A 72,089-nucleotide genomic window follows, 5' to 3' on the forward strand; every position below is an offset into this window, starting at 1 on the left:
ATAAATTCAAAGTTAATAATACAAATCTGTTTTATGGATTTTTTTTTTAAGTTGAACTTTTTTGCCCCTCCATTTTTACATTTATTGTAATTTTTTATCTCAACTCGTGTGTTTTGCCATAAAATTGAAATTTTTTGTGTAAAAAATGTGAATTTTAGTCTCAAAATAAAGAGATATTTTGTAATTAAATTCAACATTTGGAGGGCTCACATTTTTTAGTAAAAGAAAACATTTTTAAGAGATAAAACATTTGTTGAGATCAAGTTTACAACAAATGTATAAATAGAGCCTAAACAATAGTATAATAACATACTAGTATATAAAAAAATTGAAAAAGTTTAGGGGGGACCGTGGCCTCTGCTGGTCCCCCTTCTAGTTTCGTCTCTGGTTGAAACCACTCTATAAAAAAAACGTTGAAACCAAACAAAAGCAAAGAGCAAAGAGACACTGCTATACGATTACAGAAAAGCGAGATCGATTGTTTCTGCTATGTAATTTTAAAATTGTTTCTGCTTTGCGATTTAGGGTTCGATTTAAGGAAGGTATGTATGAATCGATCCGTCCCTTTCTCATATGTGTTTTCGTTTTAGGGTTCAACAATTGGGGCCAAATCATTGTGAATGAAACTTGTACTGTACATGGAGTTGGTGTAGCTTATGGAATTTGAAGAACCGGTGCGGATCGAAGCCATTGAGGATTGCAATTTCTCTTTTTTTGTTTTAGGGCTCATAAATTGGGGAAAGGGGAAAACAATTTATCTCTGTTTCTAGAGGGTAAGGAAGTGTACCAAGGTGTAAATTCCACCTAGATACATGTTTATTTAAGTTTTACTAACACGTAAGTAACAAAACTAACGGATCAACATCTTCTCAGACGAAAGTGACGAAAAGGACCAAATTGTATGCGTTTTGAAAGATAAATGACCAAAACGTTACAAAAAAAATTAATAAAATAAAGGACCAAAAATATCATACAAAAAATAATATAAATGACCTGCAGTGTAATTTTGCCTATTATATTCAATTCAGCTGTGTGATTACTTGCGGTAAAATGGATCCTCTTAGACATATCATGACTCAAATGAAGACACGATGTACCTCAGTTGCGGTGCGGCAATTTATACTACCAATGATGTGGGAGTTAGGTTAGAAAGAGTGAGATAGAAGGGTTGGTGAGTGAAGATTGATCAAGTACTATATGATAACCATAAGAACATAAAGAACATTATGCATCCAATGGTTATAAATGATGGCCCACTCAGTGACCACATATAAGGTAGTCCTCCAAAGTACAGTTCACAAAGATATAAAGTTTGACGATGGTTCCCACACTACAGCACAATAGCACACACAGATTTCTGTTGTTCTTGTTCATGTGTACTTAGCCTAATCAGCACCTAGAAAGAATAGAGATTATCTGATTTGAGTAACCGAATTGTACTACGTTCAAACTTACTCTCAATGCAAATCTTCTTGAATTAAGAGATATTATATGAAAAGTAGAAGACACTGTTCAGTCCATTGGAATCATCTAAAGCATTAAACATACCCTCTTTGTTGCTAATAACGGTTTTTACTTGTTCATTTCACTTCCACCTTACCATGTCAGTCTTTTTATTGTCAAGTAGTAAAATCCAGAATTCCCTATTAACCCGATCTCTCACTCAACCATCTATATTTTGTTGATAAATTAAAGTCAAGTTTTGACTAACTCATCAAACGAGGTACCCTAAAGTACAGTGACATTGATCAGTCTTGGCCACATTGAAAACAAAAACATTAACCTACTAGTAGTACTTACTATCTTCACAATATAACAACACTGTTCATTCACACAAAAGAAGGGAAACAAAAAGGGCATGCTAAAGAATGCCAAAATATAAAGAATGCTTACTGTTTTTCATATATCTTACACATGGACATAACCCCACAAAGACCTTATAGGATGATGATTTATCAATATCAGTCGGTGATGTGTGGGGCCCACCATGTTTTCTTTGCAAAACAGCTAGCAGAAAAAAGTTAGGTATCTTTGCTTTGTTAGAAACAAACAATACACACCACCAAGGAGTAGTCTATAGTCCACACACAAAACTAATAATCCATTTGGCTAAATTCTCATACAAATATGTAACAAGTTTCTGAGAAAACTTTTTAACAGATAATATTCTCAGCAGTGTGAGCTGGCACATGCCAACATTACTAATTCTTGGATTAACAGTTACTACAACTTACAACCACATAATGCAATTGGGAGGATAAATATATAGTATAGCTATATATGCTATATTAGAGTGTATGTATCCTTGTTCTTCATGAGGAAGGAAGCACGTTTGTGTTATTAAGAAAACCAAAATCCCCAAAAAGACCCTGCATCATGGAAGAAAACAAAAGAACACACTTACTCACTGTTGTCCCCTAAGACTCCAATAATACATTAGCAAATAGGAGAAATGCAATAAATATACTCCGACCCGCCACCATCATATTATATTTTCATGTTGGAGTCATCTCCAACAGAAAACCCCCCACTCATATCCAAGTTAGTACCTTTGGCATCATCATGTTCTTATGTAAGAGCTAGAAATGGAAATATAAATTTGGCCTCCAATTTCAATCCAGGAAAGAAGTTATAAAAGAATACACATGGTCAATTTATTTGCAGATTGATTTAAATGATTTGCAATCCTATGCCAGTCTCATAAAGTAAATGAAGAAAGATTAACCAATTTGATACATGACAGAACAATAATGATCAAGAACGTACCATGGCATCATTGATTGCATAAGCCACGCAGTAGTGCTCCTGAAATTAAATCGAGCAGATAGAATATTCAGATACTATAGTAGTGGAATAAACAAAACCGGAGCTCTTCATTATTTATAACAAAATTTGTCGGTCATGTCGCTAATTACTTGCATTAAACTGGACTAATGATTATAATTATATCATAAATTTCTAACAAATGGACTCACCTGCATCATGTACCACTCTTCAAATTCATCAAATAGTTCCAGACGTTCAATCCTAAACAGTAAAGTGTCACCAATTAGTTTATCTTGATATTACTTGCAAAAAAAACAGGCTCCCAACCATAAATTAGATCAAAAGAGCATATAGAGGGAGAATCAGAGAAGAACTATCTTTTAGTATCCAATGGAAATTAAATAGTTCCATCATTTGACAATCATAAGATATTGGTAGAACATAATGCTTTGTAATGGTTAAAATCTTTATGGAAAATAAAAACCAGACAAGGCTTCCCTAAAAGAGAAGCCAGGAAAAGCAAGCATCAAGAGAAAGCAACTATTACAGATGCAACTCAGGCAGAGCCAATGGGCGACCACCACCATTCCCACCTTAAGAAATTTGATTAATTTTACTATAATATTATGCTTGTACACCACGATTCTTATTACACCTCTCCCACATCATTGTTCCATTTTTATTCCTACCACACGCTAACATATACGTATATTAATGTTTTAGAAATGGAAACTGAAACCAACATCAAATTGGTGAACCCATGGACTATTGGTTTTGACTGCTAAAGAGAAAAAATTACACAGATGTTAAGTACCAAAACAACAACCAGATAACAGTAAAATACCAAAATAAATGTTAAAAATTTAGAAAATATTGTCATATCATTATTGTATTTCATAGTATTTGAGTATCTTGTATGATCTACTCAGAGCAACTCCTACTTTCTATATTTCTTGATTTGTTTCATTTTTTATTAGGATCGGGATTATAAGTCTGTAATTAGTATGAATAAAGGCAAGTATTTTGTATTTTGTACACATTACATCACACCAATATACATACGAAAATACTACTTAGTGTCAATGTTCTCTCTTTTCGTTAGCCACTCAAATACATATAATTTCCACATGGTAAACAATTCCACCAGTAAGTCCCTCAAAATCTGGATCTCTACTTTATTTCAGTCACTAATTTCCTCCTTTCCTGTTAGACGATTTTAATCTTATTATATTAGTTGGATTTGGCTTGTATTAGTAGTATAAGTACTTGACCTAATTATCACACTACAAGCTCCACTCTAGTGCATCTTAGACATCTTAGACTTATGCAAATACAATGGTGGTTGTGTTTTCCGGCACAGACAGCAATGCACAGTGGCTAGTACTAGCTGACAGAGTGACCAACGATCTTGTTTATGACAGCTCTCTCAAGCAGATTTCAGCTTAGGGATGTACACTTTGTTGAGTTTGCAGGTTTTGGGAGGTCGTGTGTATGCTGGTTGCGTACATCCTAAGTCGGGCCTTTGCCTCCCCACACTATTCTTGGTCAAGCCAAGATCCATCCCCTACATTTGCAATTTCCCCGCAGCTGTTTGCCTCCCTTGGGCTGCTTTTTGAGTTCAGTGATCAAATCTTACAAGTTCTCAGTCTGTGTCCATCAGGTTTGACGCATATAGACATTTTCCCAACGCTCTTAAAAGCAGTTATCACTAGTTTGTCGTTATTTAAATTTTGCCTATTGAATGGCCCTTTTCCGATGCTAGCAGAGAGGGAGAAAGTTTGAAGGTGTTTGTCAAGATACCCTTTGTACATAAAGGAATCATAACCAAAGTCTGCTAACTTACTCAACAGATGATCAATCCATTGGCGAAATTTTTTGACAGACTAATCATACTGGTAGTGACTCATGTGGGCTATGACTCACCCCAGCCCCATCTTTACCCTAGAGATATGGTCTGCCCCTTGTCTTTGTCCCAGGCTGCTGTTTTTTATTCCAAAATGCAGTCTGGCCTAGTCCTGGAAGCAGTCCAGTCGCATCTCTAGTCTAAGGTTTTGTCGCCAACAAGTGATATTTTTATTTTATTTTCTTATAGAACTTAACTGTAATAGAAGCACTTAAGGCTTAGCAAGCTTTAGCTTGAATAAAAGAGTTATAATGTATATAGAAAATAGAGCATAATACCACTATTGTTTCGTATAGAATTTAGGGTCTGTTTGGCAAGCCAAAAAAGCTAGCTTCTGTCTTATGGCTTATAAGCTAAAAGACCAGTTTGGTAACAGTCTTTTCAGAAAGAGCTTATAGCTTATTTTACTGACTTATAGCTTCTTTTTCAGAAGCTATTTCAAGTAGCTTCTGAGCTTATACCTTCTAGCTTTTCATTTTTTTCTTCCTCTTTTACCCTTATTATTTTAACTAAAATCCACATTTAGCTTTATAATTTATTATCATTAGAATTTAAAATAAAATAAGTAAATACATGTTTTAACGTTGCTTCTTTTAAAATCACATGTATATGTTTTAACGTTGCCTTATTATCTATTTTCAAATATAATGGCTAAAGCATATTAATTTTTTTTTTTATCAATTCATAGGTAGTATCTTACTATAATTTTTCTATGAAACAACGTACCTTACTATAATTAGAGCTTTCAAAATGGGTCGGGCTATCGGGCCGGCCCATTAGCCCTATATATTTACACGGGTCGGGCTTCAAATATAGCGGGCCGGGCCTTATCGGACCAGGTTTTTTCATGGACCGTCATGGGCCAGTCCACGGGCTTTTGGGCCAACCCTTAAAGAATTAAAAAAAAATGTTAAAAAAAAAACAAACTGAAATTTTGATTTTGAAACAAAAAGATATTTTGGCCCCTTAAGTTTGTTATTATTAGGATAATTATCTTTTAAATTTAAAATATCATAAATTTAAAATAAGTTAGTTATTATCTTTTTAACATTTGTTTTGACTAAACCCAAACGAATCCTCCATTGTTTTATGTATTTTGAATTGTTAGGTTAAAAGTTTAGTTTGTGATGTAAGCTTGAAATTTATTAGCTTTGAGAGTGCACTTTGTAAATTTATTATCTCTTGATTTTTGGGTGGATATTTTGTAGTATTTATTATCTCGTGAAATCTTGCACCCATTTTTTTATATACTAATTTGTGTGTCATTCATACATTTTTTTTAAAAATTGTAACAAAGAAAAAAATAAAAATAAAAAAATAAACGGGCCGGCCCATCGGGCCATGTAGGCTTTTGCTTATCGGACCGGGCCAGGCCAGACTCTTTAAATGTTCGGGCCCCCCGGGCCAAGCCAGCCCAGGCCGGCCCCTTTGACAGCTCTAACTATAATTAACCATTATACTATATTGTGAATATATTTTGTTATTATTTTTTTCATAAAGTATATCAACTGAAATGAAAATAATTTTTTTAAAAAAAATTCAGCATATAAAAATTAGTTTAATAATAATATTTGAAAGATATATTAATTGAATTAATAAACTTAAAATATTGTACCAAAAAAAAACTTAAAATATTAAATTCTAAGTATCTTAAATAGTATTAAATTGATAAAAAAAAATTATTGAATTAAAGATGTCATTTTACATTTATCGGTCAGTTGAACCGCTAATTTTACCAAACACTTCAATCAGCTTATCGGCTAGAAGCTATCAGCCATAAGCTATCAACTAGCTTATCAGACAACCACTATTTTTGCCAAACAGAGCCTTAGTGTAGCTTAGACAATATCTTAGTAGTTTCCCAATTTCATTTTATATCCTTATTTTTCTCTCTGTTAATTAAGATTAGGAGGATAGACTTGGTATAAATAAGGGTTACAGATTTGCATTTTGCATGACACCATATCCAATCAATAAATAAGAGATTCGGACAATATATTATCACACTAGTATTGGACAACACACTAGTGTGGAAACCAGTAATGGACAATACACACTTTAGTTTCCCTCTTATATATATGCAAACCAGTATTTTATCACACTTTGACCAGAAGCAACAGAAGCACCACAACAGACTAAGAGGATACTAGCATCAAAACATCAGCATAAACGAAAGGCTTTGTAAAATTAACACACAAGATTCTAAGTATGGTTTGGCAGAATACCTGCGTCTTTCTTGAGCATCAACAAAATCATTATAAACTTTCTGCATGTCCCATGCAACAGACTTCTGATACCCATGAAAAAGAAAAATAAGAGTATTAATATGCTAGTGTGATAACCCTGATGATTATTCACAAAAACGAAACATCGGTGTCAATAATAGGATTTAAAAATGAGGAAAAAGTGAAAATTCATATAACAGTAATAACCCTGAAGATGTGTTTCAGTTTTGACTACTTCAAATTATGTTAAAGAAATGGAGCCTAAGCTCAAGTAGCACCAAGCCCCTCTGAGATCTATTGGGTCCTTGGATCAAATATTTAAATCTGTGTGAGCCCATTTCTCTGCACTAAAAGCCTACAATCAGTCTCCTCGATCATGTCACAAACCTCCCTTGCAAGGGATGAAATTCTTTAATATAGGGGCTTAAAAGATTTATTAGAGATGTCCAAGGGTTTTCCACTTCTCCTGCTCAACAGGGATGATACTTTTTTTTATCTGCTTGAAATTGGTACATGTAGAAGCCCTCCTAGAGCATACGGAGTACGTTAATGAGAACTGTTGGCCATAACTGTGCTCGATTTGATACTAATGATGATAATTAAGATAACTATTAGCTACAATGACAAATCTGATGTCAACTATCAAGTATCTTTAAACAATAACTTTCAAGAATATTTTATTGAAAATAGTTATTTTATTGAAAATAATTGCAATTGCCAACCGTTTCTAGTTTAGTCTAAGTCTACTATGTTCTCGGACAAGAGAAATGCTAATATCACACTCTTTTAGAGGAAATCCTTTTTCCTAAAACTGTACTGTGTTGTCTCCTCCATCTCTATGCTCTCAATTGCAATCTCTCTTTTCCTGTTTTGAGGAACGGTAATGGAGAAAATGAAGATTCGGCGGCGGATCAGATTCGGATTTTCAGATTCTAGGGAAATGATTAGTTGTTGTGTTATTTAAATGGTAGTAATGGATACAGAGGAGGATAAAGTTCAACTCAACTTCTAATTAATCCCAATTCAAGATTTTTTTCATTACAATCCAATCTTTTTCCCATGAAAAATTCCATTCCGCAAATTTTTCAATTTTTTTATCACAACTCTATTTCTTTCTCACCGTCTCGACACTGCTTTGATTTTCCAATTTTTTTCTTTCAAGTTTTCCATCTATTTTGATGTTAGCATTTTCTCACTTAAACACAACCCAGTGATTTTCTAACAAAAGGGTTTCTTTGGATTTCATTTTCTTTATTGTCTCCGCTTAATTTGCCAGTGCCATAAGATGAATGAGTGCTCTCTCCATTTTCAGTACTCTGTCTCTTCGTGTTCTCTAACAGACTCCATTTGCAGTACTCTCTTGGTGACATATCTAATTATTATTGGAGTGTGTCAAAAGAGTGTGTTGGAGGTTGTGTGTGACCCTAGCATTTCTCCTCAGAGGCAATTCATGCCTAGATGACTTTGGGTCTGTTTGGTAAAAATAAGCTATAAGCTAGCTGATAGCTGATAAGCTAGCTGATAGCTGAAAAGCTAGCTTATAGCTGATAGCTGAAAAGCTAGCTTATTGAAATTAAAGTGTTTGGTAAAATTAGCTTTTAAAGTGGTTATTAAATATAAAATTACATAATTGATAGTGGGTAGTTTATTTTTTAGAGTGGGTAGTTATTAAATTAAAGGGTAAAAATGGAATAAAGTGTAAAAAGCTATAAGCTATAAGCTCAAATGCTACTTGAAATAGCATCTGAAAAAAAGCTATAAGCTAGTACAAAAAGCTTGTTACCAAACACCTCTAATTTTTTTAAACAAGCTTATAAGCTCATATAATAAGCTATAAGCTAGCTTATTTGTGTTACCAAACAGAGCCTTTATCATCATCTGGAAGGTCTTTGCAAATGGGAATTGAATCATATATCAAATACACAATAAATACAAAAATGCCAAAGACTTCTTTTCTAGCACAAGTTGCATGAAATACCTGCCATCCTTGGTCCAGAAATAATTTTTCCTTTGCGAGTAAAGTTGGTGTAGCATAAATGCCCAACAGAGGACAACCTCGGCACTGATGCAAAACAGAAAAGGTAAATCATATTATGGTTTTATACCATCCAATACATTCATAATTAATAATCAAAAGTCATAAACTAAACGTACAATCACCGTCAATCAGAGACATAATTAGCAAGACAGCAAGAATAAAAAGTCGTGGAGCATATGTGAAAAAAGTACAACAAATCGTAATTAAAAGTAAGCCTCTAATGCTTATGTCATTCGAATTCCAGGATAAAGAAAAAGCACAGGAATGAAGTCCCAAAAAGGGAAGATGGTGCATCAAAAAAGAAGGAAAAAACAGAAGTCATTCAATTAAATTAGGGCAATGTGAACTATTAGTGGGGAGGAAGAGCCCAGGGGGTGAAAACAGATACATGTATGCTGTCAACAGAGACAGAGACATGATGAATGAACAGAGACTAATGGAAAACCAGAGTCCTGGACATTAGCGAGCAGTGGGTCAGTTGCTGCCAATGAAAGTGGATGCTTTCACATTGAAACAGACAAAAGTTTATTTTGCATTGAAACAGAAACCCAAGTGTGTGAATACTATACGAGTGAATGAGTTTCATTCACTATTGTAGCTAGACTAGCCTTCTGTTATAGACAGCTGACATTAGCAGTTAGTCGTTCAGTTGTATTTCTGTTATAGACAGCTGACATTAGCTGTTAGTCGTTCAGTTGTAAACTACCTGTATCTATCTACCACTACCTAGGCTTTAGACATGCTCATATAAATATTGTATTTGTATCAGAAACTCTCATTGGAACTCAATTCATTTTTCAACAAAATCAGAAACTGTTTTCTCTCATTTCCACTCAACTAGTTTACTTCTAATGCCCTATAATGTCCTATTGAAAAAAGAGGAGAAACCGTGAAAGTATCCAAGAAGATTGAGCTGACAAACTCCAAAGATGGGTTTTGACCCCCCATGTGGGAATAGCAACCTTGATTTACAAAACTATCATCCAAAACCACAGGCATGACAACTAATCTATGGTGCAAAAAAAGCAATGTCGTAAATAATTTGGTTTGCAAAGGTCCAAGGCTACAAAATCAACTGCCCAACTATGGGTGAGACTGATCCTCACTTGGCGTACTAAATCATCCCTTCCCACAAATATTCTTTGGTGGGATTTGAATTCCTAACATTGCATTTAAAGCTAAATCTCATTAAGGCTCCCGCTTACACCACTTGCTACGCACTTATGAGTTAAATAGTATAATGAATAATAAAAAGAAGGTACAACATTTAGAGAGAGGGTAAAAGGGCAAAGCACATATCATTTAGACAGAGACAGAGAGTAAAATGGCAAAGCACATGTCATGTGTTAGAGAGGGAACAGAAAAACCACTTTTGAGATCAGACATTTCCAATGGAAATCCGAAATCAATCGATTGTGATCTAAAAACCATGGTATAGAACAAAATACAAAAGTTTGGCATCCATACCTCCAAATTTCTGATCATCTGCTGCCCAAAAGCATCATCTGGGTGAATCTGTTAAGAAAGTACCATATAAATACAATGAACATCCTAGTCTATTCCCATAAAAAAGTAGTAGAATGAGAAACTATGAAGGTTGTAACCTGCTCATAAAGGAAAAATACTGCTGTTGAAAATGTTCGGCAGGCCCAACCAACAACCTCATGACTTGAATCTGGATCCAAGTAAATCAGAACACATTCTGCAATTATAAAAGTTGGCAGGCTGATAACAACATCAGAATGAATCAATTTATCAAACTTGGATCATGAAAGGCATGACATTCACATTTACACACAAATATATAAAACAGCAAAAGATACAAGAAATTAGCATTAAAACCTCAACATTTGAGTGTCTTTAGCAAATATAAGATCATATAATTCTATAAACATTTATATAATAATAAGTTGTATATGAAGCCATAGAAACAACATTAAAATTAATAAAGGAACACAGTGCCTCTCAGGCTCTCACCTATTATAAAATTCAGAAGCATTTTCTTCTAAGTAATTTTCAATTTTTAAAATTCTAGATTCTATGAGCTCTGTTTATTTATATTTATTGTTTTCCCAGGAGATGCTACAAAAAAAATAATTCTATCTATTGGTAAAGGAATTTCAAAATGTTCTGATGTACAATTGCAAGCTGAATGAAGAAATACAATATGCTGGCTATTTATTGAATTCAGAAGCCTGGCCTTTTATAAATCTATAAGACATGAATGAGAAACAAAATATATAGAAGAAACACGGGATAAGGTATCAGCACTGTCGTGAAAACCCTTTCTGATTTAGTCAAATTCTAAAAGGTATTTTATTTATTTTCATAGAAGGGGCGGATACATCCAAACAATTATCAATTATATCAAGATGGTAACAGAATTTAACAAATGAGAGAGAGAGAGATCTGAATCCCAATACATACCTTGGATCCATCTCGGTAATGGTTATAATATCATTTAATTGTTTTACATCACGCAAATCTGCAGGGACTAGTTTATAATGAGCACTGACCACTTCTCCTTTCTCTAGCAGAGAATAAGACATAAGATGCATCAGTATAGATCAGCAGTAATCATGAATGCTAATATTCAGTATTGATATTTCATAATATCATAATGAAAGGATCGTCTTGGTTTCATCCTCAAATGCTACAAATCAAGTTAGTTTTTAAATGTTTGTAATTCTGAGATTAAGCTGAATGGCAGAATCATAATTTATCAAATCTTCTAACGAAACTTTCAAATTATCCGAGCAATTCTTTAGCTCTAGTTATAATGTAGATTTGAAGAGATATAGATTATATTATTTTTAGATTTAGTTTAATCTAATCTATTCTGAGAAATAAGTTAGATACCATGTCCTAGCACAAAAGAGATGGTCACCGCCAGAATATAAGATTAAAATCATCAGACAATTTCCCTTCCATATAAAGCATCATAATCAGCACCGCTTACCTCTTGAAATGGAAGCTGTTTCACCAAGTTTATTCTTCAATTGACTGCAAGTCTCAATAAGTGCCGCCTTTTTACTTGTTACCTGGATGACAAGCACAATGGCGGTTTAACTTTCTACATCAATAATGGCAGTTAACAACTCACAATTTAAAAACTATTACAGCTTTTTCTATTTCATTTTGCAATCATAGATATAATTAGTGAAACCAGATTGTATTAACCATGAGCTTCTTGACATAAAATGTCAATGAGCAATCCAACTCAGAACCCGTAAACAACTAGAAATTATGATTACATTGACTAATAAAACTTTTGAACGATATTCAGGATTCTACCTCCTTAAAGTCCACTTCCACATATAAATGTGGTGCTTTCCCCTCATCCTGCCAAGAAAATAATGTTAAAATGTAAGTTACAACTGTAAACTGGCACACAGCAATACAGAACAGGTTAGTGAGGCTAAGCAAAAGGTAACAAGAAACACTGGAATGGATGGTAATTGGTAAGTATGAAGTTTTACACACCCAGAGTCACATCCAAACAATGAGGATGGAGACTACTAGAAAACAAGTAAGGATCCCATCATGCGGCATACAAATTTATTTTTGCATCTTTGATGTGCATGAGTAAAAGAAGAAATCAATCTTTTATGCTACGAGGCTACAATAATGTGCACCTGATTATGTTTCGTCTTACAAATAATGCATATTTTGCACACATTACTGTGCCAATAACTTAAATACACACCAAAAACTTGGTGAAGTACAAGATCATTCTACAAATACGCACAGCATTTATAGAAGGACAAAGCAGCAACCATGTCCAACTACTTTTTTTAGATCCGTCAGAACATACATAAAAAGCAAAGAGAACAAGAAGAAAAAAAACAGAAGTAAAAACAAAAGCACCAGTCAAGGGGATTCACAAGGCACAGATATGGAGTCTTACATATTTATATATGTATTAGAATATTCCACCATTCTCTAATTCAAGTTAAAATTATATTAAAAAACACGGACAAGTATAAATATAAAAAGCTTTGAAATTTATTAACAGGTAATTAGTGAATTAACATTTTTGTAATCATCCAAATTAATACATCTCACGTCCATTGTCTATTATTTTTCCCTAAACAAATTTACATAACTAATCACACAGTTTGGAGAGGAAGTTACATTCAACCACAAAAAAAAAAAAAAAAAAAAAAAAAAAAAAAAAAAAGCTACATCACTTCCATGAGATGGGAACTTAATTTGCAAAATATTTGATTCTCCAAATGTCTAGGTCTTTAAATCTTCTGTAGCACAGAGTATGATGTACCGACTAAACAGAGTAAGATGTAAGATTGTGAAGATGGTGGACAGTTAGGCCAAGAACACCAACAAAAATGAAATAAAAAATATCTTCGTGTCTTGTTAAAACACAACACTAAAATTTCACCAGGATTGGAATGCAAATCTTTGGGATCAATAATAATTCAATCCAAACCTTCACTTGGCCCGCACAGCTCCAAAATAAGAGGAAATTTATAGTTTTAAAAGCCGAAGCAGATTAACTTTAAGTACAATTAGCACAGCACAACTCTAACTCAAGCACCTGCAACTGAAAATATGTTGTATCAAAGCCTGCTCCAAGTGATAATATCTGTGTCTTTGTTGGGCCATTTTCATCAGTCTTTTTCTCAACATCAAGAAACTGGTAGAGAAGTTTCCGGAGAGCAGCCCAACGAGCAAAATAACCTTCATACTCAAACAATTTAAAAAAAAATAAAAATTAATAAGCTAGTCATTTGAAGGGTAGGTACTTTCACAAGGAAATTCCTTAAAGAAGCTAAATCCTACCACGATTAATAATTGGAGATCTCCTTACAGGTCTTCTCACAAATAAATGAGTGTAATCATCTTTCATGTATCCCTTTTTCACACATGACCTACAGAGTTCACGGGGAGTAAATATTCATCATATAAGAATAACCTATAATTCATTTAAACTCTAATAAACTGAATACAAGAGGAAAAATTATGACCAGAAAAGAAAAAGAATATCATTGTTATCAAAACCAATGTTGCATTACATGGAATGTTATACCGTTATCAAGACTTTCCAATACACATAATGGATGGATTGACCTAAATCAGTTCACTATTATGGACCAAAGTTCTTAATGGCTTGGTTTGCGAGTTGGGGTTTGGAGGGAAGGGGAGGACCTACTTTTCTTTTTAAAATTAAGGACACGGTAAATATAGATAAAATTAATTGTGATGATGTATTATATGATCATTTATCATGGTGTTCTTTCAATGTTTTTAAATATCAAAATATAAACTTAGCCCTCCAAAACCTGAGCTATGATACTCTCCTTTTTTTTTCTCTCTCCATTACTAAAGTGTTTAAATGTTTTGGGGTGTATAAAAGTTTGGACTCATTTAATATCACACTTTTGTGTTTTATATTTTCAAAACTATAGTAACAGAGGAAATGGAGAGTAGAAAATGGAGAGGATCCTAACCCCAAGTTGGATTATTATGCATGAACTTCAGTCTATATTATTAAGTGGTAAAAGTATTTTTGGATAGACCCATTTTTAACTTTGGAAAACCACCCTTAAGTCCATAATATTTTTTCAATTGTTTATCTATCATATTGTTTTTATGTTTTAATGTATTTGGGGATTCAAACTTTGAACTCTCTCAAAAAAGAGAAATATCTTCTACATTTCCTCTCTCCATTTCTCCTCTCTGCTACTAAGTTTTAGAGTGATTTGAGCAATATAGAGGACATTTAGACCCTACCATGTTTATATTCCTAAAACTATAGTAATGAAGAAAACGGAGAAAAAGAAACTAAGAGGATTCAGCCCAAAAATAAAGGGTATACTATAACCGAATAATTCTTATGAGGACATGATCATTTAGGAGAACACAATAAAATACATATCATTTAATTATTTTCTCTTTCCACCTTCTTTTCAAGTATATATATGTCTGTGTACAAACGGTGTGAACAAATTGTTGTGTCCACCCAGAGACTTCCTCACTATAACCACTGCTAGCTATTACACATTTACACCTATCACATATGTTTAAACACATCAACTTTTAGATAGACGAAATGACAAGTTGTTGAAAACACACACAAAGTGGAAAGACCGGGGTTCGAACCCCGGTCATGGCATCCGACCTAGGAATTTTGGCATTTCTGCCCGTTGAACTAAGATTTGTGGACGATAGATATATATTTCTAATCCTTTAATCTACCACTTATTCACCTTAATCTACCAAAAAATGGAATAAAATAAAAACTACCGCCGGTGAATGTTGCTCCCTAATACCTACAATGGTACAGAATAAGCAAAATTTACATTCAACAAATTGCATGGTTCATTATGTAACAAAAATGAAAATCTGAACTGAAATAGGTTTAACGCAACGAAAACAAAGAGAATGCAAATTGATTATGATGGTGATAATAAATTGATAAAAGGAGAAAGGTGTTTGTGCTTACAATTTACTGGCGGAAGCGTCGTCGTTTGTGGCTTGTACGGCTGCGGTGTTACTGTTGTTGATGTGTGAATCGGTTACTGTATCCGCCATGGTTGAATAACGAATGAAATCGTGATCCTCTTTTGTTTAGGTTTTGCCTGCGAATATAATAACTCCGTCCTTTTCCTTCTCGACGGATACAAAAATACAATTTTTTTATATTATTTAATTAATTTAATATCCAATTTTTTTTTTATATAACCGAGGGCCTAGGCCCAAAAGGAAATTACAACGAGACTAGCCTGGCAATAGTAATCCCAGCTTGATCATCAAGAAAATCATGCGTAATTTGAGTCGGACATGACTCATAAAAAATCACATAAGAACCTAACTCACACCCAATATGTGCAAGAGCATCAACACATAGATTCGCTTCACGGTAATTATGGCAAACTAAGATCTCCCACTTCAATTGCATTAATCTTCTAATGTGTTTCAACACACTCGAACCTTCGGTAATGACACACTCCTCACTACTCAACCTCTTGACCACACTTAAGGAATCACTCCTCAACTCCACATGACGGAACCCCAACCTTCCAGCAAGACGCAGACCTTCCAATACCCCCCCTCCCCCATAGCTCGGTAATTATAATACTACAATCTCCAAAGCCTCTCGCATAACCTCCCACACATTCACCACCGCTGTCAGACAATTTAAAACTTACATGCATTGCTTTAAGCGCAATTTTTTCTGTTCCTCTCATAAAAAGTTAGTTAGATAACCAAATTTTTGTATGTAGCACGGTAAAAACTGTGTATATAGCATTGTAGATAAGTTTCGCCCTTTAATAAAAATGGATTGCGGTTACATATCATTCAATAAAAAAATATCAAAAATTTTGACCAAAAAAAACTATAAAGAATAAAATAACAATGGAGTGAAGTGGGGTGGTGTGGCGAAAAATATGGTTGTAATTTGTTAACAAAGTAAAATTATTTTACAATTCTTTTTGTCTTATTTATTTTTGATTTTTTTTATTATAGATATGGGACATTTATACCGATGTTTTAAAAATTGAATTTAAATCAAACCGGTGATCTTTAAATTATGCTTTAATCGGTACAAATATTATTGAATCGAGTAATTAATAAATATGTAGGTTTTTGTAAACAAAAAAAAAATGTAGGTTTTTTTTTTGTTACAAAGGGGCCTAAGCCTAGGAAAAAAATATACTAAACAGTAGTGGTTCTAGGGATAGTTATCCCCATGATATTAGCTAACGGCAACAAACTCATCCTGGAAGGGCAGCTATCATATAAACGGCGACCCGGACCATGGTCACAACCCATATTAGCAAGGGCGTCCGCACACGCATTCGCCTCACGGTAAGAGCGACACACCTTAATCTCCCAATTCAATGCAAGCAAGCGACGGATCTCCTAGACCAGACGCCATCCAACAACACTCCCACCATTATAAGACTCTCAATAGAAAAAAATGTAGGTTTTAATATAAGAGAAATTTATCTTTCCTATTGTGAGAAGCTTCATTTTCTCAAGGGTGTACGTGGATCGGATTGAGTTATGTTTGACCAAAATCCGAATCACATAGGGTATTCCGTATTGAGTCTAATAAAATGACCACCTGTTATAACATTGCCTGGGTTAGGTAAATTCACTAATTTTCTGGTTGGATTTGGTTGTTTGGTGGGTTATCCAAATTATTTTTTTTAATTTTTTTTAACACTAAATATATAAATGACGAACCATCTAAAATTTTCATGAATATGACTCCACAACTGTATTTTCTTGAAAAATAGTGTAACATTTTTCACTATAAAAAATAATCACTAATTTTTTGTGTAAACCTACAAATTTGCAGGTTAGATAATGTGTTATCCAAATGATTTTTTTGCTTTTTTTAATATCAAATGATTAAACGACCCGTAAAAAAAAATCAAATGATTAAAGGATGAATTGTCATGCTTGTTAATGCAAATTATTCAATGTTTTTAGTTTTTTTTTTAAATAATGCGACAAATTATCATATTTGTTTATAAAAATTATTCAGTTTTTTTATTCTTAAAAAATAATATAACTTGTTTTAAATATAAAAATATTTATCGATTAAATGGCAAAACCTTTAGTATTTTCATAAAAAATATTTCAAAAAACAATAGCACTAGTAGGTCAGTGAGTTTTGGGTTGAGTCTGATTTTACCCGAAACCTTTTTTTTTTATGGATTTTTCATTTTTGAAATTCATACCTACCCATTTGCCCGACTTAACCCAATTATTTTGGTTGGATTGAGTGAGTTTGACCGAGTCGACTGGATTTGTCCAATTCATGTACACCCTTCCATTGTGAGAAGTTTTTCTGCCCAAAACAGACTGCACTATTTTCATATTGCAAAGCAATTAATACATCCAAAATATGCACTTAGTTACTCTACACAAATTGTATCACACTACTGTTTCTCAAAATATCTAATTTTTATGGAATCCATTGAGGTTGCCGTTGGAAGACGGGGACGAAGAAGTGGAAGTCGATATTGAAGCAACATAAGAAGGTCAATTAAAAATTAACTCAGTCTTATGTTTTGTCGATATGTTTCTTGCGAAAAAACTGTCTGAATCAAGTTGATGAAGGTGACAATGGCAGGTACGTGGTGTCAATTTAGAGGAGATGTGATTAAGCAAGTTGACACGAGAATATTCATGTTCCCATTTCATCATCATCTATATTTGAAGAAGGTTCTTATTGCAAACCAATTAATACATCCAAAATATGCACTTAGTTATTCTACACAAATTCTATCACACTACTGTTTCTCAAAAGATTTAATTTTTATGGAATCCGTTGGGAGGTTGCCGTTGGAAGACGGGGACGAAAAGTGGAAGTCGATATTGAAGCAACATAAGAAGGTCAATTAAAAATTAACTCAGTCTTATGTTTTGTCGATATGTTTCTTGCGAACAAACCTGTCCGAATCAAGTTGATGAAGGTGGCAATGGCAGGTACGTGGTGTCAATTTAGAGGAGATATGATTAAGCAAGTTGACACGAGAATATTCATGTTCCAATTTCATCATCATCTATATTTGAAGAAGGTTCTTAAGGGAGGTCCATGGTTCTATAACAAGCACATGCTCATACTTAGATCGACGGCGGAGGCAAGCGTACCAACCCAAGTCCCTCTTTACACGTTACCTTTTTGGGTGCAAGTCCAAAACATTTTGGTGGGGTAAATGTCTGAGAAGAATAGAAAACAAATTGCATCATCGTTAGGTGAATTTCTGCAGTATGACGAGAAGACTAATTCTAACTTCTGACGTAAATATACGAGAATCCCGAGTCATGCTAGACATTAAAAGGCCGCTCAAGCAGACGAGGAGGCTGGAGCAGTAGGGAGGTGAGTCATAAGAGGTCAAGTTGAAGTATCAGAGGTTGGGGATGTTCTGTTACTACTACGGTTACATGGGTCATACTGATGATTCATGTGATTTACTACTTTCGGCTGTTGATGACGATGAAGTCAGAAAGTGGGGTTCGGAGATAAGCGTGAATACGAGGAGATGGGAGGACGAAGGATGAGGGGGAAATTTGGAAAATTCCAATTAAAGAAGAGAAACCGAATCTGAGCTCAAATATTACTTAATTTTTGGAAGTAATGTGGATGGATTCCTCAATAATTCCATCATCATGTCTCTCTTTAATTCTAAACATTTTAATTCACTATTTATTAACAAAAACTTAAATATGAATTAACATAAAATTTTATTTATTTGCATAAACTATTTTCATAAAGTTGATAATTTTAATTTCCACAAAAAATTGTTTAAACTTTTTTTTTTATATATAATTTAGACTTTTATTTTTTTATTTTATGATTGTTGCATTATTATTTTTTGAACTAGATTGTTGCATTATTATTAGAGTGGTATGTACCAAAAACAAAAAAGAAAGAGTATAAGAAGCTGTTGATGAGAGAAACAAATCTATCACAATTCACAAGAGAGCCATAATCATCATCATCTGTGTAAACAAAGCACTCTTCTCACTACCAAAAAACTCTTTCAACAAGTTCTTAAAATCCTCAACCGAAACTGAAACCCTAAATCTAAAACCTCTCGAGTTTCCCCTAAATCGATTCGATTTTTCCTTCGAAAACCCTAGTTCGTTCATCATTCTCCAACATGGACATCGAACAGAGACAATCGGAACTCATCGATCACTTCGTTAAGCAAGCCACTGCCGCATCCAACGCTCCCGCTCTCACTTCCGTCATTGTCGATGCAACTTCTCACCCTTTGCTCTTCGCTTTCTCGGAGATTCTCGATCTCCCCAATGTTGTTCAGGTTCGTATTTTTCCCTATTTTTTTTTTATTATTTTTTTTTCCGATTTTGTTCATGTATGTGGGTGTTAATTGATTGCAAAGCGAGATGGAAAAGTAATAATGTTTTCGTATTTTCCGTTTTTTATTTATAAATAAATTGTTCCGTGTTGTTTGTGTTCGCTCGCTATGATTATGTTATGAATGAGTCAGGTGTTGTGGAAAACGATAGTGTATTATGGTGCCTTATTTTCTGATATTATACTTTGGACCCATTTGGATTAGCTTATTTTTGAGAGCTTATGCAAAACAACTTATGCAAATAAATAAGGTTTTATGTTAGTTTAAAAGTTTCCACTAAACAGAACTATATTTTTATAAGCTATTTTTTCATAAAACTACCTTGACAAACTTATGATAATACATAAAACTTATTTATTTGCATAAGCTGTACTGCATAAGCTCAAAAATAAGCTAATCCAAATGGGTCCTTTATGGTTTACAATGCATTATTTTGCTAAGTTGCTTTCTACATTGAAATAAAATTTGAGGTAATAAAAACTTGTGAGAAATTTTGTCCTCTGAAAATAATTGAGGTAGTATTGAAAGGTAAGTAACTTGAGGACTATTTTTGTTGCTAATAAAATAAGACTAGTTCCGATATTTCTGCAAAATAAATGTTTTGACTCTGATTTTTTGCAGCTTGAAGCAACTGATAGCAAAGTCTACCTTGACATGCTTAGGCTGTTTGCACATGGAATATGGAGTGACTACAAGAGTAAGTATATTGATTGATCTTTCTGTTTATATTTTTATTCATGTATTTAGGTTTTAAATATCGCTTGAGGTCGCATTAAGGTTTTGCAATTTCCGCTGTTACGGCTGTTACGTTACGGTTGCAGCGTTGTGAATTAATTGCAGCATTGCACAAATCTTATTAAAATTATTTGTAAGATCATATAATGTATATAATAACTTAACTTAACTTAATATATCATTGTTTCTTCATAATTTCATAATAGTAGTTCTTTTCATAATTTTTAATGAATTTGTTTCACCTATAAACCAATTTAACCACTAATAAATTCAGGTTTTAATGTTTTTAGAAGAGTCGAGAGCAAAAAAAAAAAACAAAACAAATGAGGCAATAAAAATTTCCCCTCCCATTTGCTGCAACCGTAACAGAGTTTCGTTGCGGCGTAACTGCGTTTTGTTGTGGTTCTTTTATTGATTTTTGTTCACTCTGTTAAGCGGAGAAAAACGGTATCAGACACTATACCGTTTTGTAGCGGCCGTTCTCGCTGTAAAGGACTGTTTTTAGAACCTTCTTGTGGGTGTTTTCTGGCATTTGCTGAATGTTTTTCCTTTTCCCATAGTATGCTGTTACCTTAAACAAGTGTTGTAGGAACTGTCTTTTACTGTACCTTGAATTTATTCTTAATTCGATGCCCTGATATTAATGTCACGACTCACGAATTTTGGCGTGTTCAAAAAAAAAAAATGTCACGGCTCACGAGATAGTAAGTTGTAATTTGTAAAGATTGCAATATCTGATGATGTATAAATTAATAATTAATTAACTAGGGTCATATTTATTTCATAAAAAAATGTTATGGTTAGTATGTCGGACTTACTTTACACATGGACTTCTGTATGCAATGCCAGTATAGGTGCATACAATAGTGATATTTGTACATTTATCTTCATTAATGATTTGCTACTTTTTCTTTCTGTCTGTCTTTTTTTATTATTATTATTTTTTTATTTTTTACACTCTTTTACCACTTTTGTGTAAATGGAAATAATATTGTGGCGTTCATTAAAAAGTTAAAGTGGCTTATAGGTAATGCTGAGCGCCTTCCACAATTGGTACCTGATCAGATCCTCAAGCTTAAGCAACTTACTGTTCTTACACTTGCTGAGACGCACAAGGTAATGCCTATCAATCCAAAGTAATAATTGGCTACACTTTGTGATTGGATTCTTTTCACGGTCTCTATGGTATTTTGCTCAGGGTTGTTTTAGGGGATTGGTTTTCTGTTCTTTGGAACATATTTTTTCCTCCCCTCAGTTTTCTCTCATCAAATTTCTCTTTCCAGGACAAGGAAACCAAATATTCCCTTGCATCTATTTTGTGATTTTGATTTTTTATAGGATTATTTCTCCCCATTCATCATTTTAAATTGCATTTTGATCTTCTATGTAATTATGTAGTACATAATATGGTTGATTAACATTCTGTTTTATTTTTTTGTTTGAATATGATCTTCTATGTAATTGCAATCTAATCTAGTTTTACAATTTCAATTGTTTCAGGTACTACCCTATGACCAGTTGATGCAGGAGCTAGATGTGACAAATGTTCGCGAGCTTGAAGATTTTCTGATTAATGAGTGCATGTATGCGGTAAGAAAGAACGATTTCTTTTGAAAGAGTATTTACTGCTCAAATGTTTCCAATTGATTGAATGCACATCTACATGATTGTTATTATGATTAATGTTGTTATTGTTAACTATGTTGTCAATTGTTATTGTTAACTATGTTGTCAAAATAGCATGCTATAATGGCACCGCATAGCGGATTATGACCGCTTTTAATGGCCGCAATCATGGTAGTCTACTTGGTGGGAGTGATTATCATTGCCGCACAGAGCTGTTGAAATGGCTGAATTGTGCATGTCTGTCGATTCTGTGCGCGTTCATGCAACTCTGGGTTCGTGGTTGAGTGAAAATGACTATTGGGATTAAAAATGACATTTTAAACACATTTAAGACTGCGACGATCAGTCTCTAACCCACACTGCACCTATTAATTTGTGAAAACTGTCCTAATATGCACACATTGCCCCCCCTCATGTAAACATTGTGCTGTTTTTCTTTTCAATGCCCTTTCCATTGTGCGGAATACAGTTTTAATAAGCAGAAAATAAAACTAATTGAGAGAAAATGAGTCAAGGTGAAGCGGCTAGGCTAGAGAGGGAGAAATGAAAGGTTTATAAATTTTTGTATTTGACTCTGTATTTTGAACCCGTGTTTTATTACTAAAACTAGAAAAGGAATGAATTGCTCAATCAGAGTACGATCTGCAGAACTTTGGGTATCTCTTTGCCGAAGGCCTCAACCAGTGTTGTTAAATAGCAGTATAGCGTAAGCGTAGCTAAAATTTTAACAAACTACTATGGTTTCGCGATACATGATATATTACAATGTGTTGTCAAATAGCTGCTATAACACTATAGCATAGCGCGGAGGAATTTGGAAAAACCGTCATTTTCCGCGATCCTCCATTGACAACTCTGGCCTCAATACAATCTCGAATGACAAGACACTTCTCCCGCTCAATCCCTCTTACTCAACTCCCCTAACTTCTGCTTTTTAAACAATGTGGAAGTAGGAATATTAAATTGGGGAAGGGCAGGAGGCACTGGACCACCCATTCCCTAGGCCTTAAGACATTCTCAAATGACAAGATAGCTCTCCCTCTCAACCCTTCTTATTCATATGCAAACCTTATTTTTGGAACTTTCTCAACCCCGTAACTTCCTTTTTCCAGAAAATAAGGAAGAGTATTATTATTTATTTAGGAGGAGGGTGGAAACACTTGACCACACATTCTTCGGAATGACTGGGCGTAAAGGGCATGTAGTTATTGCATGTTATAATTATGTGTTCTTTATTTAACCCCCCATTAATTTGTTAATCTTTTTGATTGTTTCTTTTTATGCTTGTTTTAGTCTTTTTCGTTTTTTGAGTTCTTATTTTTTTATTGTCTTTCTCCAGATGATGTTGCATGGTCAGATTATTGAAGTATTTATTAACTTAGAAATAATATTTTATTTGGAATATATATTTTCTAACTTTTCTTGCTCTTATCAGGGCATAGTCAGAGGGAAGCTGGATCAGTTGCGACGATGCTTGGAGGTCCTAGCTCATTATCATTTTTTTTTGGTTATAGTAAAACTAATTTTTGGTTTTATTCTTTTATTTTTTCATTTGTAGAGTTATCTGTTAGGCATTCCTTTGATTTTTGAAGTTGATTTCAGGTCCAATTTGCAGCTGGTAGAGACTTGAGGCCCGGTCAACTGGGGAATATGATACAGACACTCTCCAACTGGTAATCTATCTTTTTTCAATTACTGTCTTGTGTGACATGCATTTATATGTCATTATCAGCAAAGTAATCACCCTTACATGGAAAATAGATATTATATTTTTGGACTATGGCCACTTTCCAATACTAAAATTTATTTGATGACTGGGAAGCACAGGTTATCTACATCCGAAAATATGCTTGTTTCAATTCAAGATAAGATAAAATGGGCTGATTCAATGAGTGAAGTTGACAAGAAGCACCGGAAGGATGTGGAAGAGAAGGTTGATGAAGTCAAGAAGTCCCTTTTCAAGGTCGGTTGGATTTATTTTTATAGCATTGCTTTTTGAGAGAATTTATTTTTAAATATAGATGAGGTAATGTCCCATTGATAAGCTTGCTTGTATGTTTGATCTCGTACACAATTTCTCCTTTATGTTGATCTTAGTACCAGAATTGATGTGTCTACCCTTTGATTCTGTGCTTTTCACAGAAGCAAAATGGTTCTGTATAAAATTAACTGTTTCTACTAAATACGTTGGAATTTTATTTAATCTTTTTGTTTATCTGTATGTGTTCTGTGAAAGAAGTAAACAAATTTATAAAAAATCGTCCACCCCTATGAAAGAAGTAAACAAATTTATAGTAGAAAAATTGTAGGTAAAAATTATTGTTGTATGTATAAAGCCATGCATAGGAAGTCCCAATATTGCTATATTAATGATTCCAACTTTAAAATTATGAGGGCAAATCTGCTGCAGAAACAGCTCCTTTTTTCTTTAGTGATTAAATAACATGTAGTTATCTTTATAGCCCTTCATAGTTGTTGTATGTAGCCTTCAACTTTAAGGCTATCCTATGTAATCTTAAATGTCTGTTCTTTATGATTGGGATATATTGGTCGACGTGTCTTACTTACATCGTGGCAGAAGTTACACACTGTAAGCAGGGCGACATCGACTTCCGAGGGCATGAGGAGATCTGCTCTGAATCTGGTGGAGTGATGGATTATGAAGAAGATCGAAGCCGACCAAAGAGGTAATTTGAGAAAACTTCATGTCAGACAAGTATTGAATCAATTATCTTAATTAATTTGATTTTCTATGTTGAAACTGGCCATAAAATCATCTAATTGCATTAGACATGTTTTTTGGTTTGTGACTGGTCTATCATCTTCAATGTGTGAATGAAGCTGGTGTTACTTGAGTTTGTTGTCACTTTTGTATTAAATTTGTGACTAAACCTCTGTTCACCGCCTTTTTCCTCTCGACATTTTTATGCTAAACTAGTATGGCGTAATCAGTCCATATATGAGACTAAAGATCATATATGGCATTATAATGGAGATCTGCTCTGAATATAAATGTGTTCTGCAGCATCATCTATTTCAATCTAGAATATGATTGAGCTTGTGTATTTGTTTAGATGATCAATTCTTTCTTGTATTCCTAGTCATAAGATTATTGGCTTTGAACATTTCCAGGAGGCGGCATCCAATATCTTGAGGATTATAGTAGATTAAGGAGCTCAATGAATTGGGTGTTTTTAGTTGCTTGCCTGACTTTTATTCATGGCATGTGTCAATTGCGAGTATCAGCTTTTGGAGACAATTAAATCTCATCCATATTGCACTTGTCTTTCACACTACAAAGCGAGATAGGAACAAGGAACAAAAAGGAACACTTTTATTTCTTTGAGGCAGTATTTTGGATATTGATAGTATTTCTCGAACCATTGTTAATACTTGCGTGGTTAGAACAAGCTGAGGCGGTGATGTGGTTTTTTTAATCTAGGTTGCTAAATGCTACAATTTCTTCTGTTTTATGCTTCATTTATACTGTCTCAATTCCATTGCTATACTTGTGTCAAAACAAAATTCCATTGCTATACTTTCTAGCTTATATGTATATTCCCAAAATTAGATATGTACTGTGGCGAGTTACATAGATTAATCCACCGATGGGAATGAATTATCTGTATTAAGTACCCCTGATGTTCTACCCATTAGATCAATCTCAACCATTCAAACACCGTAATTTTTTTCTTCTATATTATATGCACGGTCTCTTTTGTTTTTTTAGGGTTTTTAGATTTGGCATGACCCTAATGTTAATGAAGAGATTCTATTCCTTTCGACCACGATGCTTTAGAAAGTAAATTTTCAAGTGTACATTCTAGTTATACAAGTGTTTCTTTGCTGTTGTGTGCCTAGGCTTGCTCGAGTTTGTCTTATATTCACTTGACATTTATGTGGTGAAATGGCCAATTGGCTTACTATATGGATGCTAAGAGTTAGGGTGTGTTTGGTAAATTCAATATGCTAGTTTTTAGCTTATTGGACTAGCTTATAAGTTTGTTCGGAAAAAAATAAATGTTTGATAAAGCTTTTCTCATTAGCTTATAATTTTTTTTAGATGCTATTTCATGTACCGTTTGTTTGAGCTTATATCTTTTTACAGTTTTTTAATTTTTAACCTTTAATTTAATTTAATTATTTTTTATAAAATAAAAAAACTACCTACTAAACATGCATGTTCTTTTATGTCTTATATATTTATCAATAATTTTAAAAACTAATTTTATAAAACACTTTAATTTCAATCAGGTATCTTTTCAACTATCAGCTATAAACTAGCTTTTCGGATGTTAGCTAGCTTATAACTTAAGTTTGTCAAACAGAGCCGGCTCTGTTTGGTAAGGCCAAATATCGAGCTTATAGCCTATAAGCTATAAGCTCTGTTTGGTAACAATTTTTAAAATAGAGCTTATAGCTTATTTTTCAAATGCGATTTCAAGTAGCATATGAGTTTATAGCTTATAAGTTTTTCTTTCAATTTTACCCCTACAATCTTACTTGAAAAAAATTAAATATTAATTAAATATATCTTTTTTGTGTCTTTCATACTTATTCAACCGTTAATTTTACCAAACACTACAAATTAAATCAGCTAATTTATTCGCTATAAGCTAAAGGCTAGCTTATAAGCTATCCGTTATAAACTAACTTATCGGTTATCCGCTATTTTTTATCAGATCCTTAGGGCCCGATTGGTTCGAGGTAGATGGAGGGGAGGGGAAGGGAGGTGAGGGCGGTAATCTTGACCAAAAAAAATTTCTTTTTATTAAATCATTTAAAAAAAAAAAGTTTTTTATTCTTGAAAAAAAAATTAAAAAATAAAAACAAAAAATCTCAATTATTAGAGAGATTTGATTGGTTAAAAAATGTTTTAAATTGACAAAAGGAATATTTTAAATTCATAGAGCATTTAAAATTGTGAGGGAACATTTTAAAAAAAATTATTTTTAAATTTTGTTTCTTTTTTTCTAGAATAAAAAACGTTTTTTTTTTTTTTTTGAAAAAATGATTTAATAAATTTTTTTTTGTCAATATTACCCCCCTTCCCTCCATCTACCTCGAACCAATTGGGCCCTTAGAGTAGTTAGCATTTAGTTAACGAAATGCAGTGCAATTGGTATTAACCGATCCAAGTTAAGCATTAAATCATATCTAAAATGATTTGCGCTTGATCATTTCCCATGGCTTCTTTAAAATGATTTCCTAAACAAACCTGTGTTTACTAAGTTGCTTCTCATGTCCTCTTTTAAGTATCGTGGTAGCTTACTCCATCTAGGCAGAAACATGTATTTCAAAGAATCAGAATTATTTGCTTCTAAATTAACACATGGCTCAAGTGGTTAATAAAGAGTCCTCCCAAGATAAATCGTTCGGGAATGTTTCTTTTTTGGTGGGAATAATTCTTGATAAGATCGAATTATGAATTACTGGAATTCATTTTTCCTAGAAATTAGAGGGTTAATTAATATAAAAAAAAAAGAAGTAAGAATTAGTTGCTTCCACCTATTCTTTTAAAATCATCGAGCCAATCTTTGAAACTTTATTTGAATTATTTTTTTGAAACGGTCAAATTTATTGATAATTGGTTATAATGCTAATATATATATATATTTTTTATATTCACTGAAATTTGAACCTGAAACTTTTAACTCTTAAGTTTTAACCCTTAAGTGCTACCCAACCCCTGAAACTTCATTTTGATTATGTATGTGGTTGCTGCTACTTTTGATTATCTTTCGAAGATGATTAATATGTTCTTGACTTGGTGCCAACTGCCAAGTCACTGTTGTTACTGGCTGTGGCTGGTTGTTGAAGTTCTTTATGCTCTTTGGCCTTTGCGTCTTGTGATTATGCACGTGTGGGACTCTGTATTTTGTTTTCATTATGTTGGCCAAATTTGTTTGCTTTTAAAACTAAAATACTAGACTATGTGCTCTAAGCCTCTAACGATGTGGCCCATTTCATGAATATTTCTTGTGGTCTTTTTTTGGAAATGTTAAGTTAAGCATATTAATAAGGCAATTTTATATTAAATATTTTCAATACTTTAAAAATATAAAAAATTATTTTCGTAGCGTTAATTTTATTTTTTTAATGTTTAACAAGTTTTTTAGAGTTACTGTTTAGTATGATCCTTTAAAAAAAGTAATAAATATATCTAGAAGTTTGTAAGGGTTTTATTTTTATTTATTTTTTTGGTCAAATTTTTAAGTGTTTATATTTAGTGCTTTTTATAAAAAAGTAAGACGGAGTATTATTTTTGGAAGGCCAAATAATTTTATTCATAAAATTAAATATAATCATTCTGGTCAAATAAAAAAATATTAGGGTCATGCTAAACAGTATCTTCTAAAATACTTGTTATGCATACCAAAAAAAAAAATTAAAAATGTTGTGAACATAATTTTTTACATTTTTAAGATACTAAGTTGTTCCTGCTAAGAAATGAGAGGATATGCACTTTGCTAGATGATATTCTAGGTTTAAGCCTTTGGTAAATGTGAAGTATCCTATATAGGCTCTAGCATAACTATAAGGGGTGTGAGATATTTCGATCCCACGTTTTGCATGGAAGTCCCGCCTTGAGGGGAACGTCTATTTTATCGTGCTATAACGTTGATCCTTGCATAGCCTAAGGGTTCAGAGAGTATGATCGTGGGGCGAGTGGGACCCTGGTCTTGTTCAAATGGGCTTGACTCCTTCTCGGGCGATCCGTCTATAGTGGGTATTGAGCTTGGGGAATTGGGGGCCATAGTATCTCGTCCGGTACATGAATGTACAAGTTTTAAGATAATTTTTTTTATTGATAAACTTAACTAATGTCCGGTAAGCACTGTTTAAAATTTTTCTTTTTATTAACCACCAATTTACATTGAAATATGAAAAATTAACATCGAATACATTTACCACAGATGATAATAATGTAGTAATACCTACAATACAACATTAATTTGAGACAAATATGTTACTCTAATAATATTTCTTAATATTCGTGAATTTTTATGAGAGTTCTATAACACGAGACCAATGGAGTGTTGTACACGTTTCTGATGATGTTCCTCCATGGTTTATTAAAAAATTATTAATTAACTGAATGATTCGACAATTGATATTTATCGATCATGATAACCCGTGAATATATATATTATGGCAATAGTGATAATTCAACCGAGCCTATTATATTTAGAGCATTCGTAATTAATTTTAAAAGTATAAAATTTATATTGATATGTTTAATTATTTTCTACTAATATTAACTTTACATATAATATTGAGGGCATGTTTGAATTGACCTATTTTTAAGTTTATACAAAATATAGTTTGTGCAAATAATTATGTATTTATATATTATTATAAGTTTTTCAAGATAATTTATATAAAAAAGGTGTATAAAGATACAATTTTTGTCAGCTAAAAGTTATAAAAAAAACCGTTTGCCATACAAATTAAACTTACAAGTGACAACGTTATAAAAAAAATGAATTTAATTTTTGATAAAAATATTCTTAACTAAATTTTATTATTTCACGATTAAATTCTGAATAATCATAATTTTCTTAAGTACCAAAGAATTAACAAAAAACCAATAAAAAAATGTAAGTGACAAAATTTTTATCAAAAATTAATGATTATTCTGAATAATAATTTTTTTTTTATTTATTGCATCTCACGCCTTACTATTATTTTAACCATTTTTTTTATGACTTATGAGAATGGTAAAGATATATGAGAATGATTAATAACCTTTAGATAATCTATCTAAATGTTAAAAATAAAAGTCAGTTTTAAACTATGTTGCCTAGGTACGGGTACGATACCGGTATTCGGTACGGGTACGCGGTGCGATATTTTTAGAAAAATTAAGGTACGGGTATGTTAATATAAAATATTAGAAAAATTATTTTTAAGTGAATTATTATTATCATGCTTTGAAAATTTAATTTTTTTTTTCCACCGTCTCAACTATTTTCATAAAAAATGAGAAATAATTGAAATATAATATAAAATTATAATATTTTATGTGATTTTTCAACAGCCAATATGTTTTTTCCGTATTCATCATCATAATTCAACCAAATAAAAATGAGTACGAAATCGATGCATACCAAGTACCATAAAGTATCCGGTACTGGTACATACCTGGTACGGGTACTTTACCATTTTAAGAGTACCCATGCTACAAAGATTTTAAACAACACATGTAGGCAATTAATTCTCTTTTAATCATTTTCATGTTCTTCATTCATCATTAGTAACACACGACCACTTTCCACCCAAATCTGGGTTTTTCAATCATAATAGAAATCAAAACAATCCGTGCTAGCATAGCCTTTTTGAAATCCATAAAAGACATAAACCCACAAAGGATTGAGATCATGAACTTCATTTGGTATTTTATATGAAATTTTAGTTTATGTTGTTTTTGAGATTCAAAGTCAGGACCTTCATCTTCTTCGTTGTTATGGAGGCGAAGAACGACGACAACCCTGTGCTAATCACGTCGGCGACAAAATAAAATAATACGTGCGGCTAAAATTGGTGGTGGAACAATGATAATAATGAAGATAGAGTGATGATTCATCAATATGAGTGAGAAAGATGAGAAGAGAAGAAGAAGAACGGCCGCCAGAACCGAGAGGAAGGAGAAGGAGGTGGAAATTTGACTATGAAATAGGGTTAGGAACAGGCCAGGCCTTGACAGGCCTGAACCTGGCCTACGATTTTTTTCAGGCCTGAGTCTGGCCTGTGGCCTATCAAATGTTATTTTTTTTGGCCTGGCCTGAGCTTTTTAAAAGCCTGGCCTGACCTTGTAGCCTGTTTAAAAGTTTGTGTTATATTAAAACTTCTCTATGTAATTTTTTTAAATAGGCTAAACAGGCCTTAAAAAGTTCACATTTAAATTTTTATAATTTCTACAACATTAAGAAAAAACTAATAATATGATTAACACAATAATTAAAAACTAATAAAATAACAAATACGATTATGAAAACTCGCAATAATTAAAAGCTAATAATATTTATATAAATAATATTTTTTTTATAAGATATAAATAATAATATTATATAAATAATAATTATTATAAACAGGCCGGCCTATCAGGCCTCGTAGGCCTTTTTAAAAGCCTAAGTCTGGCCTATTTATGTAAACAGGCCGTTTTCAAAGCCTAAGCCTGACATTTTTAATAACCATGTCAGGCCAGGCAAGGCTTATACAGGCCTGGACGAAGGCCCCTGTAGGCCGCCTGACCTATTCCCAACCCTACTAGGAAAGGAAAAGAGGGTGAGAGAAGCGGAGTGGTTTGTGTTCTGAGAAGAATTAATCTCATGTGACACATTTAAAAGAGTATTTTTTAATATCTGCCACATATTTTTGATCACATGGCTTATATTCATTCTCACCATTATCATATATATATAATTGTCATTCTCACGCGATATATATATATATATATATATATATATATATATATATATATATATATATATATATATATATATATATTTTAAAGTAGTTTAATGACTAAAAATTTATTATAAAAATTTATTATCAAAGAGAATAAATATAGATTTAGAGTTTGAATTTTGATCCTACAATATATATAAATTATAATATTTCTACGAATTAAACTATGTGACTTTACATACATTTATTTTTTTAAGGACTATTTACAATGCATCATAGCTAATGGGTGTGGTTATGGTGCATAAGCCCAAACTTATGCACCATGCATAAACTTGCTTCCTACACCCACCATATTTGCTTCCTACACCAAAAGTCAACCAAAGGTCAGCCCAAGCCCAAAATTAGGCAATCCATTACTCGCGCGCCCCCCATATACTACCCCATTACTTGCGCCCCCCTTTTGCTTAGCGCCCCCCCCAATTTTTTTTTCTTTTTCTCCTAGATTTCTTGTGAGCCCCCCAATTTTTTTTCCTCCCCAAGATTTATAGCGCGCACCCAATTTTTTTCCCTCCTCCAAACTTCTAGCGCACCCCCCCAAATTTCTAGCGCGCCCCCCGTTTCCAATTAAATAATAACTTTTGTTCCTTTGAAGTATATATTATAAAAATCTATTTTTAATTAATTTTCGTCATACACCCACTCGAAGCCCAACATAATAACGAATGGTTCATGTATATATAAATCATACTTGTCAAACATACAATTTAATTTTAAGTTTTATCAATCATAATCACAATATAAATAAAATTTCATACATTAATTATATATATATATATATATATATATATATATATATATATATATATATTCTTTACAATAAAAAAATGATCGAATCCAATATCTCATGCATACTATCCAAATTTTTTTCAACTAAACTAACCCTAATTGCTTTATATGATTTTTTGCTTTATGTAGCATGGTTTTGTAAAATGGTTATGTGATGTTTTACTTAATAACAATGGTTTCAATGTATAACATCTTGGCACTAATGCCCATATGAAACCATTTAACTAAAATAATGGTTTCAGTGTATAACGCTATGAAACCATTTAACTAGACTAATGGTTTCAGTGTATAACATCTTGAAACCAAATAACAAGACTAATGGTTTCAGTGTATAATGCTATGAAACCATTTAACTAGAATAATGGTTTCAGTGTATAACAGTATGAAACCATTTAACTAGACAAATGGTTTTAGTGTATAACATCTTGAAACAAATTAAAAGGACTAATGATTTTAGTGTATAACATCTTGGCACTAATGCTCATATAAAACCATTTAACTATAATAATGGTTTCAGTGTATAACAGTATCAAACCATTTAACTATACTAGACAAATGGTTTCAGTGTATAACATCTTGAAACCAATTAACAAGACTAATGGTTTCAGTGTATAACATCTTGACACTAATGCTCATATAAAACCATTTAACTATAATAATGGTTTCGGTGTATAACGCCATGAAACCATTTAACTAGACTAATAGTTTCAGTGTATAACGGTATGAAACCATTTTTGCTGTGGAATGGTTTCAAAGAGTTGTTCTCCAAAAACATATTTAACCCTTAATAAAAATTGTGAAATAAATTTAAATGTTTAAGACGATATAAAACCGAAGAGAGTGAGGTATCCCCAACCGTTCCAAATAATTCAAAATACCCTAAATAAAATTTTGGGAAAATTTTATTAATATCTTATATTTATAAAAGCATATTTACCTCATTTAATTAACTAAAAATAGTTCCATGTCTCAGAAAAATACCAAACTGATCCCAAAATTCTCAGAAAATTATTTACTATTTTTATGTAAAAATAATTAAAAAAATTGGAGTCTCCTTGGCACCGCACGCGCCCCCACGCGCCGCCAGTGAGAGTGGGCGTGGACGCGCGTCACTGTTCATCATCTTCCTCACCCATTTTCTGCAGAAACGGGTCACGACGACCCGGTTCGTCGACCCGGTTCGTTCTCCCTCAATAATCAACGAAACTCGACGTTCTTTATACCGTTTTGATCGTCGTTCGATTTTATGAATGTTTCCGGTATTAATTTTCGAAATCGGTGATCGAATCGCATGTAAAATGTGGCCGAAATTGAGCAAGCAAAAATATAAAGTTCTTTAGTTATGATTATTACATGTGTAAAATCATCTGATGGCTGTGAATGACTTATGCACCATATATAAGAAAAGGCTTATGCATATTAACTATTGACATAGCTAATACCACTCTTACAGGTAACAACACTTGCAAATCTTCCTCTAATTCTATAAGAGATTTCAACTTCTTGAAGTTTTTTAGAATTAATATTCACCAGCCCAAACCTACTTATTTTAAAGAAGTTTGCTGGTTGCCTCCTCTTGCGAACGGGTTAAAATGTAATATTGATGGTGCATCAAATGGAAACCCATGTAATACCTCTTGTCAGGGACAGAGCCACAGCCACCACTTTGGGGGCATGGGCCTGCACAAATATTTTTAAAATTGCATTGTATATATACTAGCCAAATACCCCGGTCAACATGCATAATGTGAAATGTACAACATGCTTACTAATTCAACTTACTACTATCACCTACTAGCTATGTCCCAAAATAATTGTCACATTTTACTACTGCACACTTGTCGATGCACAATTTTAATCATTAATATCTTTAGTTGTGCATTATTAAAAATTATGAAAATTAGATATTTTGATAGTACTCATCGAGACAAATATAACAAGATCTCATTTGCTAATATTTATCTTTATACATTATTAATAAAATATGGTCAAAGTAGCTTGTATGAATAGTACACATAGTCAAATTGTAACAATAGTTTTGAGACGGAGGGAATATCTCTTACACATAATTCTAAATAATTAAAATTTAAAGAGTTATCTTAATTATAGTATCTCTAGAGCACTAGTTTATAAACTACAAAAAGTAAATTTATATTAAAAATAACACATTTTATACTTTAAAATTTTGTCAAATTTTTAAGATATTTTTACTATATATCTTTACTTCCTTAACTAATGTCACAGAGCCACTAGTTAGCATTTTTCAAATTTATAATATAAGCATAAACTCTTTCATTATTTACATATACTTCTTTCGGTTTCATAAATTATTGTTTTTCACTTTTTAGGTTCTTTCATCATTTACATATCCGGTTTCATATATAAGCATTTTTTTTACCATTCTTCAAATGTCATATTATAAATTTTTTCGTGTTTATCTCTATCGCCCCACAATTGAAAATTTCTGGCTCCGTCACTGCCTCTTGTGGAGGTATTTTTAGGAATCATTCTGCAGAGTTTGTTTTTGGTTTTGCTGAACCTCTAGGTATTACCACTTCCTACTTTGCTGAACTTTGTGGAGCAATGAGGGCTTTTGAAATTGCTTCTCAAAATAATTGGCACAATATCCGGATTGAAACTGACCCCACTTTGGTTGTTTCAGCTTTTCAAAATCCTGATAAACCAGTTTTTTGGTCTCTAAGAAACAGATGAAAAAATGTTCTTCACTTGGCAAAATCCATGAATTTCATTGTCACTCACATCTTTAGAGAAGGGAATCAAGTGACTGATCTTATGGCTAACCATGGTCTTACTTTAATTTACATAGCATATTGGCAAGAAGCTCATTTGTTTATTAGGGACTATTTTGATAAAAACAAGTTAGGTATATCTTGTTTTAGATTATGCTCTTGTTAATGGAGTTTTGATTTAGTCCTCTCCATGTAATTTGTTTTTTCCAGTTTGCTTGCTTAATATATTTTCGGGTGGAGTGCATTTTAACTCTACCTCTTTTGGTTTAATAAAAAAAAAAGCATTTTATATATTTACTTATTTATTCATAACAGATAATCCCGTCAACCTCATTGACATTTTTCCCATTATTATAAAAAAGAAGAGAATTATGTACCAAAATAAAAAATAAAAAAATAAAAAAGAAGAGAGTCTTGCTGCGTGGTCTATGAATAATAATGCACATGGACAATATAATTTTTTTTGACGAACATGGATAGTTGGCGTAAGCATTTTAAACTTTAATATATTCGTTTACAATTATTATTATAAGTAAAATATTTAAAATTATGATTTTATACAGATTATTACTCGAGAAAACCCTGTTTTCAATGCAAAGAATCATATTTTTTTAGGATTGATAAATTAATTTAGAAATATATTTGAAAAGTACTTAATTTTTTAAATTTTAAAATAATTTTTTGAAATTCGTGCATTTAACTTTTTCGAATTTATATTCTTAAGCAGACAAATAGTATAATTTAAGTATCAATTATTTTTAATATTATTGACGAAAAGAGATTATACTATCGGATAGAGGTTGAACTCAAGTGTTTTTGACTCGACACCTCTAAGGGCATAGTGAGCCACCACAGAGAGTCTCAAACTTTAAGGGTCTCCTAATTTTTATAAATGTCTATTTATATATTTTATATAGATTAAAAACAATAACGTTGTTACTTCTAAAGTAATATTTTATTTTTCTCAAAATAGATTTAATAACTAAAGTTAATTGACACATTCTTAATTAAATTTAATAGTAGCATTCTTAATTTTATAAAAAAAGTTAATTAACTCAACAAATCGACACCTCTAAGTGCATAGTGAGCCACCACGGAGAGTCTCAAACTTTAATTAAGAGTCTCCTAATTTATATATAGGACTATTAATATTTTTTATATACATATAAAAAAAAACTTTGTTACTTCTAGAGTAATAGATTTAAAAACCTTTAGAAATAACAAAGTTTTTTTTTTTTTCAAAAAAAAAAAAACTTTGATACTTCTAAAGTAATATCTTATTTTGTACAGTACTAGGGATGGCAGAATAACCCAAACCCGTGAGACCCACCCGAACCCAAACCCAAGTCAACGGGCGAAACCCGAATTGACTGGGTTTGAGTTTGGGTTTGGGTGACACCCGAAAATATGGGTGTGGGTTTGGTATCACTCAAACCCACACCCGAAACCCATACACCCACCCGAAACATGTTAAAATTACCTAAATACCCCCACATATATATATAAGTGTAAAAGTAAAATTAGGTTTTTCACAAACCACAAACCAAAATTGTGTTTGAATTTTGCTTGAAAGTTGGAAGAACTTAATTTTGGTTTAGTTGTAATTTAATTTCTTGAAAGACTATTTTGTAATTTTAAATTCCCTTGTAATTTTAAACCTATGTTTTTGCTAAGTGATTGACAATATGTTTAAATTCCATTGTTTTTGCTTAAATTTACCTTGTTTTGCTTAAATTTGCAAAGTAGTACAAAATGTGTTGTGGATTTGGGTTTGGGTGTAAAAAACCCGAACCCAATGGGTGTGGGCGTGGGTGTGATTTTGCCACCTGAACAGATTTGGGTTTGGGTTTGGGTGTTGATTTCGGGTGTGGGTTTGGTATCACTCAAACCCGCACCCGTGGGCGCCCATTGCCATCCCTATACAGTACTATGGTGCAAACTCCTTTTTAAGCATTCTTTTGCCTAAAGTGTTTAATATATTTTTTTCTTTGGCTTTTTAATTTGTTTATTTTTTGATTAATCTGTTGCAGATAATTGAACCAGATAAGTTAAAAAAAAAGTTAAAATAGATGATAATTTAATATCCGGGGGCCATACGATAGTAATAGAATAGTATTGTTATTATCGCTTTTGTCGGTTTTCTTGCATTGTCACTTTCACTGCCTTTAAATCCAGCAATCTAATCTAACTAATCCAATCCTAACTTCTACATAGTACATACACGTTGATTGATAGTGACAAGTCCATCAAACATTTTTATTTTTTATTTTTATAGATCAAGAGCATCTAGATAAAATAAAGATAGATATCTCAATTATATTCACATTTCTCTCTTGCGGGCTCATATTATTATTAAGGTCATATTAACATGTGCACTAAAAATACATCTTAAGGTTTTAAATATAAAAAATTGTATTTAATGTTAAAAAAAAATTTAATGTTTAAGAAGTTAAATCACATATTTCAATATATTATTTCTATTTTTACTTTCTTAACATGTGTTTTTGGTGCACATGTTAACATTTTCCTATTATTAAAAAGAAGATAAATAAGATAATTACAAGGGGGATTTGACCTTACCTAAAAAAAAATGGAGGAACACTTCTATAAGCACAACACCAAATAAAAGGTGTTGGGCACACACACATAATTTTAAAAAATTTAAATATAAAATAATTAATTAATATTAGATGATGTGACTAATTTATTTAACATTTACTTTTTCTATTTTATGGGTGTGTGCCTAAATGAATTTTTGTTGGGGTTGTGCCCAACTAAGAATTACTCAAAAAAATGAATGTAGAACAATGAAGCATACCAACTCCTATTTAATCTTAAAAGACAAAATAGAAGTCCTTAATAACTTAAAGCGAATGCACCGAGACCATCAGCACAGATCGATCCACGTACTCACTGCTCCCCGCACTAAGCAGCAAGTCATGATGAATTTTCCAAACTAAATAATCTGAAATCAAGAAATGATACGAATATTGAGATAGACCCAAACAAAGTGAGAAAATCCATTGAGCATAACATTTTTAATGATAAATAAATTGCCAGGTTTGTTTTCCTTGAAATATAATTGTGGGAACTTTTTTCCAGAAAAAATGTAAGGAAAATGTTTGGATGGTACATTTAACTCCTCGGAATGAATTTTCATAATTCCTAGAAATAACTAAAATGTGTTTCGTTTATAAAATCTATTCCTGGGAATAAATGTTTAAATTCCTAAAATGTCCCTATTATTTCTTTACTACATATTTCAAAATTAAACTTGATAATTTATAAATAAAAAATTGGTAGAATATAATTTATATTTTTTTATTGACAAAATTTATAAATTAAACTTACAAATATGCAAAAGCAAACTAAGGAGGATGATAATATATATTTTTTATTAAAATTTTTGTTTGAATTATCCATGGGTTTAGACTATTTTTATTTTAACTCATTGATTTTATTAGTAAATTTTGCATAATGATAAAATGTTTATTTTTTAATTAATTAATAAATTCATATGTAAAAAAATAAATTAAACGTGCAGAAAGTTTTTTTTTTTTTTTTCATGCAAATGATATGCACCACATGGTTGTGTAACGGGGTTAGTGGGTTTGGTGGGGTAACATAGTCTTTTGCACATAAAAATTGGTTACCATATACATGGGAGAAACGAGAACTATTAATAATAATCGTCAGATTTAATTGACGCATCCAATTAAATCCGCCCACTCTCTTAAAATTTCACATGATTCTATTTGTACATATTAAAAAATCTTTCTATATATAATCTTTCCTAATTTACTAGCTCTCTTCAAAATTTACTGGAATAGACCTGTACCTCTCTCTTCAATTTTCATCGCAAAACCCAGAACGAGTAAAATCTAGATGCATCTTATGTCTTGGATTTATCTGAGAATTGTGAATGGATACACATGCCATTCTCATATAACTCATTGGATGCTCTCTGTTTTGAAGTGGGAGTTAGAGGATGCATTCTTTTGGCCAGAGATTTGATTTAGTAAACCTATTTTTTGTTGCATCTGATATTTACACTATTAATTCCGTTTATTGTATTCACCAATCCGCTTTTGTAGCTGTTTGATGGAACCATTGATCTTTTCTGTTGTTGTTTGTTAATTTTAAAATCTTTCAAGGAATCTTGTTTTTACTGGTTCTGCATTTAACGATTTCTAATTTTTTTAATCGCTGTGGTAAGTATGTGACTGCCAACGAACAACAAATAAATTGAAAAAAAAGAAAGAAATAAAACAAAATATGCAGAGCTAGCATTTACTACTAGAACGCAAGACGGCAAGCCAACTGAAAATTAAAGAGAGAGGGGTAAATTGTAAGTTTGGAAGGGAGCTGCACTAAACTAGTAAACATTATATATAGAAAGATTTTCGAATATGCACAAATAGAATCATGTGAAATATTAAGTGAGTGAGCGGATTTTAATCGGATGCGTCAATTAAATCTGATGGTTATTATTAATAGTTCTCGTTTATCACAATAATTATCAGTTGTCACCGGATACACTCCCTATATATATATATATATATATACACACACATATATGAGAGATCCGTCGACTCCCGAAGGAATTTTCTGGAGTAACTCAAAAGAATTGAGTTACTCCAAATCTCTACTCTCCATTTCATTTTAATCTAATAGTCAAATTAGTTATAAATTTATTCCACACATGATCACTAAAAATAAAAAAGTCAATATTTTATTTATTTTTTGGCGATAAAAAGTCAATATTTTAGTTTATGAAGCATGTAATTAAAAATTTGATATCTAACTTCTGCGTATGAAAAAAAATTAATTGAGAGGAAATAACTCAATTTTTGTGTCCCACAAGTTCTCCAAAGACCATTAGTAAGTCATAATAGTTAAACAATTATGAAAACTTTGTATCGATAATATGATAACAAAACAAATTGGATGGATAATGTAAACAAAATAATAACTTTGTATCAATAAATACATTTATTTTATTATTTTACTATTTTTTAGCCCCCGATATGATAAGTTCCTAGATCACTTGTTTTTTTTCTTGTATAAATTGTTAACTCAATCTATTTATTTGTAAACACTTCTTGTATTTTAATATACTATTTGATTTCTTAAAAAGAAAAAGTGTTAAGAATATTGATAATTAGCTATAGTTTCCATTAGTTAGTTAGAAGTAGTTATTAGTTCATTAATTGCTTATATTACGTCCAAAATTGCTCTATGTTAGAGTCACTATATTGTAAGCTTATTATAAGCTTTTACCATATGATGAGCATATCACTCCTATGTGTATGATCTATGAAATGACAGCTTTGATGATTCTTAACAAAATGTTTATAATGCTCAATAATTTTTTTTTTGATATTATAATGCTCAATAATAGAACTAATAAACTCCGTATCATTATTAAATCATTTAAACCTTTTTCTTTTCGGCGTGTATCCACACAAAAATTGTTTAATTTTTTTTTTCTGTCTAACAATTTAGGGGCTAGAAATTTTATCTTAGAAATAAATAAGTTGAGGTACCGTTTGACCCAACTTATTTTAAACTTTTTACTTTATATAAGGAGAAGTCGGGCCAAACAGTTTTTTTTAAAAGTACTTGATTAAAAAAGTAGCTTAATTTATGTGTAAATTTAACAAATAATGAGCTTCCAACAAAGTTAGAATATGGAACTTATTTTGCCAAAAGCTAGCTTCTCGGCAAATCCCTCTTCGATTCCCACTCACCATATATATTATTTTATTTTTTTCTAACGGTTTGACATAATGCCACAGTGAATTGTTATTATAATATGCTATCATTTTTTTTAAAACGTATTGGACATTATTATTATTATTATTATTATTATTATTATTATTATTATAAAAAACCTTATTCACAATTTCATAGACTAGTATTTAAATGGTAGTATAAAAATTACCAAAGAAATAAAATGAAATGATAGTATTTAAATAATATTTTTCATATGAGAGTATTAATAATAGTATTTGATGAGTTTTTCTCTTTAGGTTTTTTTATTGCTCCCAGCCCTCTAAATTTTCATTTTTTTTTCTCCCTTAAGTCTAGTTCGGATTCTATTTCCCGAACCAAATATCAATTCAAAACCTATAATCTTCTCGCTAAAGTTCGGAAACAAGAACCGAACATGTCATTTATACACATCATCTATTAATTATTGTACTTCACTTCGTCTTCTTGATTTATACTGATACAATTCAAATTATGTATACATTTTTAGTTGGATTTTGGGTCTAAAATTAACCTTGAATCTTTCACAAAAAATTTCTACTCATTTTGTGTCAAATATAAGGTAATTTGCATTTTGAGCCAATCATTTTGGGCATTTATATTTTGAACATTCGTAGTATAGACTGATTCAACTTAAATTATGTATTTTGAAATAGTTCAGGTTCTATATTAACACAAAAAAAAAAAAAAAAAATATATATATATATATATATATATATATATATATATATATATATATATATATATATATATATTTCTTATCTTAATATCTTTTTATGTTTCTTAAATATTAAAAAAAGTACAACTTTATTAAAGTTTTTATATAAAAAAAATAATACAAAAAAATTTATTATAATTTTTTTCTTTTGTAACAAAATTCATTTTTTTCGTTGACATACTTCTTAAAAATATTCACTTATTATACCAAAAAAATAATCTCACGTGTGTGTTTAATAATTTAGAATAAATTTTAATTAAAATATTTTATCATAGTCAATCAATTGTTTTGAAAGTAGCTTTTATCTTAAATTTTTTTTTAAAAAATCCAAACAGCTTTTACATTTCCTTTAAAGTTATATTTTTTAACTTTAAGCTAAAAGTAACTTTCAGGTTGAAAAAAAGTCAGGCCAAACGCAACCAGTCCGAAGTTTGAACACAACTCCTGCAATTGAAATAAACTCACGGGGACAACAAATTGTGTACTCTATCTATCGCTGAAAATTGTAACCATACAGACGCATAAAAGGTGCGTTTGATCTGCTAAAAATAGGGGACTGGACAACTTTTGTTGTACACGGTTTGATTTGAAACTGATTATGAGACTGGACAAATTAGGTAGTAAGGGACAGGACAATAACAAGATTTTTTGTCCTCACTAAACCACATGACAACTTTTTGTCCGCAGTACAACTATAAAAAAATACGAAAATACCAATTATATTATCGAATATAAAAATATTATTGCCCTATATCTCTCTGATACAATTTTGTCATGTCCCGTATTATCTTGTTCTGTCCTGTGTTGTTCTGTCAAGTTCTTACTGTTTTACGAATCAAACACACCCAAAATGTAATTTTTTTTTAACAAACATCTGACAGAAAATGTAACCAACAAAACAAATTAAGTAAATAAATATTTTCAACACACAGAGGAAATAATTCAAAATCTCTCACCCACACACATTTCCGGGAACGTTTAATATATAGACTTGATCTAATTGTAGAATTACTGTATTTTAATAATTTTTAATAAAATATTATTATTTTGAAACACAAAATAAATTTTCATATTATATATATTTCTCAATTTATATTATTAAAAAATTTATTTTACTTAAAATAATATACACTATATACTTTTAGAAAGAGATTGATACATACAAATATATTCAGTGTATGTTTGTTGAATTGATTTGATATAATTAATTTCACTTAATTAATTTTAATTTAAAGTAAGTTGAAATAAATTTATTTGTGTTTCTATATACTCCCTATACGAAACAAAACAAATAATCACGAAGCCTAAAGGCTCTATTGGATTGATTAAATATAACGGAATGGAGCGGAGCGGAATATAGTGGAGTGGAATGAAGCGGAATGAAATAAATCTTTCATTCCATTGTTTGAATATTTTAAAAAGGAGATGAACAATGGAACATTATTATTTTAAGTAGTGGTATTGGATGAAATTCATCCCATCCTATTCCATTCCATTATTATTTTACAAATACAAACAATGGAACATTATTATATTACGTTTTCATTCCATCTCATTCCATTAATCCAAACATACCCAAGAAAATACATTGAAAATAATTATTTTCATTTAATATTATCATAAATTTAAATTTATTTCATTTATTTTTGCAGCAGAAATTTATTTCATAAATAGTGACACCATTTCATGTGATTTCAAGTGTTAAATTTTAAATAGTAAAATTTAATTAGCTTAAATTTTAAATGAAATAAAATGTCATATAATTATATATTTTGTTGAGAATTATTTAAAAAATTTATATATAATTAATGACCCATTATCTCAACCCAACTTACTCACTACTGGATTGAGTACCGGTTCGGGTTTAACATACAAAATACGGGTATTAGAAGATTAGAAAAAAAAAGAAAAATAGTGACATATCTAAGAGGAGAAGAAAAGAAACTATTTCATGGATTTTATATCATGGACTCGCACTCTCGCTAACGAATGTCCTAAAGTAAAAATACTCTTTAAGTATTTCATTTAAATAAATTTTTTATTTAAAATGTGAAACATTTCAATTCTCAATTTGTTGACTTAACATATTTTTATAAATTTTTTACAAAAACTTATTATTTAAAATAGTTAAAAAGTATCTCGATAGTACTAGTTAGTATTTTCAAATTATCTTTTACTAGTAAAAGGAAGGTTGGGTTGCTCAAAAGCAAGCATTGTGATGATGTGGCATGCTTTAGAGAGCTTCTCATATCTATTTAAAATTTGTCCCACAATTTATTTTGTGTGTCCATTCATCCTCCAAAATAATTATCTATAGGGTAAATAGTGTCATACCCCCCTGCAAAATATGCGAGTTTTGCGTTACCCCCCCTGCAAAATATTTTTTTGAGATTACCCCCCTGCAATGTCAAGATTCCTTGCGTTACCCCCCTGACTCAACAAGTGGGCATATGACATGGACGAATCTTGACGTGACATGACACGTGGAAATTTATTTATTTTTAATTGCCAACTCAGTAATTATTTATTTTTTATTTAAAAAAAATGAAAAAAAACTTTTTCTTTTTACGGTAACTTTTTTTTTAAAGAAATCTTTTTTTTTTAAAGAAACTTTTTTTTTAAAAAAAAAACTTTTTTTTAAAGAAACTTTTTTTTTCGTTTCGTTCATATGCAGCGATTGTTCTTCGTTTTCAATTTCAATTTGGGGGTTAGGGCAAAACGATTGTTCTTGCGTTACTATGTGATTGCAGTTTTTTTTTTTTTTTGGTTATTCTATTATTATTATTATTATTAGTTTTTTGGTTACTATTATTATTATTAGTTTTTTTTTCATCTTCGTTTTTTTTTTTTGGTTACTCTATTATTAGTTATTATATATATATATAAGAATTTTTTTTTATATATAATAACAACTTTTAGTCAAAAAAAAAAAAAAATTCTTTTAAGTAAGTTCATAAAAATATAACAACTTTTAAGTTTTTTTTTCATTTTTTTAATTAAAAACCCACATTAATTAATGAGTTGGCAATTAAAAATAAATAAAAAATAAATTAATTTCCACGTGCCATGCCACGTCAAGATTCTTCCATGTCATATGCCCACTTGTTGAGCCAGGGGGGTAACGCAAAGAATCTTGACATTGCAGGGGGGTAATCTCAAAAAAATATTTTGCAGGGGGGTAACGCAAAACTCGCCTATTTTGCAGGGGGGTATAACACTATTTACCCTTATCTATATGTTACAATAATAATGGCTCCCAATAATAATGAAAGAAAGAAAAGAAAAAAAAAGATCAAATTACAAAAGAACAATGAATAGATATATGCTCTTTCATATTTTACACTACCAAACATAAAATATAAATCATGCATGCGTAAATATGATTTGCAATTTGTAAAATTTTACTTTAAATAAATACACCAAATAAAAAAATTACTCCTCAAAAAAATTCCATGCTTGACAAAATAAATAAATAAATTTTATGAAAAAAAATACTTTAGTTATATTGTTTATTAATTAATTACTATTGTGCTATTATTTAAAAAAAAATTAACTTTGTCACACCAACTTTTAAACTACCATTCTTTCGTATTCCTTAACTCTTATTCTTTAACTATGACAAATAAATTTATCAAACAATCCTTTAAAAGGAAGATTGAGTTGTTCACAAGCAAGCATTGTGATGATGTGACACTTTATAAGAAAAGTTTACAATCTCTATTAAAACCTTTTCATATTTTTTCATATAATAGAGTTACTCTAATAATAAATAATAAATAATAATAATATATTAAAAAAAAACTAACACAATTTATTGTTGTTGAATTGAGACAAAAATGAATTGCAAGCAATGAAAGGTGGAATGGTGCATCATGTTATTGTTTTAATTGCATTGCAATATATTATTAAAATATATACTGTATGTTACAATTCCCTATTAATGCAATTGAAAACAAAGAATTCTTGGAGACACTAATATTGAATATGTTAATTTAGCTAATTATCAAACACAAGCTCTATATAAAGTTAACCCAAAAGCTAATTATCACCACCACCATATTAGTCAGGAAGTCTACCTTCTATGTTTTAACAAAATTTTAATTTATATCTCATAGCAAAAACTCTATGGTTTCTTTGTCTAACATCTCCATGAGAAAAAGTTATGTTTTTTCACCTTCCATATGTTAAAGTTACACATTATAGTGTCTTGAATTGATTTAAAAGCTATTGTGTGCATATATATAGTTACATCATAAGTATATTGGTTTTTGTCCTTGGTAGGTGATAGTGTCTAACCTCTTAGAGTATGTGGTATGTCTACATGTGATTGATTAAGAAATTGATATACATATATGTGATAGTTGCCTATTAATATGTTTGTAAATTAGAATTTTTCTATTACTCTGAGTTTAGAACATCTCTAATCATTTTTTATATTTCTTTTTTAGGTTGGATATTTTTTTTAAATATCAACCGGTGTTTTGTTCGATGATTAATTAAACTTTGAGTTGAATCGATTAATATGAATATGCCTTTTTTTTCATGTGAAGGAGGAGAACAGGATAAAACATACTTCTATTTTTGCTTACGTTGCATCCTATGAATGTTTGTAAACCTATAAAATGGCACCTCATGTGAGGATGTGTATTTAACTCTGATGGCAGTTTGTAAACCATCATTTTTTTTAATTGATATAATGTTTGTAATTAGACAACTTTCTTTTTTCATTTATTATTTTATTAGTCTAATGTTTTAGCTTATTTGTTTCTTATTTTCTTTTTCATTTATTATTTTATATAAGGTAAAAGATTTGTATAAAAAATTATTGATTAATGGGAATATAATTAATTTTTTTCATGTGAATAAGTTGAAGAGGATAAAAGAGACTTCTATTTATTGATTTTGAAGTCCCTTAAAATTTATATAGATCGAGGGTATATTGATGTTGGAGGCATTCAATTAAAAGAAGACAATCCAAATAATTTAGAAATATAAATATGTGTCTCATTTTTAAATACTATATTGTCTACAATGTGTAGGTAATCTACTTGATCTCAATCAAGAGAAATATAGAAACAATAACAAAGTAGAAATTAAAATAAGTTTTTTTTTTGTAGTTGATACTCAAGTCATGTGGTTCTTATAATTGTAATATATGCAAGAAGTATATTGATTCAACTTGACTTAGAGGTTATCCAAATATATAATCTTCATGCATTTATCGTATAACACTTGCCTAAATCTGGATGGTTCAATATGAATATATATGAATTTTAATAGATGGTCCTATTTTAATCTACGCATGACATCCTATTCTTACAACCATAAAATGAATCGATGAAAAGAATTGTGCTAAAAACATGTTAGTTTAGAAATTGTGCTAAATACTTTTTCCTCCCACTTAGAATTGTACTAAAAACTTTCTAAATTAAATTAAAAAAAGACAAAAATTATTAAATAAAAATTGTTGATGCTCATTTGTCAAAATAAATTTTAGAAATTATTAAAACCGTAGATGTTAAAATATATTTACATATATTTAGAAAATATAATCACACATATATTTAAACATATTTACACACAACTAAAATTCACCAATAATTAAAAAATTATTAATTTAATTTACGTAATAATATAACTTTTTGGATAAATTAATTACATATTCTAAAAGAATGTTTACGTTACGGCTGAAAATAAAATAGTGAAATATTTATAAGAATAAGATGACATTTTTTTAAGCAAATAAGAAAATGACACATGTTAAATCTTAAATTCATCTATAAGACTTTCTTTACCTTAACCAAATAACTAAACCTAAATTCAAATATATAAAATCTTCGTCCAAAGTTATATATTGACAACAACAAATATTCAAGTTTATATAATATAATAAGAAAAATAAAATAAATGTTCAAGAAAATATTAAATAAGAGGGACAAAAACTAACAATAATTTTGAAGCGATACAAACCTCACCAAGAAAAAGAAAAACAAACCAAAAACAAAAGGACCAAACAAAAAAAAATGTGAACCAAACAATAGACTAAAAAATTGGGACTAATAAAGTTGGAATAAAATTTCAGCAATTGAATAAGTGAGAATAAACTCCAAGAGAACGAGAGATGAGTAAGTAGAGAAGCTATTTGGAACCTTAAATTGCATAGAACGTAGTAAGCAAATACGCTGTTTGAGACATAATTTTCAAAAAATGAGATCACGTGGAACAAATAGTCAAAGCCACCATATATGAATCATATTCTATAATCAAAACTTATTTTAACATTTCTCATGAGCAATATTGTCTACAAATATAATTAGGTATGCCTCCAACTCTTATTGAAAATAATAAAATAAGGGATACATCAAAAATAAAAAAATAAAGTGACATTTGACTATAAAATTGCAACTCATATAATGAAAACTAAAATCTTATATGATTACACTAATAAAATAAAAAATGATACATCCTTTCAAACTTATGAAATATTATAAGAAATCTATTACATTAAAATATGAACAAAGTACGATATAAATTAATAAAAAATCTAATATTTCTAAACAACTTTTTTTTTTACCCATATACTAATATTAAATATAATCATATTTTAAAACAATATCTATTATTTAAATATATGTGATTATAGTTATCACAATTATTATTTTTTATTTATAAAAATATTTTAATTATATATTTTAATCAAACCCGTGCAACGCACGGGGTTATCCCTAGTTTATTTTTATGCTCAATACAACTTTTAAGCAAATAACACGTGGAGACAATTGAAACGTTAAAAAAAAAACACGTGGAGACAATTGAAGTTTCACAGAAAGAAGCATAACTCACTCACTATATAGTAAAAAAAGGAATAACCCCACGTGCTTCCACACGGATGTCAATTTTTGAACAAAGCCACTCTATAAAGTATAAACAATAAATTGTTGCTGCATATAAATAGTACTAATACATTGAACTGTATCTCAATCCAATTCTCAGTAGTGTGAGTCACTTTTACCATCTAAAACATGTTTTCTCCCACCAAAGACTCAGAGTTAACATATTTGGAACACATTCAACAATACCTTCTTCATGATGATTCTAACATTCTTACATCACATCAACAAATTCAAAGCCCTAATAATAATTCAAACACAACTGCATCCGCTCATGAAGTGCGCGCGCCTCCCACATGGAAGCGCTATAGGGGTGTGAGGCGTAGGCCGTGGGGGAAATTTGCAGCGGAGATAAGAGATCCAAAGAAAAATGGTGCTAGGGTTTGGCTTGGCACTTATGTGACCGAGGAGGAAGCAGGTTTGGCTTACGACAAAGCAGCTTTCAAGATGCGAGGCCGAAAGGCCAAGCTCAATTTTCCCCATCTCATTGGCTCTGACGTATTTACAGAGCCAAAGATGGAGGTGACTTTGAAACGGGAATCGCCGGAGCCTTCTTCTTCATCGGAAGATAGTTGTGAGTCATCATCACAAGGGTCAAAGAGGAAGAGGGGTATGGTTAATCTACTTAACAAATTAGCCAAAAATAGAAGTCAAGCCATGGTGGTAGAAAATAAAATGGCTTCACAAGCAAATGATGTTGAGCAATGGGTGAATGAGTTGAATGATTTCTCTCTAATATGGTGTTCTTAGATAGCTATAGCTCCTAAGTTTTTTATTGTTTTTGCTGTGTGTGCAGTTGCTCCTAATAAGCTTAAGACAGTTTTTGCATTACCCATGATGTTATTCAATGGGTGATGTTTAAGCAAAACTACTATATATTGTAATTTTTCCAACTGATAATTTCTTTGGATCAGTTGTTAAATTGAAGAAATTAATGGATGGATGTTTCAGATTGCAAAATTTCAATTTGGTTTAATTTGTTTTCATATATACTCTCTCCGTCCCATATTATAATTAAGCAAAAAAAATCACTTTTTCTTGTCCAAAATTATAAGCAAAAATAATTAACTTTTATCATTTTCAAGATTTACTTTTACATATTTTCATGAAATTTAATGCAAATTAAATTTAATTTACTCTCTTTCTTCTTTTCCCCATAATCAATAACCAATAAAAATTCTTTTTACATCTTCCAATGAAACTTATTTCAAGAAAAACACAAAAAGTCATACTTCAAATTATCAAATTCAACTTTTCTTAATAAGTGCGAAAACTTTTTTTTGCTTATAATATAGGACGGAGGGAGTATTTAATTTCGTCCAAGATAATATTTGTGTTGAAATTGTTTTTGTTTTTTAATGGCAATAATATTATATATAAAACACAATAAGAACAAGAGAAAATTCATAATACAAAGGGGTACCAGAAGTATATCCCACCACGCTAAACAACCTCAAAAACACATATAATTATAAAAAGAAGATACACCAAAAGCTATAAACACCTATAACCCACCATTGCAAGAAGATCCAAAGATCCATATGAGGGAAAGACAAAGATCAGCTACCAAGAAGGACAAACACGAAGCCTCCAATCAACCATACCTCACAAAGACCCAACTCAACATCCTGATAGAATCAACCAGTTCCAGCACTACAAGAATACATTGATTTTCCGTCCGATTCAATGAAGGAAAACGGCCGCAAAATTAGGTTTGTGTCATGGCCGCCGGTAAGTTTGACAGTTTGTGTCAGGCATGTGTCATAGGTTTGTGGCGGTTCTGGCCGCCGGTAAGTTGTGTCAGACTGCGCCATCAGTTTACGGCCGCTTAAGCCGCCGGTAAGTGTTACCAGCGACCATTTTTCCGGCCGATCTTGGCCGCCGGTAAATTCGCCAGTTTTTTTAACTTTGTGGCCATTTTTCCCACTTTGTGGGGGCTAAAAGCGGCCAATAAATTGGCTTTTTCTTGCAGTGCAACAAAAAATAGGGTGCATACCAACTCGTAAAAGAAACGGCCAGAGTTTTTACCTAGGAATCATTTTTAAGATGAAAGTTTCACCCCATTGATCAAACACTCAGTAGAAAAAGTTCTTTTAAAAAAGAAATCGTCATTTTGGGAGTTCCAAATTAGTAGTCCACACAATTTATTTTGAATTGTAAGCAACAAAATATATATAAAAAAATGATTCAAGGAAATTTTTTTCTACCCCTACATTTATCCTTTTACCCCAACACACAAATCAATATTCCTATTTTATCGCTTTAATTATTTGATTTCACTGTTACATGTAGTCAAATTACAAACCAGAAAACTTAAAAAATGAATTTTGAACATTTAGCCACGGTTAAACCATAGCTAAACCGAACATTTTTCGTAACACATTCCAAACATTAATATTATACACCCTTTGAACATTTATGCCCCCAGGATCTAACTTCTCCGCTGGTAGTAAGAACTCTTTCAATTCAATTAAAAAAAATAAAAAACTTGTTATATTTATATCATATATTATAGAAGAATGTTGAGCTGAACATGTTTTGTTTTTGTGTTTGTTAGAATATACTACAAAGGAAAAGAGTAGCATAATTGTGCTCTCAATCACATAAAACAAGGTCTACAAATTTTGTAAACGTTAGATCTTGTTGTATAACAAGATGCTATGCATAGTCTGTTTGTTTTTTCCGGATTCTAATTTTTGCCACGGTCTAACGTGGCTACTCGCTGGAACTCTTTTTTCAATTCTTATAGTTTATGCTTGTTACAGGAAAACTTAACTAAAGTGTTCTGAAGCTCTACAAATGGGTTTGAGTTTTTTATTTTTAATTATTATTATTAATCCTCTCTGGATTTGAGATCGGAATGATAGACATATACTCGGAGAATCAAATGAGTAGGCGTTGAAGATGAGAGATATTTAAGGTTAGATAACCTCTCTTAGACAAGTTTATATAGGAAGAAAATTAGGATTTTAGGAGACCTAGAACCTTCTCTTAAACACCTGTCATGTGTGGACAAGTGTTAGTAGCTAATGGCTAGACGACAAATAACACGTCCTAACAAGTAATAATAATCGTAGAAATTTTAGGTCATATAGTCTGCCAGCTAACTATAATTTTGATGACCCGATGCAGCTCATGGATGAGCCTTGGGCCAATTCAAAACAATTACTACTCCCTTCGGTCCTTAATATAAGATAAAGATTACATTTTAGATACATTGAAAATTTAATGTATCGCGATCTAGTCTATATTACAGGTGAGATACAATAGATTTTCAATGAATCTAAAAAATAAATTTCCTCCAATATTAAAGAAGTATTATTATACGGAAAATACTATAAATAAGTTGGGTTTTGGAGGCCCATCAAAGTCAAGACAACAAGAATTGAACTCTTTTACTAGGTAAGAGTAAAATCCTACCAATCGAATAAATCTTTTAACATTCTTTTAACATGTTTAATCACCTAATTTGCATTGCAGTTTTGGAGAGAACTTTTTCACTATCTTTTTTATTAAAAAAATAGAAATGTGTCTATCGTGAGAATCAAACCCGGGTCACTTGCTGTGAATATAGTCTTTCAACCACTATGACATGTAAACCAATTGTAATTAAAATTACGACCATAAGTTGTTAACCATATCGAAACTTTACAATTACGAATAAATCTTGCGGAATTAATTTCTTCATACCCAAATAGGAAATATTTCATATCTCAATTAAGCATAATGAAATGAATTTTAATTAACTTGATTTTTTTTTTGCTATTGGAATTATGTATTTAGTATACATATATGAGAATAAAAAAATAAAATGAAAATTCTCAGCTATTCGAATTATTATAGTTTTTTTTGGTACATGAAATTAGACATTAATGATTAGAAAAAATAAGCCTATGTAAATTTATTTTTTTATCAGCCACTACGAAAAAAACACAAATCTTGGAAAAAACACAAATCTAGAAAAGGCTGCATGAAAATAACACATCAACAAGCCTATGTAGATTTATTTTCATTTAACATCATCATTTTATTTGCTTATCGATATATGGAGTTATCTTTCATCTGTGATAATTTGGACAAAAATAAAAAAAAACCAAGTAAGTTGAACGCAAATTTATAGATAATATCATCATCTGTGATAATTTGTTTCACTATAAACAAATTCCCAAAGGTTCAATTTATTTATATATATTTATAATAAAAATTCGACATCATCGTTTTATTTCTTTATATATATATATATATATATATATATATAGGTAAGAAAAAATTTATTTATATGATATAGTTGGTTTATTTAATTTTAGATTTAGTTTTGAGCGATGATCAAATTAAGAGCTACACACTTGCAAAAATTGAGAAATTGCTCCAAAGTAATTGTGTCAGTCTAGAGGAGAAATTATCCACCAATGTCTTAGGTTGATAGAGAATTGTTGACGACGTCTAAACAGGTTGATATATGATGAGTTGAATTATGACAGACAAAAGTTGATAGGAACAGATTTGATTGATGTCAACAATTAATTAGGAGCAGAGGAGAGTATATGATAAGATTGTGGCAAGAGTGAATGAAAACAAACGGGCATTTTTTTCCTTTACGGATATGGCGGAACATGTAAGACTTTTATTTGGAGAGCTTTATCCGTTGCATTTAGATCAAGAGGCGATATTGTTTTAAATGTTGCATCAAGTGGTATTGCAGCTTTGCTATTACCTGGCGGAAGACCTACACATTGCAGATTTTGCATTCCCATAAATGTGGATGAATACTCTACTTGCACTATTCACCCTAAGAGTCATTTAACACGGTTGATTGCCAATGCAAGGCTCATTATATGGGACAAAGTTCCTATGATGCACAAACATTGTTTTGAGGCAGTTGATCACACCTTAAGGGATATTCTTCCACCTTATGATGAGCGCAATAAATACATTCCTTTTGGGGGGAAAATTGTAGTATTTGGTGGTGATTTTCAACAAATTCTACCAGTCATACCCAAAGGAACTAGGTGCTTATTTGTAAATGCTAGCATTAATTATTCATCCAAAATTTGGCATCACTGCGAAGTATTAACATTAACCACTAATATGAGACTTTTGCATGGTAGTGTTGATTTAGATCTACATGAAAGGAAAATGTTCTCGGATTGCCACATGTTTTTAAGGATTTAAGTTGAGGATACGGAGAAAATGGAGGGCCACGGGTGTAGGGCCTTTCATTAATCATTTTTTTTTTTTTTTTTTTTTTTACTAAATTCACTAATCAACTTACTATATACTATATAATGAGATGAAATTTTATTAAACGAGTGAGTTGTGATTAACAAAAAGTGTCATAGGAAAATGAACTAGTTACAAAAAAAATAATAGTGTAGGGAATATTATTGTTAACAAAGGAATCATTCAACCGATTGGCACACTTATATTTCTATAAGGACTATTTCTACGAGAACTTATATTTTTATGAGGACTATTTTCTCTTAATTATTAAGGGAACTTATATTTCTTCTAATATATTTATACGGGGATCTGTTTTATTTTTGTAATTTATACTGTAGTTTATATTTCTATTCATATATTAATACGAAAGTCTATTTTTTTTTTTAAATTTCTACGTGACCTATATTTCAACTAATAAATCAATATGGGGCCTATTTTTTATTGTAATTTCTACGAGAACATATATTTTTACTTATGCATTAATACATAGTGTCAATATATTTTTATTTTGAATATTTTATTGTTTTATTATTTTATTCTAACTTCATATCCATGGATCGAATGTGTTTTTGATCAATAGTGTCAATATATTATGATATATTTTTTTTAGTAAAAAATAATAATACAAGTTGCAATTTAAATTGAAGAGTAAGATGGAACATCAGATGATAGTGAATGCCGAAGAGAAAAGAAATACGACTGAGAGCGACTAAGATAGAAGGATTTCCGATTGAGAGAGAGGAGATACGTCTGAGAAGTTATAAGAAGTTACAATTTTTATTTAACGTGATTGACAGAAATATCGAATGAGATAATAGACGGATTTTTTTGACAAAGAGATAATAGACGAATTAACATGCTACTTTAGTGCACAATGAGTTGGCCGTGAATGTGCACAAAAAGACAAATATCAATATTGTGAGATGTTTATTTTTCTACCATTTGACTTTAAACTATTTAAACTAAATTTTTATTTACCTAAATTTTACTATTAGTTTTTATCACAAAGTGTCATTTTAATTATTAAATTATATAAAATTATAAATATTTACTCCCTCCATCCCTTAATATAAGTAAAAATATTTTTTCACACATATTAAGAAAAGTAAAATGTGATAATTTGAAGTATGACTTTTTGTGTTTTTCTTTAAATACGTTTCATTGGAATATGTAAAAAGAATTTTTATTGGTTATTGATTAATTATGAGAAAAAGAAGAGAGAGAGTAAATTAAATTCAATTTGTATTTAATTTTACGAGAATAAGGAAAAGTAAACCTTGAAAATGGTAAAAGTTGTTTTTTTAAATTATAATTTGGTACAAGAAAAAGTGATTTTTTTTCTTATAATATGAGACGGAGGGAGTATGTTGTTGTCATTAATTATCTTCCATTAACAATTAAAATTTTAATTTTTCAGTTTAAAATAAAATAAATTATTTATATGTCAATAAATCTACAAACATATTTTTATCTGTGCTTGGCACGAGTCTGGATACTAGTTATATTAAAACGTAACGATACATATTAATGAAGCTGCGAATCTTAAATTGTGCTGGGAGCTATTTACATCATCTAATCATTGGGCGTCTCTTCTCAGAGCTAGGGTGATGCGTAGTTATGGTATTATTGATTATCATATTTCTTCTTCTATTTGGTCAGGTATCAAGCATCATATACCTAGTGTTACTGATAATACTTGTTGGCAACTTGGTAAGGGTGACCAGATTAATTTCTGGACAGATTCTTGGGTGGGTGACCCTTTGGTGGACCTTTTGGATATTCCTCGCCATTCTCATGCTTTATTACAGGCTAAGGTGGCACACTTTATTGCTAATGACCATTGGCTTATTCCTCACTCTATTACTTCGAGCTATCCAAATTTGGTGCCGTTATTAAATTCTGTCACTATTCCTATTAGTAAAGCTAATGATGAGTTAAGATGGATTCATTCTGATAGCGGGGTCCTTTCTTTTAAAGATGCTTACTTGTTTCACAGACCTATAGGGCAACATATTCCTTGGGCTAAAATTATTTGGTGTAAGGATATTCCTCCCTCTAAATCTTGTTTGATGTGGAGAATCATGCATAATAGATTACCTACAGATGATCTTCTCTCTCGTAGAGGTTGTTATATTGTCTCCAAATGCGATCTTTGTGGGGAGGCTGCTGAAACCATACATCATATTTTTTGTGATTGTTGTTTTTCTAATGATATTTGGCATTGGTTTGCCTCTGTTCTTTCTTTGCACGTTGACACAAGTACTGTTAGTTCTATTTTTGATATTTGTAACAAAAATTGGAACTCTCAATGTAAAACTGTTGTTATTTCTGCAGTTGTTAATATTTTTAATACTATATGGTGGTGCAGGAACCAACATAGATTTGAGGGAAAATCTATTCATTGGAGATCTGCGATCAACTCAATTATCTCCAATGTTTCTTTATCTGGAAATTTATCTACAAAAGCTTCTTTCATTTCCATGCAGGAATTCATCATTTTGAAAGCTTTTAATGTCAATGTCCATCATCCCTAAGCACCTGTCATCAAAGAAGTATTGTGGCAACCTCCGCTTTATAATTGGGTTAAATGCAACACAGATGGTTCAGCGTTGGGTAGCCCCGGTCTTGCTTCTTGTGGGGGTATTTTTAGAGACTATACTGCTACTTTTCTTGGGGGGTTTTCTATTAATATTGGAAACTCTTACGCCCTCCATGCTGAACTTATAGGTGTTATGAGTGCTATTGAGATTGCTCATTCAAAAGGGTGGAACAATCTTTGGATTGAATCCGATTCACAATTGGTTAATTTAGCTTTTAAGTCCGCCCACATTGTCCCTTGGAAGCTTCGTAATAGATGGTTCAATTGCTTGACGTTGACTAAAACCATGCATTTTAGAGCGACTCACATTTATCGTGAAGGGAACTGTTGTGCAGATAGAATGACTGCTTTAGGCATTAATATTAATGGTTTTTACTGGTGGGACAATGTTCCGCCGAGTGTTCAAGGAGATTATATTAGTAATTTAATGGGTCTTCCATCTTTTAGATTTCATTAAATCCACTTCACTCTTTTTCCCTATCCTTGGTTTTATCCCTTGAGGTTTTCCAAGAAAGGTTTTTAATGAGGTAGTGGTAGGTTCCTTGTATTATTGTTTCCTTGAGTTTTGGTCTAGTCCCCCCAAGTTTGTCTCTTTTTCTTTCTTTTTAATAAATTTATTAGGGTGCTGCAAATAATAGGTGATGATTATGAGGTGCCAACATAGTTAGGATGTCATAATTATCATGTGATGCCTATGCACTCTAATGTTTTATAAAAAAAAAAAACGTAACGATACAACATTATTAATTAATACATGATTTTGTAAAAAAAAAAAATTAATACATGATATAACACTATTGATGGATTCAGTAAAAAAAAAATATAGATTATTGGTGGTGGATCCTATTTAGTTAAAAATTTGAGGTGCTTAATTGAAGGGATATAATATGATTTTTTTGACATAAGGGATATAATATGATGTTTAGTTATAAATGAATAATATATGTACACATATAACCCAATCTATTTAATTAAGTATCCAAAATTCAGCGTGATAAATGGCCTGTTTGTTATGAATTTTTTTAAAATAGATTATTGTAATTTTACATAATTTTGATTAAAAAAAATTTACAAAGAATTTTTTTATAAAAGTTTCAAATGAAAATTTGGTTTGAATAGTTATTCTCAAAATATTATTTTAGGTATTTGACCATTTTATTGACACTTTTTTTGGATATCAAAATTTCTAAAAGTCATTTATTTTGAAGCTATTTCAAATAGATTTTCATAAAAATCATTTTTGAAATACAACTTTTCAAAAAATTGTGATTTTGACTATGTTTTGATCTTCAATAATGTGTGTTTATGTTATATGAAGTCAAAATTAGCGTTTGAATTTAGAAAAAAAGAATATAAAAAAACTTGTAATATTTTGAAAAACAGTTATAGAAAATTTATTTTTAAAAATATAAAGAAAAAATCCATTTTTTAAAACCTGAAACAAACAGGCCCAAAATAGATAGATTGAATGGATTTTAATTTTGATTGATGGATCACTGTCAATTTTTTTTTTTTTAATTGATGGATCAAAATAATTCATTAACAAATTAGTGAAATTACAAAACAATAGAAATTGCTCAAAACCCCGGATCTAATCATGTAAATGTCCAATGGAATTCCTAACACTTAAAAGCTAAAAAAATAAATAAATTGAAATCCATTTCCCTTTATATATTGGTGTGCTTTCTTCTTCTTCCCAAAAAAATATATTAATGAGCTTCCCTTATTAAGAATTGTTTTGGAGAAATCGAGTTCGACTCCTAATAAAAATAATTTTTGGACAAATTATGCCTACCTGTTTACGTTGGTTTTTCGTAAACAATCGCTAGTTTAATTTAATTACTTGCAGGATCAACTAGTAAATCATAGGACATGTTTTGTGTGTAAATTTTAATGTTCATCATTGAAATAAACATTTGGTAAACCAGTTTAAAAGAACAATTTACAAACAAAAATGTAAATTAGACAAGATTCCCTTGAACGAGAGAATTGAAAAGATAAATTGCAAAAGAAAGATTAAAATTGCATAAAAATGTAAAAGTTTTACAAAGAAAAAAGTAAATGGTTCACGAATTCATACATGTTCTTCACTTCACCCTTTTCTCTCGAACGCATGGATACTTTAGGTTTGTGAATTTTGTATATAATTTGTGACCCTTATTCCAGCTAAAGGAACTACTATTTATAGGCACAAGAATGAACAACTGCTTGTGCAAACGTGCTTCGCCAGCTTCCCAAACCCATGAACCCACGATCTCTTCATCAAGTTTGAAAAAAGTAACTGCCTCTTTAGCTTCAACTGTCGCTCGAACCTTGCCTTCGAAACTCTTGCCATTTCCTGCTGAAAGTAATGAAAATAAATCTAAGTCCAGAACGCCTTCGAATACTAAGATTCGAAAATTCCCATTCGATTCGAAGGCAACTTTGCCTTTTTGTTAATAAAACAGTTTATGAAATTAAGACTTTAAATAGGCTTAATTAGGCAATTTAATCACCTTTTCATGTCCTTTATCAACTTATTTAATACGTTCATTTTGGACCGTCATGGATACATTTCATTTATTATTTCCATTCATTTAATTTAGTCGCGTATTTAAAATGACGCACCAAATTAGCATTAAATTCATATGGTCAAAAATTCGAGATAACAAATTGCCCCCCAAAAATGCCATTTTCGAATGAATTATTGAATGAAGAATATGGCGTTTTTGAAAGATTCCGAATTAAACTTTCACTCTTCCCAAAGACGGCGCTGAAGTCAACAATCAATCAATGCTCTTTTCAACTGTCATTTCAAACCCCACAATCATCATGACTGCACTTTTATAGGAGTAAATGGGACACACGTTTCCATAGGAAGTTGAAAGAAGACCTTTCTATTTTCTTTTCCAATTATTTAATTTAGATTTTTGACCAACACTATAAATAGCAACCACTCATTCACTTTACTCTTTTCACTCTGTTCATCTTCTTCTCTCTCTCTCTCTCTCTCTCTCTCTCTCTCTCTCTCTCTCTCTCTCTCTCTCTCTCTCTCTCTCTCTCTCTCTCTTCAAATCCCTTCAATTAACTCTCCCAATCTCAGTAAAAACAATCTTTTTACCTTTGATTCTTTTGATTACGAACGAATCTTGAGTTAATTGATACCCAACATCCTCAAGAACATCTTATTCCGAATGTCAAAAGATTCAATTGCTTCTTTCAAGAACATCATAATGTCATATAGTTCCACATAAATTATTGATGTTCCATTAGCTGGAAATTGGATGTCCATTGCTAGCAGCAGTGATGGAGTTAGTCGATATGTTCCTGAACCTCAAGGCGACAAGACGGCGAAAGAAATTTGGAATAATCAAGTGTTGATTCCATTCTCCGTCGCTGAAATTTCTCATGCATTTGGGGGTCCTATACCAAATCGCAACGTTTCAAACAAAGAGGTTAGTAAAATCTTTCCCTGCTATTAGACTTGTGAACCTAGGATTTTTAGCAGTGAGCCTTACAACTTTAGTTACCTGGACTAACCCAAGAACTTCTTTCGAACTGAGCCATACTTGAGAGTCGCCAATTATATCCCTTGGCTCAATCGAGTTGAGAAAGCCTATGGTGACTTTTGGAAGGAATATGGAATCTTTGATTTCATCCAATTGTCTCGAATGAGTCTAGAATACCAACCAGAGCTTTTAATTGCTGCTCTACACTTCTTTGAGAAATCTAGCAAAACTTTCCAATTTAAGTATGGTATGATGACTCCTACCCTTTTTGATGTGGCTGCCATCACTGGCCTTAAGCCCACTAGAGATACCTACAACCCAACCAATTCTAGCAAAAACATCTCCCTTTCCATCACCAAATATACTTATTCGAAGTATATAGAAGAACAAAGAGGAAAAGATGGCGACGAGGTTTCTGAGGCTGAGCATGTGGCATTCTTAACCCTCTGGTTGTGCCACTTCGTTTTTTGCACAAGGTCAATCCAAGTGGCCATAAAGTACATTCTCATGGCTACCCAAATTCATGAAGGATGCTACTTTGGATTTGGCCGTCTAATTTTGGCCAACTTGTACGAAGCTCTAGGCACTGCCAGTTGTAACGCCCTAAAAATTAGAATTTATTTTATTTAATTATTTAGTTGTTGTAGTGTTGATTGACGATATTTATATAATTATTTTTGTGGCGAATAATTAAATAATTGATAAATAAAACAAAGAGATGTTGAGAGTATAGAGGGGGAAGGGGTGTAGATAGAAAAATGATAGAGAAAGTAAGAAAGAAGAAGAAACACAATTTTAATTCCCATTAAATCATTTTGTAAATAATAAAGAAAAATTGACTCCTCTTTGATAGCCTCTTGATGATTCTATTGATCACAATTAAATGAAATTGAAAACCTTACTTACTAGTCATCAATAGCAAAAGATGCAAGAACTAATAGACATGTAAATCTTTGACCTTCCAACTCAATATGCAATGCTTACGTTGAGAAATTCCCACTCAATCAAGTTGGCACATATATATCTATGGTACTCTACTATTCCATTTTTAATTCTTGGAATGACATACAATTACCGTCATCTTTGGTGTTTTGCATATTGCTATACAGACATTATTCTCTTTCGTAGCATAATCATGCTCGCAATGCTCTTTCTCTTGATCTCATTATCATTGATGTGAGAATATTGTTTCATTGTACCCTTTTTGATATTTTTCCACAAAACCATTGCCATCTTTAAGAACCTGTTACTAGCTTCTTCGTGATTGAGAGGTCAAGGTTGTACTATATACAAAGTACTCAGAATATATTGATCCGGTTCACTCCCTCGGAAACCTTACACGCCCATCCATCAGTCAAGTGATCTTCAATCTTTAATCTAAGTCTCATTCTTCTCGAGTTCAATTGGTGTAAGTTCTCTTTGATGAGTGTTTCTATTCTATTTTCTATTTGTTTCATGAAAACCCCAATAATAGTCTATTTTCGTTTTTGACAAAGCTGTCACCATAGAATTTCATTTTCTCCTTCGTTCACCGTTGGATCGCGTTCAATTTTGAGCAGCATGTTTACAACACGTGACTCTTCATTTTCAACGGTTGGATCGTTAAAACGATGTCTACAGTGATCGGAATCCTGGTTCTAATACTGACCACGAATTTAGAGTTTAATATTGTGCTTGGAAGGAAAGCATCTAAGGTAAGGGCTTTTTCCCCATACATTCATGCTACATAGGGACTGTGTTATGAGATAGTGGTAGAACCTTTATCTTTTAGAAGAAACTAATTAAAAAGTGATTAGAAGAATTCAATCGGTTTGAATAATTCAATTGAAATACTTGTCGAATACGTTTTATATAATGGTCGTTCTTGGCTTTGATTTTAAGAGAGATTTTGACTTAATTATTTGATTTGATAAAAAGACTATTCAAAATATTTGATTTAAAATTAACGTATTTGAATCAAATTTAATTAAGTGGATACTTACAAAGTGTGGATTATGATGTTGTATTAATAATAAATTGCTTTTGTTACCGTTGATTGCTATGGTGGTCGTTGTGTTGCCATTTGTCGTGTTGCCGTTGTTTTTATAAGTTGTTGTTTATAAGCCACTATTATAAGCCGTTGTTTATAAGCTGTTGTCTTTAAGCCGTTGACTATTGATGTTGTCTCGTGATTAAGTCGTCGATTATTGATGTTGTTATAATGATGATGAAGTTGTGTTGCCTATTGACGTTGCTTAATATAACATGACATGCATTCATTCATGTGTCCAATGACGTTGCCTATAGAAGTTGTATAAATGACGTTGCTTAATGATGTTGCTATTGGTGTTGTTCAATGAAGTTGAAAATAATGACGTTGATCCTCCATGATGTAAAACTGGAAATGACGCTGATCCTCCATGATGTAAAACTGAAAATGACGTTGCTATTGGTACCACATGCATTTAACAAGTCTAGGCGCATTGCATGCATTTTATTTATTGATGTTGTGTTGTATTTGGATTGATGAAGTTGTGCTTTACCTATTGGGTGTGTCTCTTTGTTGTGTGTTGTTGCTACTCGTTGATGTTCTGATAGTGTGTTTCTTTATATGATTGATAACGAGTTATCCGCTTACTTTTTGGAAATAAATAATTATATATATTTTTGAAAATCTTTTGATTGGTGAAGTGTTTTGTTATTATTTTATGACATTTTTCTTATGGTGAGTATGATTCAATTTGGATAAGGAAATTGACCCTTACATGATTATTGTTGTAGGTAGTAAAGATGATGTGTGAAGTTGATATGTTGCTTGTACGCGCGCGGGAATAAATGAAAAAGGGTTTTATAAATTATAAATTTTATGTAGTGAATAGTCCGTTGAGAAACCTATTTTATTTTAATTATTTTTTAAATTAAGTTTTTTTGTAAACAATTTCTTTATTTAAAATTTGGGTTGTTACAATTGGTATCAGAGCAATAATCCTCGGACAAAATGATTTTTGGGTGGGAACGATTTTGTATGTCGCGTGTATTTTCTTGATGTGTGATTGTTTTGATTTCTTGGATGTTAGTCCTACCATTCTTCTTGTCCTATTTAATTAGTGATTAAAACTTAATTTTAATTATATGTGTAACTAATATATTGGCTTTGCAATTTGGTGATCTAAGTGGTTGATCTTGAGATTATGTTTTCTTGATGTGTTTTCTTGGTTTGAATGATATTTTGTTTGTTTACTTATTTATTTTTATTCTTTTAAAAAAAATGGAATTTTGAATTATGAGTTTGGAAATTGTTTATTCAAATTTTGTTGTGAACCCAAGTTATAAATAAATATTATGTAAATATATAGTTATATGTTTGTATATTTGATAGGTGAAAAAAAAAAAGAAGTGATTTTGCGACATACTTATTATGATTGGTGTTTCTTAGTGTGATTCTTATATATATGATGATTGTATGATTTCTTATGTTTGATAGAGATGACTTTGCTAGAAACTATGTTTTCGTTTTTGAATTTTCTATTGAATAATTTTTTTTAGCTTGTTTCTTAAAAGAAAATATTATGATAAACTATAATTTAAAACTTTATTTTTGGGTGAAGTACTTGTTGAATAAATTTGTGCTCATTTTGAAGATAATAATTTTATGATGATAAGGATATATATATATATATATATATATATGTGTGGTAATATAATTTGTAAAAAAAATAAATAAAAAAATAATGGTATATTTTGGATTATAAAGATTTTTGTTGTATGGTTTGAGTAAAAAAAATAAAAATAAAAAATTGTGATTTTAGAGAGTATTTTACCCATGTTACCTACCGCTGTTTTGAATTTTAAACTCATGTTTTTCCACAATGGTATTTGGTGATCATGTTTTTAGTAGATAATCAACTAACTGGTGAGAGTGTGTAATTGAGTAGCGATAGAATCAGTTAAATTATTTTATCTAATCTTCGAAATGATGAGTTTTGGAAATAAAATACTTATAGATGATTGAGTAAATTGGTTGTTGTCCATGAATATTTTAAATAATGACGGTGATGAATATTCTTGAAATTATTAATAGTGAATGAATTCTATTGATGATGCTTTCATGAAATCAATTGGTGTTGTTATGTGAATTCTATTAATGATGAATCTTGTGGGTAATGAATTATGAATAATTTGGTGGTGAATATTGATGGTGATTAACGATGATGAGTATTGATGTTACTTTTGAATGAGAATGAACAACTTTTATAGCTTATTAGGTATGAAATTTTGTTTGATTTTCGAGTTGAATCGATTTTACTAATAAGCATGATGAGAAGTATATATGATTGATAAGTTTGATAAAAGAATGGTAATTAGCATGTTAGTATGAAGTATTCGTCTAAACTTTTATTATAAAAATGTTCCTTTATTGGTTACGAATTTTGTAGTTACTTTTTAGATCATGTAAATTAAGAAGTGTTTTCTTTATAAAATAAAAACAATTTGATCGAATGAAGAAACTATTTTAGGACATAATTAAATGACTTTTATATAATGTGGTAATCAGAATTTGTGAATTAGAAGTCATATCGGTTATATATGAGTTTTGTAGGATTAGTATATTAATTTTTTTTTTTATGATGTTGTCTCACTATTATAATTTGTCTTGCTGCGGTCTATCTATCTATCTATCTATGTATATATATATATATATATATATATATATATATATATATATATATAAGATGTTCCTGTTGCCGTCACTAAAACTGTTTATAAGTGCAATGCTGTTTTTGCTTTCTTCTTATAATATTGATGCTGCTTCAGTAATTTTATTTATTTATTTTGAATAGGTGTTGCATATCTATGTCTAATTATATGTGTTGAAAACCCTCTAATTATTTTAGTGATGTTGTCTTAGAATTAATAAACTAAGATTTATGAAGTTATAAGGTAACCTAAATAACTGTTTCCTAAAATAAATTTTGGATGGATAGATCGGAGGAAGTATACTTTGTATAAATAAGTATGAAATATTGTGGATTGATTTTATTTTAAGTGTGCTTTGAGGAAAAGAGTTGAGAAAAAAAAAAAAGAAGGTATAATTGTGTGTTTTGTTTCTTTTGTGTGTGGTGCTTGTTATTGTGTTGCTTGATTCGTTTGGGTTATTGCCATTGTGATTCTGTTTTTGATATTATGTCGTTGGTTGCAAGTAAATGTTACATTTAGAATTGAATAATGCTTTGGTAGCGATATTGAACCATGAGGTTGTTTTATTTAGGTAATTTTCGAGGACGAAAATTCTATAAGTGGGGGAGAGTTGTAACGCCCTAAAAATTAGAATTCATTTTATTTAATTATTTAGTTGTTGTAGTGTTGATTGACGATATTTATATAATTATTTTTGTGGCGAATAATTAAATAATTGATAAATAAAACAAAGAGATGTTGAGAGTATAAAGGGGGAAAGGGTGTAGATAGAAAAATGATAGAGAAAGTAAGAAAGAAGAAGAAACACAATTTTAATTCCCATTAAATCATTTTGTAAATAATAAAGAAAAATTGACTCCTCTTTGATAGCCTCTTGATGATTCTATTGATCACAATTAAATGAAATTGAAAACCTTACTTACTAGTCATCAATAGCAAAAGATGCAAGAACTAATAGACATGTAAATCTTTAACCTTCCAACTCAATATGCAATGCTTACGTTTGAGAAATTCCCACTCAATCAAGTTGGCACATATATGTCTATGGTACTCTACTATTCCATTTTTAATTCTCGGAATGACATACAATTACCATCATCTTTGGTGTTTTGCATATTGCTATACAGACATTATTCTCTTTCGTAGCATAATCATGCTCGCAATGCTCTTTCTCTTGATCTCATTATCATTGATGTGAGAATATTGTTTCATTGTACCCTTTTTGATATTTTTCCACAAAACCATTGCCATCTTTAAGAACCTGTTACTAGCTTCTTCATGATTGAGAGGTCAAGGTTGTACTATATACAAAGTACTCAGAATATATTGATCCGTTTCACTCCCTCGGAAACCTTATACGCCCATCCATCAGTCAAGTGATCTTCAATCTTTAATCTAAGTCTCGTTCTTCTCGAGTTCAATTGGTGTAAGTTCTCTTTGATGAGTGTTTCTATTCTATTTTCTATTTGTTTCATGAAAACCCCAATAATAGTCTATTTTCGTTTTTGACAAAGCTGTCACCGTAGAATTTCATTTTCTCCTTCGTTCACCGTTGGATCGCGTTCAATTTTGAGCAGCATGTTTACAACACGTGACTCTTCATTTTCAACGGTCGGATCATTAAAACGATGTCTACAGTGATCGGAATCCTGGTTCTAATACTGACCACGAATTTAGAGTTTAATATTGTGCTTGGAAGGAAAGCATCTAAGGTAAGGGCTTTTTCCCCATACATTCATGCTACATAGAGACTGTGTTATGAGATAGTGGTAGAACCTTTATCTTTTAGAAGAAACTAATTAAAAAGTGATTAGAAGAATTCAATCGGTTTGAATAATTCAATTGAAATACTTGTCGAATACGTTTTATATAATGGTCGTTCTTGGCTTTGATTTTAAGAGAGATTTTGACTTAATTATTTGATTTGATAAAAAGACTATTCAAAATATTTGATTTAAAATTAACGTATTTGAATCAAATTTAATTAAGTGGATACTTACAAAGTGTGGATTATGATGTTGTATTAATAATAAATTGCTTTTGTTACCGTTGATTGCTATGGTGGTCGTTGTGTTGCCGTTTGTCGTGTTGCCGTTGTTTTTATAAGTTGTTGTTTATAAGCCACTATTATAAGCCGTTGTTTATAAGCTGTTGTCTTTAAGCCGTTGACTATTGATGTTGTCTCGTGATTAAGTCGTCGATTATTGATGTTGTTATAATGATGATGAAGTTGTGTTGCCTATTGACCAAGCTGAGGTAAACACACATACAATCGAAGGCACAAGGCTAATTCGATTGACTCCTCTTGTCTGGCAAGACTCTAAGAAAGCCTTCATGAAGTACATGAAGCTCTTCCTCTCTCTTGACCATTTTAAGCCTAGGTTTGCTCCCTTTGTCAAAAGAGATATTGGCCCAATATGGTTTCGAGAACCTTTTCTAGCAACTGACCCAAGGCGTGATGAGGGAGTAAACGAAATCTGGCGAGCTTACTTGGACCCTAATGTCCTCTCTTGTAAGGTTGGACCTACTTCGAGTGACACAGGCCTCGTAGGTTACCAGCCAAATCTTGTCTCCAAACAATTTGGTCTTTCTCAACTTTGCCCCAAGAGCCTATTTGAGCGTGCTGAGAACATCTGCTTGGGCTTGGATGTATATGAGAAATTCTATAAGAAATGCATGGAGCTTGCTACAGCGTGCTACCATATTAATCCCTTCAAATTCCACAATTCCTTCTACTGCACCCAAGAGTTTGCTGATTGGTGGGACAGATACTATTCTAGTCACATCATGGACACCACAACACTCATGTCAAGGCTTGAAAGTGGCATTTATTTGACATTTTACTAACATCAATTTATGTGCATTCTTAGGCAAATCTACAGCTTCGATCAAAACTGTTGATCAAGCTATTATTGATGCTGGTGGAAGTAGCCAACCAACCAACTCGAAGCTCAAAGAAATGAAGCAAGAGACAACGGTAATTACTTTAAACAAAAAAGTTTTGTCTTTCACCATTTTGCTTCGAATGTTACTAATTAATGTTCCATTTTCAGAGTCGAAAAAGGACCAATGACTCCACTAGTGAGCCTTCTTCTAAGAGGACTAAATCTGTCCACATCTTGACAGATGATGAGGCTGAGGTAAACCTCTATCTTTTCTTTTGATAACTTGCTTTTCTTCTTGTACTAACTTTTCTCAATCTTTCAGGCTGAAACTTGTGTGCCTTTGGTGAGGAAAAGACCTGCTTCGAGTTCAAAATCACAAGCTGTCCCTGAGGCCCCTCAAGCTGCTGTTGATCCCCTTCCTTCAGAACAATCTCAGAAGAAGAAGAAGAAAAAGGACAAGTCCACTTCTCACGGTGGAGACTCTAAGTCCAAGAAGGAGAAGAAGCACAAGAAGAACACACAAAACCAGTCCAACTGGGCGTGCCAATTTGTTTACGCTGGTTTTTCGTAAACAATCGCTAGTTTAATTTAATTACTTGCAGGACCAACTAGTAAATCCTAGGACATGTTTTGTGTGTAAATTTTAATGTTCATCATTGAAATAAACATTTGGTAAACCAATTTGAAAGAACAATTTAGAAAGAAAAATGTAAATTAGACAAGATTCCCTCGAACGAGAGAAATTGAAAAGATAAATTGCAAAAGAAAGATTAAAATTGCATAAAAATGTAAAAGTTTTACAAAGAAAAAAGTAAATGGTTCACGAATTCATACATGTTCTTCACTTCACCCTCTTCTCTCGAACGCATGGATACTTTAGGTTTGTGAATTTTGTATATGAATTATGACCCTTATTCCAACTAAATGAACTACTATTTATAGGCACAAGAATGAACAACTGCTGAAACTCTTGTCATTTCCTGCTGAAAGTAATGAACATAATTCTAAGTCTAGAACGCCTTCGAATACTAAGATTCTAAAATTCCCATTCGATTCGAAGACAACTTTGCCTTTTTGTTAATAAAACATTTTATGAAATTAAGACTTTAAATAGGCTTAATTAGGCAATTTAATCACCTTTTTACGTCCTTTATTAACTTATTTAATACGTTCATTTTGGACCGTCATGAATACATTCCATTTATTATTTCCATTCATTTAATTTAGTCGCGTATTTAAAATGACGCACCAAATTAGCATTAAATTCATATGGTCAAAAATTCGAGATAACACTACCTCGATGCCGAACTCTAAATTTACAAAGTTAAAAACAAAACAAAAAAACTTGATCATCATAAATTCATAATCAAACATTCCCCATTGGATTTCCATTTTTATCAGAGCTCATTATTATGACAAGTTTCATGATTAAAAGTATATTATTTGTAATTAAGTCATCGAATTCAAGTAATCAATCCCTAAAATAAATTATCTAAAAGCAATCGAATCTGATTTTATAAGAAACAATTATCGATCAAATTTTACTTTTTTTTTTAACCGTGTATACAATTTCATTTAATTATAAATGATCGCATTATATAAAAGAATATCTTATTATGGTACGACATAGTTGACAAATAACTCAATCCTTAAGCATAAAGTTATGAATTTGAACTATAATCGGTGTGTATAAAACATTATATGTTAAAAGATGCATGTCAATCTTTTAAATTGATCTTGTATCTTAAAATATTAATGATCTCTAATTTTCAACTAGAGTATTCCTTCAACCAACAACTAAAATTTAAAAAAATAAAAATAATTATAAAACAAATTAAAATAATTATAAACCAACAAAATAAATTAACTAATAATAATACAGTATTCAACAAAGGGATAAGAGATTAAAAATATAAAAACAGGGTAATGTACTATTTATATGTTCATTTGTTGAACAACTAAAAATGATGGCGACCCATCACAACTCAAAAAGCCACGAAGTTTCACAGAAGTGAGCTTAAAAGGAATATATATATAAATAAATTAAATAATGAAATAACACACGCGGTTTCAATGTCAATATTTGAATAAACAATTTCATAAACAATAATTGTTGCTATGTATAAATAAAGGGAGTAGTATACCACTATAGCACAATATTCCCTAGTCTCTAGTGCTTCCAAAAACGGTAAACTTTAGATCCAAAACACACTACTCTCATCCAAAAGCCCAAAACATGGCTTCCACCAACAATGACTCTGATTTAGCATATTTGGAACACATTCAAAAATACCTTCTTTTTGATGATTCCAGCATTCTAACATCCCATCAATCTTTACCTAGCCCTAAAAGTGACAACGATTTGGACACGAAAGTTGAGGTGCTTGGAGTAAGTGCTCCTCCATCATGGAAGAGATACAAGGGTGTGAGGCGTAGGCCATGGGGGAAGTTTGCTGCAGAGATCAGAGATCCAAAGAAGAATGGCGCTAGAGTTTGGCTTGGAACTTATCTGACTGAGGAGGAAGCAGGTTTGGCTTACGACAAAGCTGCTTTTAAGATGCGTGGCCGAAAAGCCAAACTTAATTTTCCCCATCTCATTGGCTCTGATGAGTTGATATCAGAGCCAAAGCGAGAGGTTGCTCTGAAACGGGAATCACCCGAGCCTTCTTCATCAGAGGGAAGTTGTGAGTCATCCTCGCCAGGGTCGAAAAGGAGGAGAGGCATGGTCGACCTACTTAACAAATTAGCCAAGAATAAAAGTCAAAGTCAAGCCATGGTGGTTGAAATTGAAAAGGCCTCACAAACAAATGATGATTTTGAGCAATGGGTGAACGAATTGAATGATTGCACTCTAATCTGGAGCTCATAGTGTTGTTGTGTTCATTTTGTATTTTCTTTTAATTTGTGCAGTTTCCTAATATTTTTGCATTACCCTCTTGATATATTCAAGGGGTGGATGTTTAAGCAAAACTCCAACAATGTTGTTATTTTTCCAAAAGAGCATTGCTTTGGATTTGATGTTAAGTTGAAAAAAATGCATATTTAAGATGCACAATTTCAATTTATCTTTTTATAAGACAACATTGATATGGGTACTCCTATGTGTTAAGAACTTGGTAACTATCTAAGTTTATCATGTCATTCATTTCTAATATAACTCATTTAAGCTATGATATTAGAGATGATTGGTTTTCTGGTTTTGATTATTTGACTATTTGTAAATTTTTGTAGTCTATCTTGATACGTCTTGTGCTGGGGAGGCTGTTTGTATTAATATATCTCATTTTGGCTGTTTGAAAAAAAAACTATGATATTAGAGTCTATCCAAATCCGATAAATCGTCTACTTTCGAATCATCGCTATTGAACTATTAGATGGTTAGATGTAACCAAAGTTCTAATAGAAAAAATAAAATGGTTTGTGTCAAACACTTGACAATTAATTTAATTTTGATTTGTACTATCTCTTGGCCTAGGGTCGCTTAAGAATTTTTTTAAGAGAATTTGTTTACTAGATAATCTAAATCCGAATATTTTATGTTGAACGTATATATTCATTCGAGGTAAGTAGTAGGAAGAGATCTAGTAAAGCTCAAAACTAGGTTGAAATTCATGATTCCATTGCTTAGATTTTTTTTCTTCCTTTTTTGGAAGTTGAAATTTATGCTTTGGATTTCATTCACCTTGAATTCATTTTAGGTAGTATATTTTAACGTACCCAATTTATATTTAGGTAAAATTAATTTAAGGGTCATGTTAACATGCATCTTAAGGGTACATGTTAAGTTACTTTTTTTGACGCACATGTTAAGTTACCTAAATATATAAATTTTGTATTTAATGATATAAAATATTTAATGTTCAAAGAGTTGAATGCACAATTTTTATGAGAATATTTACACATTTGTCTCTTAATTAATGACACATGTTAACATTTTTCTTAATTTAAAATATAAAATTTTAAAATAATAAATTAATAAAAATATAACATGACATCAAATATTATCTAGAAGGTATCGTACTCAACAATGTAAATTGAGCACATCATTCTTTACATGAGTATATAACCAAGATATTAGGTTTAAGTGGGTAATGAGCTTCCTCTAAAATATTTTTTTAAAAAAATTTGAGTTCGATTCTTAATTAAAACAACTCTTAATAAAACTTTATTTATTTTGCGGTCGAATTATTAGATCTCATTTAATTTGTTTTGGACATTTGTTTTGGAATCATATGGTTTAAAAAAAGGGTATGTTAACTTTTATCCGGACACATATTAAGCTACCTAAAAATAGAAATATAACATTTAATAATACAAAACATTTAATGTTTAGAGAACTGAATACACCACAAGTTCAATAATTTTTTTTCATATTTATCTTCTTAACATGTGTTATAAGGATTGTTAAAAAAAAAAAGTATTATAAGGACACATATTAACATTCTCATTAGGGCACCTATAGTGTGAAATACAAGTAGATTTTTCACATGTTCCACATTTAATATAAGAAGAAGTTTATTTTCTAAATAAATATTGTTATAAGTCCCACATTAGCTAGAGATATGGTAAAGATAGCTTTTATAAGTGTAGTGCAAACCTCAACTCTTATGCTAGCTTTTGTGGTTGAGTACAAGCCTCACAAATTCTAATATGGTATCAAAGCCTATCATAGATCCACTTT

General features: G+C 31.1%; 5 protein-coding genes across 8 annotated transcripts; 4 read left to right on the forward strand and 1 right to left on the reverse strand.

Annotated features, from left to right (window-relative positions):
• Positions 1-2,008: 2,008 nt before the first annotated feature.
• Positions 2,009-15,568, reverse strand: LOC123890445 (leucine carboxyl methyltransferase 1 homolog). Its single transcript, XM_045940058.1, has 13 exons — positions 15,396-15,568; positions 13,733-13,821; positions 13,488-13,630; positions 12,227-12,274; positions 11,892-11,973; positions 11,360-11,462; positions 10,537-10,657; positions 10,400-10,447; positions 8,873-8,956; positions 6,895-6,959; positions 2,976-3,027; positions 2,767-2,805; positions 2,009-2,369 (listed from the first exon to the last, which is right to left on the reverse strand). Exons 1-13 carry the CDS (start codon positions 15,482-15,484, stop codon positions 2,313-2,315), a joined length of 1,020 nt encoding a protein of 339 aa, XP_045796014.1. The 5' UTR covers positions 15,485-15,568; the 3' UTR covers positions 2,009-2,312.
• Positions 15,569-19,309: 3,741 nt separating this feature from the next.
• Positions 19,310-25,940, forward strand: LOC123889822 (COP9 signalosome complex subunit 7). Of its 3 annotated transcripts, none has more exons than XM_045939320.1 (9): positions 19,310-19,734; positions 20,413-20,488; positions 21,554-21,642; positions 22,027-22,116; positions 23,588-23,632; positions 23,755-23,825; positions 23,980-24,115; positions 24,751-24,839; positions 25,285-25,940. In XM_045939320.1, exons 1-9 carry the CDS (start codon positions 19,573-19,575, stop codon positions 25,304-25,306), a joined length of 780 nt encoding a protein of 259 aa, XP_045795276.1. In that variant the 5' UTR covers positions 19,310-19,572; the 3' UTR covers positions 25,307-25,940. The 3 variants fall into 3 exon arrangements, with proteins under 3 accessions (XP_045795276.1, XP_045795278.1, XP_045795277.1); XM_045939322.1 differs by having other exon boundaries at positions 19,313-19,734; positions 24,734-24,839; XM_045939321.1 differs by having other exon boundaries at positions 19,314-19,734; positions 24,731-24,839.
• A 22,710-nt stretch (positions 25,941-48,650) lies between these two features.
• LOC123891550 (ethylene-responsive transcription factor 1-like) lies at positions 48,651-49,406 on the forward strand. The gene has a single exon (XM_045941429.1). It carries the CDS (start codon positions 48,672-48,674, stop codon positions 49,287-49,289), a length of 618 nt encoding a protein of 205 aa, XP_045797385.1. The 5' UTR covers positions 48,651-48,671; the 3' UTR covers positions 49,290-49,406.
• A 9,908-nt stretch (positions 49,407-59,314) lies between these two features.
• Positions 59,315-68,219, forward strand: LOC123893282. 2 transcript variants are annotated; one of them, XM_045943215.1, is made up of 4 exons: positions 59,315-59,792; positions 67,394-67,500; positions 67,577-67,663; positions 67,731-68,177. In XM_045943215.1, the coding sequence occupies exons 2-4, from the start codon at positions 67,483-67,485 to the stop codon at positions 67,977-67,979; spliced, it is 354 nt and encodes a 117-aa protein (XP_045799171.1). In that variant the 5' UTR covers positions 59,315-59,792; positions 67,394-67,482; the 3' UTR covers positions 67,980-68,177. The 2 variants fall into 2 exon arrangements, with proteins under 2 accessions (XP_045799171.1, XP_045799172.1); XM_045943216.1 differs by lacking the exon at positions 59,315-59,792 and having other exon boundaries at positions 65,369-67,500; positions 67,731-68,219.
• A 1,327-nt stretch (positions 68,220-69,546) lies between these two features.
• LOC123889954 (ethylene-responsive transcription factor 1-like) lies at positions 69,547-70,503 on the forward strand. The gene has a single exon (XM_045939480.1). It carries the CDS (start codon positions 69,645-69,647, stop codon positions 70,275-70,277), a length of 633 nt encoding a protein of 210 aa, XP_045795436.1. The 5' UTR covers positions 69,547-69,644; the 3' UTR covers positions 70,278-70,503.
• Positions 70,504-72,089: the final 1,586 nt, after the last annotated feature.

Source organism: Trifolium pratense, linkage group LG6 (genome assembly GCF_020283565.1).
Source record: "Trifolium pratense cultivar HEN17-A07 linkage group LG6, ARS_RC_1.1, whole genome shotgun sequence".
Taxonomy (NCBI): Eukaryota; Viridiplantae; Streptophyta; class Magnoliopsida; order Fabales; family Fabaceae; genus Trifolium; species Trifolium pratense.

Bases quoted from the DNA above. Each gene is read 5' to 3' on its own strand.
- LOC123890445 (XM_045940058.1), bottom strand. From the start codon at position 15,484: ATGGCGGATACAGTAACCGATTCACACATCAACAACAGTAACACCGCA. The intron at 13,822-15,395 runs GTAAGCACAAAC...TGAACTCTGTAG, and splicing joins GACGCTTCCGCCAGTAAATT to GTCATGTGTGAAAAAGGGAT. The intron at 11,974-12,226 runs GTAGAATCCTGA...CTTGTCATCCAG, and splicing joins TGGAAGTGGACTTTAAGGAG to GTAACAAGTAAAAAGGCGGC.
- LOC123891550 (XM_045941429.1), top strand. From the start codon at position 48,672: ATGTTTTCTCCCACCAAAGACTCAGAGTTAACATATTTGGAACACATT.
- LOC123889954 (XM_045939480.1), top strand. From the start codon at position 69,645: ATGGCTTCCACCAACAATGACTCTGATTTAGCATATTTGGAACACATT.
- LOC123893282 (XM_045943215.1), top strand. The intron at 67,664-67,730 runs GTAAACCTCTAT...TCAATCTTTCAG, and splicing joins TGACAGATGATGAGGCTGAG to GCTGAAACTTGTGTGCCTTT.
- LOC123889822 (XM_045939320.1), top strand. From the start codon at position 19,573: ATGGACATCGAACAGAGACAATCGGAACTCATCGATCACTTCGTTAAG. The intron at 19,735-20,412 runs GTTCGTATTTTT...GATTTTTTGCAG, and splicing joins ATCTCCCCAATGTTGTTCAG to CTTGAAGCAACTGATAGCAA. The intron at 20,489-21,553 runs GTAAGTATATTG...AGTGGCTTATAG, and splicing joins AATATGGAGTGACTACAAGA to GTAATGCTGAGCGCCTTCCA.